This window comes from Musa acuminata, chromosome BXJ1-2, assembly GCF_036884655.1.
Source record: "Musa acuminata AAA Group cultivar baxijiao chromosome BXJ1-2, Cavendish_Baxijiao_AAA, whole genome shotgun sequence".
NCBI classification, from domain to species: domain Eukaryota; kingdom Viridiplantae; phylum Streptophyta; class Magnoliopsida; order Zingiberales; family Musaceae; genus Musa; species Musa acuminata.
Genome location: NC_088328.1, coordinates 2,272,054 through 2,344,142, shown reverse-complemented (window position 1 = coordinate 2,344,142; position 72,089 = coordinate 2,272,054). Strand labels below are relative to the sequence as shown.

Sequence of the window (72,089 nt, the reverse complement as noted above, 5' to 3'; positions counted from 1 at the left end):
TAGATTTGATGAAATGATTCCTGCTTATGAATTCTATCTTGAAATATGAATGATAGTGTTTTTACTTGCAAAGATTTGCTTCACATACATATCTTGATACCTGAAGCATGATTTAATCTCTCATCGGTTTTAACTTCACTCAGTGTAAACTCACAAATAGCTGGTATCACAAATGGCCTTCCTCCTTCATGCAAAAAGATTATAACAAATAAAAAGGAAGGAGTATTCAAAGTGATCTACATATCATGCTTGATTTCCTATCACTTACTATTGGAAAATAACATGAACCGAGTAAAGGCATGAACAATTATCACACTGATGCTTAAAATTTGCTTATATTATTCTCCTGGTATCACAATTACCATGCTTTTTGTTGATGACAAAGGGGGAGAAATATATGAGTATTAATGCCATGCTCGCATCACCAAGAGATGCTATGATTGCTATAATTTGCATTATGCCTTGTTTGTATCAGGTCAAGATATCAAACAAAAAACTTGCATCGTAATTTTACGTATTGATATCTTACCATGTGATGAAATGCAATAATTACTAAAGCATTTGAAATGTGTGCATCATGTAATGATATCAAAATCTTACTTCACAGATTTACATGTTGATATCTTACAATATGATAAATTCTACCATCATTCAAACTTGTAATGTAAAATTTGAAAATGAATGTCAAGCCTTGACATCATCTTCAGAGAGATACATCATGATGGGAATCATGATGGGAGTATTAATAAGTTTTGAATTCAAGAAAGACTTATCTCAAGTATGGCATATAGACAGGGGGAGTTAAGGTTAACTCTATTATCAATTGATTGTCATCATCAAAAAGGGGGAGATTGTTGAATCTCGGATTTTGATGATGAAGTAAATTGTCATTTGTTATCTAATCCATATGTTGAGATAAGTGTGCAGGATTAACTACGATAAAAGTAAGACATGCAGCAGGAGTTACGCCGGAGTCAAGACAATGATCACGTTGGGAGTTCGAGAGTTCGACGGAAGTTCGGACATTCGTCGGAGGTTCTGCAGGAACAAATCCGAGAAGCCCATGAGCTTGCCAAAGAAGCTCGTCAGAACTCGCCAAGTGGATCTTCGCAAGACCAGCAGTTTGCCGGAAGTTCGCAGGAGCATCACTGAGGGTTCATCGGATGATCGACGGAAGTTCGCCGGAAGCTCGCTGGAAGAAGCGATTGACGCACCGGAGCAAGTTGCAGTAAATGTCTTAGGGAATATCATAGTTAGCACAATGATTAAGTTGGAAATGGGAGGTGATCCCATTAACTTAATCTTGAGGCAATTGGGCCTCTGAAAAACCCAAATTGGGCCGAATGGATCAACCCATTTGGACCCTGATTTCTGTCAGGCGGATGAACCGCCCAAGGCAGGAGGTTGCACCGCCTGGGCTCAGTCTCCGAGAGAGACTGGGAGGTGCAACTGCTCCAGCCAGGCGGTGGCACCGCCTGGGCTCAGTCTCCGAGCGAGACTGGGCGGTGCAACCTCCCTTGACAGGAGGTGGCACCGCCTGGGCTCGGTCTCCGAGCACTGGCTGAGCGGTGCAACCGCCTCAGTCAGGAGGTTGCACCGCCTGAGCTCGGTCTTCGAGCTCTGACAGGAGGTGCAACCGCCCTTGACAGGAGGTGGCACCGCCCAGAGGCTCAGTCTTCGAGCTCTACCAGGCGGTGCAACCGCTCTAGTCAGGAGGTGCAACCGCCTAATCCCGGAATTCCGGGAATTGACAGTTTTGAGCTCCAAATTTAAACTGGGTTTGGGCCTATAAATATCCTACCCATTCAGCACCGATAGAGCACAGAATACAAACCGAAATCTTGATCTTGTTTTGTGATTTTTAGAGCTCAAAATTGTTGTAAAGGCCAAAAGTCCTTCTCCCTCTTTTCTTCCAAGTTCTGAGCTGTAAAGAGAGGAGAGAAAATTCTGTAAGGGTTGTCTCCGAAGCTCGTCAAAAGGAGTGAAACTGTAAAAGGGTGGTTAGCCTTCGCCTATTGAAGGAAGGCCTCTAGTTGACGTCGGTGACCTCGTCGGTGGAGGAAGCCAAAAGTGGAGTAGGTCAAGATTGACCGAACAACTCTAAATCTCGATTTGCATTTACTTTGAGCATTTTATCTTTACTGCAAACCTCCTCTAAAGCTTACTGCTTTCTGCGCATATACGATCGGGTTTCAAGCTTTGCACTTTTCGAATCAGCGTTTAGACGTAAATCTGTTTTTTCGTACGATCATCATATTTCAGTTTGCATTTACGTTTTGATTTCTATCTTAACTGCAAACTACCTTAATATCCTTGCTTAAGCTGCATCTCGCCTAATCAAGTGATTTACGAATCAGCATTTAGACGTAAATCAGTTTCTTCGTATGAACGTCATATTTCAGTTTTGCGCTCATATTCTGGTTTTCATTATAACTGCAAACTGCCTTCATAGATTGACTTTAACGCCATCTCGCTTGATCTTAAGTTAAAGTAATCTTAGAATCGGCTTTCACACCGAAATCGTTTTTATCGTTCGAACGTTTTTATCGTCGAAAGATTTCCACTGCACTAATTCACCCCCCCTCTCTTAGTGCTCTTGATCCTAACACACCTATTGAAGGAAGGCCTTTAGTAGACGTCGGAGACCTCGTCGGAGGACGAATCCGAAAGTGGATGTACCACTCTAAATCCTGGTCTGCTTTTTATTTGAGCAATTTACATTACTGCAAATCTCCTTAATTCTTTCTTGCACTTTTATGAAAGCTTTTAAGTTCATAATTTCTCCAAAATGGATTGAATCAAAACCATTTTTGCCCGAATCAATTTTAATTGAAACACAAGTCTTTTGAAATCGTGAAAGTTTTCTGCTGCACTAATTCACCCCCCCCCCCCCCTTTTAGTGCTGCTCTTGATCCTAACAATTGGTATCATAGTAAGGTTCACTCTTATTTGGTTTTAAACCCAAGAGAGATGGTATTTGCCGGCAACCTAGAGGGTCATTCAATTACATGTCCACCCATGTTCAATGGGACGGATTACATATATTGGAAGACTAGAATGAGGATCTTCCTAATTTCAATGGATTTCGAATTATGGAATATTATAGAAAATGGCTTTCAAAAGTCTTTTCTTCCAATGAATGATTGGAATGATTTAGAGAAGAAGACTTTTGCTTTAAATGCAAAAGCTATGAATGCCTTGTTTTGTGATTAGATAAAAATGAGTTTAATCGAGTATCGATTTGTGAAATGATTTTTCACATTTAGCACACACTCGAAGTGACTCATGAAGGCACTAGTAGAGTGAAGGAGTCAAAAATTAATCTTTTAGTGCATTCTTATGAGTTATTTCGAATGAAACCAAGTGAGACTATTGGAGATATGTACACCCGATTTACGGATGTTATCAATTGTCTAAAAGGACTTGGTAAAGGTTTCTCGAATTTTAAACTTGTTAATAAAGTTTTAAGATCCCTTCCAAATGTTAGGAACGAGTCGACACTAAGAGGGGGGGTGAATTAGTGTAGTGGTAAAATAACGTCGGTTTAAAACCTTTATTGCGATAAAACTGGTTTCGTAAAGATGTTAACTTGATATTGTACGGAAATGTAGTGAAGGAGGAATTCAATTTGTAATAAAGATAAATAATAAGAAGTAAATGCAAACCAGATTTTAGAATGGTTCGGTCGTCGTGTCCTACATCCACTTCGCCGATTCCTCTTTCGTCGAGGTCACCGGCATCCACTATCAATCTTCCTTTAATAGGCGAAGATCAAACTCCTTCTTACACCCCTCTTCTCCTTTTCATAGGTTTAGGAGTCAACCTTTACAAGCACTCACTCCTCTTAAACTATTCTGATACTTAAGCTAAAGGAGGATTCTTACAAGAGATTTCTATAGTGTTTTTCCCTTTTAAAATTTTATGTGCTTGTGTGTGTTAATCAGGGATGAGAGGGGTATTTATAGGCTTCAAGTTGATTCAAATTTGGAGCCTAAAAAGGTCTCATCCCCGGTTTCCTAGCTACTATTGGTACCACCGTCGTTCCTGGCCGGTACTATTGCCATAGGATCTGGTACTAGGTGGTACCACCACCGAATAGGGGTGGTTGTTAGAACCCTTGTAGATTCTAAACTTGGGGTTGATCTCTTTAGGGGATCGGCCTCCTTGGAACTCTATAGGGGTTCCTCCCTCCAAGTTGCTGCTCAAAGGCTGCAGAAAAGATTCATCTATTGCTTGTGAAAAGAGTAGGAATACATGGCTATTTATAGGGCTTCTAAACCCTAACTCTTAATAGGGCTCCTACTTAAGACTCTTACTTCTAACCAACTCCTAGTAGGACTCCTAGTCAAGACTCCTATTCCCTTACAACTCCTAATTCTTCTCTAAGAAAACACCTCCTACATGAATGCCCCTCTCAATTAGGACTCTCCTAGCTAGAGTCCTAACAGTTTTACATGAATGTCCCTCTCAATTAGGACTCTCCAAGCTAGAGTCCTAACAGACCCGCCCTCTTCAAATCAGCCTTGTCCTCGAGGCTGATGATTCGTGAATTCTGGGAATTTGATCTTCAAGTCGTCATAGTTCTCCCAAGTGGTATCTTCTATTGGTAGGTTCGCCCACTATATTAGCACTTCATTAGTGGGTCATCGTCATCGAGTCACGATCCATCGATCAATAATGGCACTTGGCTGGGTCTGGAGTTCTCTTTGGGTAGTCATATTTGGTGGGTGGCTTTGGGCTGTCTCCAAGCACCTATTTAAAACTTTCGTCTGGCCGTCGATTTGTGGGTGATATGCCATACTCCTTTTCAATTTAGTACCTTGCATATGGAATAACTTTGTCCAAAATCTGCTCGTGAATATGCAAGTAGAATTTATCGTAAGCACAATGCATCCCTTATAGTGTAATTCTTTTGAGTCCCAATTGTAATGAGCCATGGGGCTTGGTGCTTCCTCCAATTTTTTTATAATCTTACTAGTCTCTGAATCTTCCTGCCATTCCATCTTAATATCCTTAAGAAAGTCGCTGGTCGGAAGTGAAACGGTCGAAACTTCAACTTGCTCGGGTAGCTGTGAAAGCGTATCTGCAAGAACATTCTCTTTCCCCTTTTTGTAAGTTATTTCATAATCAAATCCAAGAAGTTTTATTACCCTTTTTTGCTGCTCAGGGGATGATATTTTTCGCTCCAAAAAGTACTTGAGGCTTTTATGGTCGGTTTTAATTTGAAATCGTCGGCCAATCAAGTAGGGTCTCCACCTCGTTGCTGCGCGCACAATGGCGAGCATCTCCTTATCATATGTTGACTTATTTTGATGGGAGGGAGATAATACCTTACTAGTGTATATGAGTGGTCGACCATCTTGCATGAGAATGGCTCCAATTCCGACTCCAGATGCGTCGGCCTCAATAATGAAGGGTCGGTTGAAATCTGGTAGTGTTAGCACCGGCGTCGTCGTCATGGTTGCCTTAAGTTTGTCAAAGGCAGCGGAGGCTCTGTCTGACCATTGGAAGACATCTTTTTTCAGTAAGGAAGTAAGTGGTGCACTGATCTCTCCATAGTTTTTCACGAACTTGCAGTAGTAGCCTGTTAAACCCAGAAAGCCATGTAGCAATTTTATGTTCCTCGGGGTCAGCCAGTTTTGCATTGCTCCAATTTTGAAGGGGTCTACTGCCACACCTTACTCTGATATGATATGCCCAAGATATTCCACCTTCTTATGAAGAAGGCAAAAATTCATAGTGGTTGTTATGTGTTCAAAAGGTGGTTTTCGGTATGTCTTCTTCGCATACTCGTATTTGATGATACCCGGATCGAAGGTCCAGCTTTGTGAAGATTTGTGCTCCCTTAGCAACTCATCTACTACTAGAATAGAGTATTTATCCTTGATGGTTATGCCATTGAGAGCTCGGTAATCAACACATAATCGCCATATTCCATCCTTCTTTCGTATGAGGAGCACCGGTGAAGAGTAGGGGCTGCAACATGGCCGAATAACTCCTGTTTTGAGCATCTCTTTTACAATCCTTTCTATTTCATCATTCTGGAGATGTGGATATTGATATGGCTGAGCATTTGCTGGAGATTTGTCTGGAAGAATCATTATACAATGATCATGCCGACGGGTAAAAGGTAGGTTGCGCGGTTCGTCAAATATATCTGAAAATTCAGCAAGCAAAGGAAGTAGATTTGGATCTTCAAATTTTGTTGGCTCTCCCTTAGTTTGTTGCTCAAGTTTTACCAAAAAGCTGCTGCATGCTTTATGCAAAACCTTCTCCATTTGTTGTGTGCAAATCGTCGTTACGTCGCCCTCACGTTTCCCGTGCAGTATCACCTGTTTCTCCTTACTGTAAAATTTTATAATTAGTTGCATAAAATTCCAAGAAATATCACCTAATGTCATCAACCATTTAATTCTGAGTATGGCCTCATGATCATCAAGAGGGAGGAGGAAGAAATCTGCAATTATCTCTTGGTCCTACAACAACAGTTTCACCTGCGGGCACCTATGATCACACTTCAAAATCCGTCCGTTGGCGACCTTAACGACAAACCTGCTGCAATTCTCAATAGGTAAGTTCATATAGATAGCAACCTTACTGTTTAGGAAGTTATTAGTGCTACCCGTGTCGATGAGAACAGTGATCGGTTGTTGTTTGAGAAGGCCTCCAACTTTCATCGTTTGTGGGATTGAGTAGCCAACTAGTGTATGTACCGTAACTTTGGTCGGTTGTGGCTCTTCTTCTGCATCTTCTTCTTCATGTTTAAGGCTCTCTTTTGGATGTTCAATGACCTCTTCTTCTATCAGTTCAATCATAAGAAGTCCCCCTTTACTACAGCGATGCTCACAGCTCCACGGCTCGTCACAATGCCAACATAACCCCTTCGCATATCGCTCCCGAAGCTCTTCTCTTGTTAACCTCTTTGGTGTAGGGACTTGGTCGACAGTAGGGGGGCTAAGGGCTTCAATAATACTGGTTGAGGAGCGACCCTAGTCCTTCGAGCTTCATGGTTCAATTGCTCCTCTTGATGTCGTGCGAAAGAGATGGCTGCCATAAGCGTATACGGTTGTCGCGCTTTAACTTCTCCTCGGATCTCCGGCTTCAAGCCCTCAATGAAGGTTCTCAATAGCTGTTTTTGAGACTAGTCATGAGTTTGATTAGATAACCTTTCAAACCTGGTTTGGTACTCCTGAATGGTAGAGGTTTGTCGGATCTTTGCTAGTTGTCCGTCAATATTCTCGTAATCGGTTGGTCTGAAGCGGATCAGCAGTCCTTTGAATTGTCGCCATGAAAGTGTTGAATCTCGGATTTTGATGATGAAGTCAATTGTCATTTGTTGTCTAATGTATGTGTTGAGATAAGTGTGCAGGATTAACTACGATGAAAGTAAGACATGTAGCAGGAGTTGCGCCGGAGTCATGACAATGATCACGTTGGGAGTTCGAGAGCTCGACGGAAGTTCGGACAGTCGTCGGAGGTTCTGCGGGAATAAATCCGAGAAGTCCAGAAACTTGCCAAAGGAGCTCGTCGGAACTTGCCAAGTGGATCGTCGCAGTCCAGGAGTTTGCCGGAAGTCCGCAGGAGCATCACCGAGGGTTCATCGGATGATCGACAGAAGTTCGCCGGAAACTCACCGGAAGAAGCAAGTGACGCATCGAAGCAAGCTGCAGAATATGTCTTAGGAAATAATCATAGTTAGCACTTTGATTAAGCTAGAAATGGGAGGTGATCCCATTAGCTTAATCCTGGGGCAATTGGGCCCCTGAAGAACTCAAATTGGGTCGAATGGTTCAACCCATTCGGACCCAGGTTGCTGTGGGAGGTGCAACCGCCCAGGCAGGGAGGTAGCACTGCCCAGGCTATGTCTCCCAGCGAGACTGGGCGGTGCAACCGCCCCAGCCAAGAGGTGCAACCGCCCAGGGCTCAGTCTCCGAGCGAGATTGGGCAGTGCAACCGCCTGAGCTCGGTCTTCGAGCTCTGGCAGAGAGGTGCAACCGCCCCTGACAGAGGTAGCACCACCCAGAGGCTCAGTCTTCGAGCTCTGCCAGGCGGTGCAACCTCCCCAGTCAGGAGGTGCAACCTCCCCAGTCAGGAGGTGCAACCGCCTGATCCCGGAATTCCGGGATTTGATCGTTTTGAGCTCCAAATTTAAACTGGGTTGGGGCCTATAAATACCCCACCCAATCAGCACTGAAAAGATACAGAACTACATCGAATTCTTGATCTTTTCTGTGAATCTAAGAGCTCAAATTTGTGTAAAGTCCAAAAGTTCTCCTCTTTCTGTTCTTCAAGTCTTGAGTTGTAAAGAGAGGAGAGAAAGGTTCTGTAAGGGTTGTCTCCTGATCCCGTCAAAAGGAGTGAAACTGTAAAAGGGCAGTTGGCCTTCGCCTATTGAAGGAAGGCCCCTAGTTGACGTCGGTGACCTCGTCGGTGGAGGAAGCCAAAAGTGGAGTAGGTCAAGACTGACCGAACCACTCTAAATCTCTGGTTTGCTTTTATTTTGAGCACTTTATCATTATTGCAAACCTCCTACATAACTACTGCTCTTCTGCGCTTTTACAAACGAGTTTCTTTACAGTTTACGTTTATGTCTTGATTCCACTTGTAACTGCAAACTGTCTTCTGCGCTTTTACGAACGAGTTTCTTTGCAGTTTACATTTACGTTTTGATTCTACTTATAACTGCAAACTGTCTTCTGCAATTTTACGAACGAGTTTCAAGGTTTAAACGAAAATCTGCATTTAGACGTAAAACTGCATTTAGACGTAAATCGGCTTTCCTCGCACAATCATTAGATTTCAGTTTACGTTTACGTCTTGATTTCAACTGCAAACTGTCTTCTGCGAGTTTACAAACGAGTTTCAAAGTTCAGACGTAAATCTGCATTTAGACGTAAATCTTCGTTTAGACGTAAATCTGCGTTTAGACGTAAATCTGCTTTTTGCAGATTACTTTTTGAGCTGTACAATAGCAGCACACTGTCGTTATACTTCTGCTTAAACTGCTTTTGATCTAAACAAGTGATTTACGAATCAGCACTTAGACGTAAACCTGTTTCTTCGTACGAACATCGGATTTCAGTTTGCGCCGATATTCTGGTTTTCTTCATAGCTGCAAACTGCCTGCATAGATTGACTGCAATCTTGCTTAGTATCAACTTTCATATAGAACTGTCTTTATCGTTCAAACGCAGCCTTTGATTTTAATCGTACAAAGTTATCCGCTACACTAATTCACCCCCCCCTCTTAGTGCTCTCGATCCTAACAGAAAGGACTCCATAAGTATGTTCAAACTAGTCAAACCACTGTATAGTATCCCCTTCAAGATATATAGCTGCAATTTTTACCATAGATGCATCCACGATTTTATGGTACCGAAAATATCGCTCCGTGCACGAGATCCAACCAATTGGGTCTCCTTCTTCCCATCTAGGGAAGTCCACTCTCATGCATGGATAGTTGGGGTTAGTCATAGAGCTTCCCCTCTCTTGGAAGTCATATCTTTGGCCTTGGTGTGATTGGGCAAAGCTCTCTCCTTGATATGATTTCTTCGGGCTTAGTGGTCGGCCCAATCTGAGTTCGGTAAAGAGCGTCCGAATCTTATCCTCCATTCGCGCCTCCAAGGCTTCGAACTCTATAGGTGTTCCTCCCTCCAAGTTGGTGTGTTAGAACCCTTGCAGATTCTAAACTTGGGGTTGATCTCTTTAGGGGATCGGCCTCCTTGGAACTCTATAGGTGTTCCTCCCTCCAAGTTGCTGCTCAAAGGCTGCAGAAAAGATTCATCTATTGCTTATGAAAAGAGAAGGAATACATGGCTATTTATAGGGCTTCTAAACCCTAACTCCTAATAGGACTCCTACTTAAGACTCTTACTTCTAACCAACTCCTAGTAGGACTCCTAGTCAAGACTCCTATTCCCTTACAACTCATAATTCTTCTCTAAGAAAACACCTCCTACATGAATACCCCTCTCAATTAGGACTCTCCTAGCTAGAGTCCTAATAGAATGTCCCTCTCAATTAGGACTCTCCTAGCTAGAGTCCTAACAGTTTTATATGAATGTCCCTGTCAATTAGGACTCTCCAAGCTAGAGTCCTAACAGTGGTACCACTGCTGGCAGCATTGTTGCAGGCGATACCACTGCCCAGGAATCCTAGGGTGCTGTTCCCCAGGTGGTGCCATCGCTGACTAGGGTTTCAACACCTTGGTTGGGCCTTTAATCCGGCCCAAACTAGTCCAGCTTTGGGCCCAGTTGGCCCCTAGCAGAGTTGATGGGATTACCTCCCAATCCCAACTCTAATTATGTGCTAACTATGATTTCTAAGACATATTCTAAGCAAGATAAGTCTGATTTCTTCTGGCGAGCTTCCGGCGATCTTTCCGGTGAACTTTCGACTATCTCTCGGCAATGTTCTGGCAGACTCCCAGCAAGCTCCTAGACTTCACGTTGATCTTCTTGGCGAGTTTCGATGAGCTTCTTTGGCAAGCTCCGAGACTTCTCAGTTGGTTCCGATAGAACTTCCGACGAATGTCCGGACTTCCGACGAACTCTCGAACTCCCAACGAAATCACATTCTTAACTCCGAGACTTCATTTTACTTTATGCCTTGCTATCGTAATTAATCCTGTACAAAAAAAAATACACTTCGATCTAGACAATTATTACTAACCATGAATCATGTTGTCCGGCATGTCATTGGTCTATCGACGCTTCGTCTGATTCTTTGATGCATCGTCCTCTCTTGCGGCCTATTGCCCAATCGGCCAGTTGACCTTCACAACTCTGATATCCTTGGCGTAATATCCGCTCTTCTTGGCCTGATGTCTGAATCTATGGCTCGAAGCCTTCTATCGATATGTCGATCGATCCTCTAGCTCGACGTCCAATCTTCTGACGTGTTCCTCCAACCCAACATGATTCTTCCTGCTTCAATTATCTCATCCTGATCGAAGCATCCTGCATCACTAAAAACACAGATCAAATCATAAACACTTATTAATTAGTTTCATCATCAAAATTCGAGATTCAACAATATCCCCTTTTTTTATGATGACAACCAATTGATGACGGAGTTAACCTTAACTCCCGGAGTTTAAACAAACTCCCCCTATCAATATGCCATATTGATAGAATCTTGAATTCAAGTTGAATTCAATTCATTACAAATTTCATCATGAATATTTGCAACATGTCATCATGCATAACATGATCATAGTTCTCTCCCTTTGTCATCAACAAAAAGGAGAAGTTCCAACTATCAAATGTTTGGATATAATGTCAAATCATCGTATACTAAACATAATTTTCAATTTTATCATCATGCAAGCTAGCAATAATTTTACAACATTTTAAAACATGCAAGCTAGCAATTTTGAGATGTTCAACAAAGCAACTCTTGCTTCTTGAAATATACAAGTTTGTAAATCTTGCTAGATATGCAAGTTAGCATGTTTTGCTTCTTGAGATAAGCAAGATAGCAATGTTGCTTCTCTTGAGATTGGAAGCTTGCAAGTCTAGATGATGTTCAAGATAGCAAGTTCTACATCATGCAAGCTAACAAATTTTTTACATCATTTTTAAAAAATGTAAGCTCACAATATTTCGAAAACAAATGCAAGATAGTTTTCTTGTTGAAGTGTGTAAGCTAGCGATTCTTGCTTCCTTTAGCAATGTACAAGTTGCAAGTTTTTGCATTTTCTTAACTTGTGCAAGCTAGCTATCTCTTCCTTTGTCATTGTCAAAAAGAAGGAAAAAATATAAATTTGTATCTCTTTTTCCCTTTACAACAATTTTCAAAGCATGACAAAGGTAAAGTATCAATCTTATTTCAATATATTTATGCATCATAATAGTTTCAAATTAAAACATACACAATTTTAAAACTTTACATTTCATTTTTCCATGATACCAAAAAAAATAAATCAATAATCATTATGACCATATCATACATGATACTAAGATATTAAAAATTTTAAGTATTTATCAACATTTTGATCATGATACCAAACATTCATCATTTAAAGTATTCATGATACCAAACATTAAATCAACATTTATAATACATCATTTTAGCAACAAATCATAGCATTTTAAACCATGATGATATCTAAATGTCAAATTACATTGCATCCCATATTTCATGCATATTTTTATTTCATCTCATCAAGAAAAAATAATTGGGTAATGAATACAAGGAGTTATACAAAAATAAATCAAGTCATGAGAGATAAGATCATGTAAATACCAAAAGACATGATTCATATATTAAATCTCCTCTTAAATAAAATACCCAAAAAAACTTGTAGGAGTACAAAGAAGAGATCTTAATTAAAAAAAATCTCATGTATTAAATCCAAGAAATCAAGATCATGATTTTGATAAAACTCATTCAAATTCAAATCATCAAAATCATTTTCAAGAGATTCATAAAAGTGATATAAATAGATTCATTAATCTTGTTTTTAGAAAAATTGATAAAGTAGGGAAAAATAAATTTTTCAAGGAGAAACATTTCCTCTTTTTAGTTGTTTCAATTCATATGATTTATTTCATTTATGCCAAATAAATAAATACATCAACGTTTAAAATTGAAAGTGCAAGATTTATTATATCAAACATCAATAAGGCATAAATCACAAAAATCATCATGCATCATTTTTAAATCTCATGCATAGTATAAAATCACCAAGCATTGTACCAAAATTTTAATATTTTTATTACATCATTATGCATCATCGAAAATGATTTCATCAAACATAAAAGCATTTTCAATCAAGTTCATTTTGTTTGTTGTAGTCATGTATTTTTCTTTTTAGGTGAATCTAACTTTTCATGCTTAGTTTCTATACGAAAGCCATGCATCATTTTTTAAACCAAAAAAGCAACTTTCATTATGATAAAAATCGATAATCCATAAATTGCAAAGATCAACATGCATCATTTCTAAAGATAAACTCATTAAGCATGATATTAAACCTCTTAGCCTTTTTATTAAAATATCAAGCATGGTTTCATAAGACATCTTCAATCAAAATCGAAAAGCCATATGGAAATCATCAAAATACATATTCTTTCTTCAAAAACATACATAGGATTATCATTAGATTTAAATATAATATTTTATTCCTTTAACATAAAACATATAATTTTTATTATCATTTTCAAGATTACTAGCATGATCATATTTTTTTACATTTTCATTTTCATACATGTAATTTTCATGAAAAATATTATTCTAAACTAAATTAAAAATAATTCATGAAAAGCATCATGTAATTTCGAAATAAACTAAGGGCACTTTGATTACCTCATTGTCGAAAGCCGTTAAGGCGTAGTTTGTTACCTCATCTTTGTTGATTTTCTCCTCATCTTCGGATGAGCTCGATTCATCCTAATTTGTGTTCTTCTTCTTGCATTCATAGCAAGTAGTTGTATTCTTTTTGTTCTTTAATTTTTGTTTCATGAACTTTTTAAATTTCATGAGTAGTTCAAGTTCACCATCACTTGAGCTTATGCTGAGTGGTTTTCAATTGTTCTAAGTTCAAAATCCTTCCTATTCTTTGGAAGGTGGTTATCATGTTCGTTAAGTGTCACATTCGTCATTTCGTAGGTTATTAAAGACCCAATTAGTTCTTCAATTGAAAAATAGTTCAAATCTTTTGATTCTTGTATTGTCGTTACTTTCAAATTCTAATTTTTAGAAAGAGATCTTAAAATCATATTAACAAGTTCAAAATTCGAAAAGCTTTTACCAAGAGCTTTTAAACCATTGACGACATCCGTAAAACGGGTGTACATATCAACAATGGTTTCGCTTGGTTTCATATGAAAAAGTTTAAAATCATGCATTAAAAAGTTGATTTTCGAATCTTTAACTTTGCTAGTGCCTTCATGTGTGATTTCGAGAGTGCGCCATATGTCAAAAGCCATTTCACATATAGAAACCCGATTAAACTCAGTTTTATCTAAGGCACAAAATAGAGCATTTATAGCTCTAGCATTTAAAAAAAATGTCTTCTTCTTCAAATTATTCCAATGGTTCATTGGAAGAGAAGACATTTGAAAACTATTTTCAATAATGTTCTATAAGTTCAAATCAATCGAAAGCAAGAAAACTCTCATTCGAGTTTTCTAATAAGTGTAGTCTATCCCATTGAAAAAGGGATGACGAATGAGAGAGTGACCCTCTTGAAAGCCGAAAAGAGCCATTTCTCATTGGGTGTTAAACCAAATGAAAAAATGAGGCTCTGATACCAACTATTAGGAATGAGTTGGCACTAAGAGGGGTGAATTAGTACAACAGTAAAATAACATCCGTTTAAAAACTTCATTGTGATAAAACCAGTTTCGTAAAGATGTTAACTTGAAATTGTATGGAAACGTAGTGAAGGAGGAATTCAATTTGTAATAAAGATAAATAGCAAGAAGTAAATGCAAACCAGATTTTAGAGTGGTTCGATCGTCGTGACCTACATCAACTTTGCCGATTCCTCTTCCATCGAAGCCACCGGCATCCACTATCGATCTTCCTTTAATAGGCAAAGATCAACCTTCTGCTTACATCCCTCTTCTTCTTTTCACAAATTTAGGAGTCAACCTTTACAAGCACTCACTCCTCTCAAACTATTTTAACACTTAGGCTAGAGGAAAATTCTTATAAGAGATTTCTACAGCGTTTTTTTCTTTTTAAATTCTCTATGCTTGTATGTGTTAACCAGGGATGAGAAGGGTATTTATAGGTTTTAAGTTAATTCAAACTTCGAGTCTAAAAAGGTCACATCCTAGGTTTCCTGGGTATTGGTGGTACCATCGCCATTCCTAGGCGGTACTACTACCACAAGATCTAGTACTGGGCGGTACCACCACCGAATAGGGGCAGTACCAATGCTGGCAGCATTGCTGCTAGTGGTACCACTGTCCAGCCTGGGCGGTACCATCGCCCAGGAATCCTGGGGTGCTGTTCCCCAAGCGGTGCCACCGTCGGCCAGGGTTTCAGCACCTCAGTTGGGCCTTGAATCCAGCCCAAACCAGTTCAACTTCGGGCCCAGTTGGCCCCTAATAGAGTTGATGGGATTACCTCCTAATCCCAACTCTAATTATGTGCTAACTACAATTCCTAAGACATATTCTAAGTAAGATAAGTCCGATTTCTTCTGGCAATCTTTCTGGCGAACTTCCGACGAACTCTCGGCAATGTTCCGGTAGACTCCCAGCAAGCTCCTGGACTTCACGATGATCTTCTTGGCTAGTTTCGATAAGCTTCTTTGGCAAGCTCCGAGACTTCTCAGCTGGTTCTGACGGAACTTCCGACGAACGTCCGGACTTCCGACGAACTCTTGAACTCCCAACGAAATCGCGTTCTTGACTTTGGGACTTCATTTTGCTTTATGTCTTACTATCGTAGTTAATCCTGTATGAATCTCAGATTTTGATGATAAAATCAATTGATGGGTTAATTGATCTAATCCATATTATTGAGTTAAGTGTGCAGGATTAACTACGATAACCAGAAAACATAAAGCAAGAATACCGGAGTCAAGTTCGATGGATGTTTAAGAGTCCGAAGAATCGTCGGAGATGCTGTCGGAACCAACCGAGAAGAAATCAGGAACTTGTCGAAATTTTTGGAAGTTCGCCAAAGAGATCGTCGGAGGTTCGCGGAGATCACCGAGAAGGCTCGGCTACTCGTTGAAGTCGTCACAAGATCGGGAGCCTGCTGGGAGTCCGTCGGAAGAAATCCGAGGGCATATCGGAAGTCCGCCGGAAGTTTGTCAGAAAGCTCACTGGAACAAGACTCGACGTTCGCGGTTGAAAACTTGCCTGGGATGTTTTTAGTTACTTAGTTCACATGTAATTAGGATTAGGATTAAAAGATAATCCTATATCCTGGTTAGGGGCCAACTGGGCCCAAAATTAGACTTGGTTTGGGCTGAACTTAAAGCCCAACCAGTGAACCGAAGGGTCTAGCGGTGGCACCGCCAGACTGGGCGGTGGCATCGCCCAGCACCCGAGAGCTAGGTGGTGGCACCGCCCAGCACCCGAGAGCCAAGCGGTGGCACCGCTTGGCTGGGCGGTGGCACCGTCAGTACACTTGTTGAAAATTTATAAGAGTGTGAACCGCTTGTAAAAGGTTGTAAGAGGGGTATTTGTCCTTCCCCTTCAAGAGATTTGCTAGTGGAAGGTGGGAGCCTCATCGAAGAGGGCCTCGCAAGTGGATGTAGGTCATTTGACCGAACCACTTTAAAATTGGCGTGATCTCTAGTTTGCATTTTCTTATTGCTATTTACATTACGGCAAACCTTCTTACGTGCTTTATTTCCTCATTACCTTTGTTGCATACCTTTACGAACACGCGTTCAAGTTAAGCTTTTCAAGTTCGATTTTTATCATATGAAAGATTTGTCGAAACCAATGTTTTAATCCGCTGCACTAATTCACCCCCCCCCCCCCCCTCTTAGTGCCGCTCCGATCCTAACACTGCATACATAAAAACATACGTCGATCTAGATAATTATTACTAAGCATGAATCATGTTTTCCGGCATGTCATTGGTCCATCGACGCTTCATCCGATTCTTCGGCGCATCGTCCTCTCTTGCGACCTATTATCCAATCAGTCAGTTGACTTCCACAACTCCGATATCCTTAGTGCAATATCTGCTCTTCTTGGCCCAATGCCCGAATCTATGGCCCGAAACCTTCTATCGATACGTCGACCGATCCTTTGGCTCGACGTCCAATCTTCTAACATTTCCTCCGGCACAACATGATTCTTTTTGCTTTAATTGTCTCATCCTGATCGAAGCATCCTACGTCACTAAAAATGCAGATCAAATTATAAACACTTATCAATTGGTTTTATCATCAAAATCCGAGATTCAACATCAAAGAGTTGGGACCCTAATGTCACGACCATTCAAGAGGCCAAAGATTTAAATAACTTTCCTCTTGAAGAACTAATTGGGTCACTAATGACCTATGAAATGACATATAAAGCTCATGAAGAGCTTTGAGGACACCCTTTCAAAGAATAGGAAGGATATGGCACTAAGAACACAAGAAGAACACTTGAAAAAAAACTCAAGTGATGAAGACTTTGATGATGATTCGGCACTCTTAACAAGAAAGTTTAAAATATTTATAAAAAGAAATAAATTTAAAAATAATACTAAAAATAAATTTGAACCCGAGAAAGATCAAGTAATATGTTATGAATGCAAGAAGCTAGGATACTTCAAAAGTGAATGTCCTCAAGCAAAGAGGAGGCAACCAAAGAAGAAGGCTCTCAAAGCTACATGGGACAACTCAAGTGCTTCCGAAGAATAGGAGCCTACCATCACTGAGCAAGTTGCTTACTATGTGTTAATGGCTATTGGAGATGAGGTAACAAGTTCATTAGACGCAAATTTAACTTTCGATGAGCTTTCAAGTGCTTTTCATGAATTGTTTGATGAATGTAGAATCTTAGGTAAAAAGTATAACTCTTTGAAAAAGGAACTTATTGAGCATGAAAATAGTCTAGCTTCATGTATGAAATGTGATGAACTAGAAATACTTCAAAAAGAAAACTTGCTACTTAAAAAAACCTTAAAAAAGTTTGAGATTGGTAGCAAATCCTTGAACATGATCCTTGCCAATAAGGGTCACGTTCATAGAAAAGGCAGAATCAGATTTATGAGTAGCTCTCACTATAATCCAACTACCTTTGTTAAAGGCCCTACTTTGTATGTTTCACTCCAAAAGAAATGCAACTTTTGTTACAAATTTAGGCATGTAGCTTATCATTATCCATTTAAGAAATGTAGCCCATATAAATTGATTTGGGTTCCTAAAAGAACCTCAAATGACTCAAAGCAACATGATAAGTAATATAGATTGATTTATGAGGCACCCAAGGTCAAATAGGTACCTAAAAATCATCCTTTTTAATAGAAACGTTTACCATCATAAGCTAGGAGCAAGAGATGGTACATTGATAGTGGATGCTCAAGACCAGAGATCCAAAATAATCCATAAAGCTCTCTAGCCAAAATAATAAAAAGGGGATCATAAGAATTAAAACTATTAGTTATAAAATGATACTTATTAGATCATGATGCAATAATTATTTGAAATCTTATGTGATAAACACTTGATCTTGATCTCTCAAACCTGAAAATTCTTATGCATAAGTTCCCTTTCTAACTTCTTTCGGAGTTCTAAATTTCTAGGATACATTCCCTCCCAATTTTTTTTTTTTCGAATCGAATTCTATCTAACAAGATCATGAATTTGTTAAATTTTTATCTTCAGACTTTCTTGATCACTCACCTGAATCATGATCTTATAGTGTGTGCATTGAGCCATATGTATTTTTCCATATGAGTTTGTTACGAATTCATGAATTTGTTACGATGCTTGCGTACAAATTTTATATGATGAATCATGAACGAACAATCTTCAATACGAAACTTCTCCTCTTATGATATGAATTTTATATGATGAAGTAAATAAGGTTGTGTGCTTCACAACAATAAAAATCTTACAAAATTAGAATCACCTATGATAGCACCACACACCAATGTGAGCAGTGCTCACTGCCCGTAGGCGGTGGCGTCGCCCAGCTGGCGGTAGCACCGTCAGTTGTCTCGGGTGGCAAGCGGTAGCACTGCCCAGCTGGCGGTAGCACCGCTAGTTGTCTTGGGTGGCAGGCGGTAGCACCGCCCAGCTAGCAGTGCCATCGTCCGCAACCTCTGCCCTATAAAAAGGCACTTAGGTCCGGCGGTAGAACCGACCCCAAGCCCTCCTACACTCCTTCCTCACACCTCTCCACGCCTCATTCTTCTTGATCCTCCTCTAGAAACTCAAGGAAACCCTCCTCTTCTTCAAATTCAAGGATCAATCTCTACCTTTCAAGAAGATTGCTGCAAGGGTAATTCTCAAACCTCTTCTTTCAATTTATTAATAGATATTGCCTCTTATGTGTAGTTCTCTCATCATTTATGTGTTTAGTCTCATGGCCTCTAGAAGATCTTCTAGGGACAAAGGAAAGAGGAGATTAGATAAAAATTATGACTCTATACTTTTCGATTCTAATCAACATGTCCTAAAATTTTCATCCATAGAGTCTAGACATGTTTATAAGAGAAAATATGTTGATTTAGATGAATTAAGTGATTTGAAACCAATTTAATGGTTTACAAATCTAGATATTCTCTCAATTCTTCAAATAATTGAACCTATCTACCCTAGACTTGTTAGGCTATTTTACAATAATTTACATGTAGATAAAGATGAAAGGGAATCTACCTATCTATTAGGACATCATATACCCATTACAGATAGATCAATTTGCAACATCATAGGAATTCCGGTAAAAGAAAGAGGGTGTTATTTTAGAGGACAATGAGATGAAGAATCGGTTGGGACTACTTACATTGATGCCTTAGGAACAATTTTTGGTAATCCTAACTTAACCATTCTTCCAAAAAGTTATGAACACTTACTACCTTTAAGCACCAAAATACTTCATCACATCTTGATAAGTTTCATTCTCCCAAAGCAATATCATCATGATGAAGTAAGCCAAATGAAATTAGATATCATGTATTGGATTATGAAGGGACATAACAATTATTTTAGTTATCTAATCCAATAGAACATGATTAAACTATCAAAAAGAGACATGATGCTTCCATATGATGGCTTAATCACAAGACTACTTCATGCTTATAATATTGCTATTCCACCCGAAGAAGAAGTTATCAAACTAGATAGATTTAGTATCATAAATAGAAATTTACTTTGATGGATGAGATGTACATTTAGAAATAGAATATGGACTAGACTGCCTAGAAGAACTGATCCCCACCAACCTGAACTAGAACCTGAAACACCAATTTTTAGGGGTAATCAATCTCCTCCAACTGGTCCCTTTGAGGAATCACCTCTAGTAGAGCAAGCACCTCCCTCATCTGTCGATGACATAGGAACTCAGATGGATTGTTTTGAACAACGATAAGATTGACTTGAATAATGCTAAGATCAAATCTTAACTGAGTTGCAGCAAATTCATTAACAGTTTAATACTTTGTTTCGACATTTAAACTTTCTACCACCTGAATAAGCTATGTATGTTTTTTAGGAGAAGTGGACACAATTCCTCTTTGTTATGTTGTAATCATATGTTGTTTACCTTAATGTTGTAAACTTAAAATGCTACTTACTTTGATTATCGCAATGTTGTGCTTTGATGCCTAAAATGCTACTTACTTTGATAGTAAAATTCTGCACTAACTACTTTGATAGTTAAATTCTGAGCTTACTTTAATGAATATATCACTCTAAGAATTAGACTTGATATATCTTTTGAATGGATAAATTTCTTGATATATTTAATTGTTGGTATCTATGACTTGATGTATTATGATCATTTGTGGAGTTAGGAATGTTAATTTGTCCGAATGCATGAATTTGATATATATGTTTTCCGGACTATCTTTCACTTAATGTATTTCTTGAATGGAGCTTTCATGAGTTTATGCGATATGAAGTTTACTTTTGCTTCATCACTTAATGATTTTTTATACATGGAATTAATTGACAAATGCATCTCTCACGGATTTATCTCTTGTGAATTTTTAATGAGAAATAAATTTGATGTGATGTTCCTCTCATTATGAAGGTTTATTCATAGAATTTCTTTTATCTTTCATATGATGATTCTTTCATATGAATTCTTTCTTAATAAAGGAAGAATTTTATGAATTTTTTTGTATGAGATAAACACTTGCAAGAATGAAGATTTGATTTCACATAAATATTTTGATTCTTGTGAAAATTGAAGCATGATTTAATGAAACTCTTTTATCATTTTTTATTTGATTCAAATCATCATAAAGTTGGTTCTTAATGGATTTCTTCCTTACCTTTCTTCTTCATACAAAGTTTTAATGAAAAATAAAAGGGGAGAAGTTGAAGAAAGCTATCTCTTTAATATTTATAACTTTTAATGTGAGAACTTTTGAATGATACCATGTCATAAATGCTTGGAATATAATTGGTATACAAATTGAAATGTGGCATGAATTTTTACCTTGCATTATTGAATCGTTCTCCTTTTTGTTGATGACAAAGGGGGAGAAATAATATCAAAATATGGTAAATTGATGATAAATGTATACAATGTCTTTCATCATATACACTTAAAATGTTTGCTTGATAAAATTTGATAAGATATCTAGAGCTTAACTTGCTATTTTACAATTGATACCTTGCCATAGAACGATGAATTGCTATCTTTGTTATCTTTCATATTTGAAATATCATACTTGAAAATGGATGTCATGCCTTGATATCATTTTGAGAATGTTAAACTATGATAGGAATCATAATATGTGTATTGATAAGTTTAAATGAACTTAACTTATCAATTTGTTTCTTGAATTCAAAGGTTTTGAATTCAAGAATACCTTTTCTCAAGTATGACATATAGATAGGGGGAGTTAAGGTTAACTCCATCATCAATTGATTATCATCATCAAAAAAGGGGAGATTGTTGAATCTCGGATTTTGATGATGAAATCAATTGTAAGTTGTTTGATTTAATCTATATGCTGAGAAAAGTGTGCATGATTAACTACAATAGCAGTAAGACATAAAGCAAGTGTTATGCCGGAGTCAAGATCAAGATCTCATTTGGAGTTTGAGAGTTTGACGAAAGTCTGGAAGTTCTACGGGAACCAACCGAGAAGTCTAGGAGCTTGTCATAGAAGCTCGTCGGAACTCGCCAAGAAGATCGTCGTAAAGTCCAGGAGCTTGCCGGGAGTCCGCCGGAACATTGCCGAGAGTTCGTTGGATGTTCACCGAAAGTATGCCGGTAGAGCAATTGACACACCGGAACAAGATACGCTATAAAGTACGCCCACTAACTTAATTATGGGCCAATTGGGCCCTTAACAAGGCTGAATTGGGTCGAATTGACCACCCAATTCAGCCCCTGAATTCTTGACCGGTAGTGGCACCGCTTGGAAGACAGTGCCCCAGGATATCTAGGTGGTGGTACCACCCAGACTGAGCAATGGTACCATCGGCAACAGTGCTGCCAGCGGTGGTACCACCCCTGTTCGGCGATGGTATCGCCCAGTGTCAAATCAACGGTGGTAGTACCGCCTAGTAACGACGGTGGTACCCCCAATACCCCGGATTCCGGGGATATGATACTTTTTTGCTCCAATTTTGAAGCCACTGGGGCCTATAAAAACTCCACCCTTTTCTACATGAAAGGGCACGAAAGCATTGAGATAATACTAAGTTGTTGGGGTGTAAAAATATTGTAAACAAGTGCTAGAGTCCTTCTCTTCCTTTTCTAAGTTTTGAGATTATTCAAGAGACGTGTGAGACTTGTAAGGATTCTCTCCTAAACCTTTGAAAAGGAGAAAACGTTGTAAAAGAGGTGGTTGGTAGGAAGGCCTTTAGTGGACGTCGGAGATCTCGCCGGAGGAGGAATCCGAAAGTGGATGTAGGTCACATTGACCGAACCACTCTAAATCCTAGTTTGCTTTTCATTTGAGCAATTTATATTACTACAAATCTCCTTAATTCTCTCTTGCACTTTTATAAAAGCTTTCAAGTTTATAATTTCTCCAAAGCGGATTGAATCGAAACCATTTTTGTCTGAATCAGTTTTAATCGAAACATAAGTCTTTTGAAATCGTGAAAGTTTTCCGTTGCACTAATTCACCCCCCCTCTTAGTGCCGCTCTTGATCCTAACAATACCACCATTGGAAAATCATAGGGGTAGCATCATATGTGCAATAGAAGAATAGAAAACAAAATCATAGATTTTTCATAGAAAAGTTTTTATCGTCGTGCGAAGATTGGTGCGCAAAAATCGTAAAACCGAAAAACTACACGTATATGAAAGATGTGTTACTTAGGGAGACTGTATATCCCTGAATTCTTATAGATTTGTGGGAGAGGATAAAAGAGGTCAACCGTCCTCCTCTCTAATAGTGATCTATATAGCAGGGGCTATGAAAATGCTCCTCAAATCGCTACACAATTCTTCTTTCCACGCGTACTATGTGATCAAGAAGGGGCCGACCCTTCTTACTATCCACACACCCCAAAGAGGGGCTGTCAGTTGAGGAGGGGAGAGAGAGAGAGAGAGGAGTATAGGAGGTGACAGCTAAAAGAGGTCTAGCCTTTGGCCCTTTTGTTCCCTCCAATTTATAGAGGCCCCCTATCAACTTAACCATAATGGATCTTACCATATTGGGTACTGGATCTCTATGTAACTATCTAAGCCTCTTGGATTAGTGGATCTCTACCCAATAATCTCTCATTAACTCTTATTGGATTTTATCCATAAGATCCAATAATTAATGGGCTTATTGGATATCCAATAAGAGAAGGGCTCTAGCGAATATCTTATATTTGAACCTCTACTCATTGTAATATTGAGCTAATATTGAGCTGGCTATGAGTCATACCTATCAAAACTTCTGGACTAGTGAATTATTATCTTTATAATGATTTACTCGACTCATTGACTACGGATAGGCCACTATGCCACAATTCCCAAATGATACACGGGAATCTAATTTATTGGATCTATCTATCCTCAGTTACCATGTATTTATAGTTCATCATCCATCTAATATCTCAGAGACCGTATACTAGATATGGTGCTGTCAGGTCTATACGAAATCTGCTCGAGTCTCGCTTTAATCGGATTCTCTTGGAGAACTCTTTCTCTCTTAATCCAAATGACCCTAGCCAGGGATTTGGCTGAACAATAATATACAAGATATTTCTCTCATGACACCGAGAGCGGATGATCCTCTATCGATACAATAGCCCTCGTAAGGTTGGTTGCCACTCTTGATTTGCGGTTGTGCTAGATCTGAAACTTTCAGGCCTATAAGTCTAGCATCAAAGAGTGAAATACTTATACAGGATATCCTTGGTGTCTCAAACCTAAGAATCAGATACACCACTAGGATGATAGAATCATTGTCTAACAATAAGGTATCATTAATCATCCAGCATTCCGTGAGCATATTGATCAATGAACCTGCACTATATCTCTAGTGTCCCCACATGAGCAACTATGAGACCAACATATGAATCTGTCCGATTATCTTAATGTCCCTCTCGAGTAACCTATGATTATGATTATTTAGAGTTTATATTTAAAAGTAAATCGATCTCATTATCATAATCACATCAGATTCCTATTATACAGATCCGTGAATATCACAATATAAATAACGAGTAATATAAAATAAAAAAATATCAAATAAATAATAAGAAAAAAAGAGTATGTATCAATGTAACATGTGTCATCACTCATATGAATGCTTGACTTGCAGGACATCTATGACTAACAGTTACTAATCGGTGAAAAACTAAAAAAAAAGATTGATGTTAGAAGCTTGATTGGTAATTTATTATACTTCATAACTACAACGTTTGCTGCAAGTATACTTGTATACTTGTTTGCTGCAAGTATATTTTCTAGATTCATGAATAGTCATAGTCACAATTTTGGAGTGCAAAAATAATTCTCAAATATTTATATACTACTAAAGAATTTGGAATCAAGTTTGACAAATAAGAAGATACGAAGCTGATTGAATTTTATGATAGTAATTGAGGTTGATGTATAGATGATATGAAGAATACTTCTTGTTATATTTTTTCTTTTGGTGCATGTATATTTCTTGGGGCTCAAAGAAATAGCAATCAATGGCACAATTCTCTATAGAAGTTGAATATGTTTCAACATCTATGGTTACTTATTAAGCAATTTCGTTAAGAAGAATTCTCGAAGATCTTGGAGAAAAGCAAATTAAAGAAACAAAAATCTTTTGTGACAATAAATCAGCAATAGCAATGGCTAAGAACCTGGTCTATCATAGTCATACCAGACACATTACACTCGAGCATCATTTCATTAGAGAAACATTTGGAGAATGTGAAATTCAATTAAAGTATTGCAACTCCAATGATTACCAAGAGATAAGTTTGAGTATTTTAGAAAAATTATGGGTTGTCATTGAACAACACATTAAGGGAAAAGAATGTTGATATTAATGTGTTGATATTTTAAGAAATATTAGGGACAGTTTAGAAAATATACTAAGTATCAATTAGGGTTTTAAAGTAGTGGGATTACAAAAGAAAATAATTAAAAGGTTCTAATTTTAGATTGAATAAGAATGACTGTATGATTGTGTGCCTCCATTATTTCCTCTTATAAATCAAACATAACATATTAGTCAAACAAATCCAATATTCTTTATCATTTTCCCTACAATGGCTCTTCACGTCTCGACTCGATGCAATTCTCCACTGTCGAAGGTAACCATGACGAAGAACAACAGAAACCTTCATTTGGATCAAGCAAAAGATGATCAAGCAGGTCGCAGAGCACATCGCCGTCGTCACTCGGTAGAGTTAGAGGGGTTGGAGAGTGCGAGATTGGCAGCTCGGATTGCCGAACCTGGCGGCGGCCGGTATCCAGCTGGATGGAGACCGATCGCGGGAACATGGTGGCCAGCTCGGAGAAGTTGAGGCACGTCAACTGGGCTTGATCGCCAGCACCACCACATCGTGAGCTCGAGCGACTATCTTTTGGCGGGGGAGGGGGGGGGGGGGGGAGAGGTTCTGGAACGTCCTGAGCCAGGCCCTCGTCTTCTTCCTTGACTCGCGGATCTCCGATGCCCATTTACCCCATGCACGTACTCAACCCCTCGTTCTCGATTATGCAGGGTGTTTACCGTCCTTGCTCCGCTTGTTGGCCTCGCCACCGCTACCAAAACGTTGTGCGTTAGGGAGCTTTTTCGCACAATGTTGTCATTGCTTGTTTGTTCCATTGTGCTAACGTAAACTTTCTGAATATTACTTCATGAATAAAAGTAGGATAAACAGGAAATAAAAGATGAATTTTGTAAGAGATCAAAGAGAAGTACAAGATCTTGGTACAGTAGATCCTTGAGGGAAAGGATCGATGTTATATGGGTATTGACCGCACCGCCTCCAACTCTCCCCTTGTGGCCTTACCGGAGAACTTGGAACAGCAAGAACCATACACACTCCATCGATGAAGAGATCATGAAGTTTAGGAATCTTGGACAGTCAAACAAACAGATCCGGTTTCCAACACTTCATTTCATGTCAAGTTACATTTCTTTTTCTTTGTTTTTCTTCTCGCATTACACTCGAAGGTATTGGTAGCATACAAAGAATGCAATCTAGAACAATCTCTATTTGGTGTACACGTCTTTGATTAGATGCCACTGTACTGTACTGTAAGTTACGAGTACCTTCTCGCGTTGATTTTACGTGGATGATCTTATGTGGTGTGGTCGATATTGTTACTGCGTTCATGTTTAGTTTCCGTCAATTTTGATGTCTCTTTTTGAAATTTATGAGATATGTCCGAGTTAAAATTAATTAAACTTATCTTTCGAGAGGTTTTACATATTTATCCGATGTGTCCGCTGGGAGAGAAGAAAAAAAAAAAAAGAAGTCTCGTGTCCAATGCCTAAAAGGAAACTGTAAAGCTCTTCAATCAAATCGAACCGGTCTAAATTTTGGCTTGTCGTGTTAAACCAATTGAACCGAATGAGCGGTTATTTTCCTCTTTCTCTTTCTTCCATATAAAAGGAAAAAAAAATATTTTTAAGAACATTTGGAAAGGCTAGCAATCAAAGAAAATGACGTAATTTTATCGGTCTCCTCCCCGTTTGCATATTCTGTATCTTTTCACTGTCTCCTATTTCCACATTATAAGTGTTAAAATGAAGTAGCAAAATCCAGTGGGTGTCGATGATATAACTCGACAAACCGAATGGATCCGATCGAGGACGGTTCGATTCGATATTAAATGTCGATTCTGTTGGCTTCGAACGGTCCAAGTAGACCCAATCGGTCATTTTGGTCAACGGTCAGGGCCGAACCGGGTCCACTGCGCCCTTCGGAAGAAGACCCTCCTCTCTCCTCGATAAACAAGGCTTTCATTGCTCGGAAGAAAGAACAGAGCAATGGGAGGAGGAGAAGGAGAAGGGAGCGTTCAGAACGTGTTGGTAATGAGGCACGGGGACCGGATCGACCACCTGGAGCCGCTGTGGGTGGCGCACGCTAGCCGGCCGTGGGACCCGCCGCTCGCCGAGGGGGGGCTGATCCGGGCGTGGACAACCGGGAAGCGGCTGCGCGGCGTCGGCTTCCCCATCCATCGCGTCCTCGTCTCCCCCTTCCTCCGATGCCTTGAGACCGCCACCGAGATCATCCGCGCCCTCTGCTGCGTCGTCGACGACGACACCCGCCTCCTCGCCATGGGGACCAGCCAGGACGCCGTGCTCGATCCCTCTCGCGTCAAGGTTCGCCATCAAGTCATTTCCTTCTATCCGTTCCTTGGGTTGGTTTCTCATAGAATAGAGAGGAGCCCTAGAAGTTTACGCGATTTAACTGGATTATAACAGTCCATATTTATCGAGTTAAAAACCTTTATGCTTAGATGTTGGAGGGTTCTTTTAATATTTTGGGACGATTAAAAATACTTGCGTCAATTATCCTTAGTTCTTATATGTAAACCAAATGAAGAATGCTCATTGCAAGATCACATTACTTGTTAAAAAAAATCACAATTACTAGTAAACATTAAAAACCATTATTTGTTCAGTAAGTCCCTATTTTTTTAGATCTCTCTTAAAAACAATTCGGTTTACATGCTGACCTTTTAGATACCTAAGTGAACTCATGTAACAATTTCTTTAGCAAATTGGCTGCCCTAAATTCCTTCTCAAAATCAATTATAGGTTATAATAAGTCATACAACAACAATGTTGTAAGTTTCAATTCTTTAAGATCGGCTACATGAATCTTTTGTCATCATTGAGATATGTAAAAAATTATATATTTAGTTAAATTAAAAATATTTAAATTTTTATTTATATTTTTTATTAAAGTTTTTCTATGTCTTTTTTACCTTTTCTCGTACCACTAACATTAATTATTTCACCTCTTCTGACTACCGCATCCAGGGGTCTCCAAGCACATGCTTGGCTCAAACAATTTTCTCTCATCTTATCCTCTACTGAAGCGATACTTTGTTATTCACGAATAAAAATATTTTTTTTCTATCTTTCCTAATAATTCTACACACCTATCTTAACATTCTTATCTCAACAACGTAAACTTTTTGTATATGTTGTTTCTTTAAATATTCAATACTCAGACCCATAAAGTATTGTTGATCTCACAGTTGTCTTATAAAATTTTTCTATTAATTTCAAAGTTATCCGATGATCACATAAGACTTTTAACACTCCTTACCATTTTAACCATCTTATTTTTACTCTATGAATAATATCTTCATCAATCTTTCCCTCTTGTTAAATAATTTATATAAGATACCTAAGGCTTTTACTTAAAATGACTTCTTGTCCAGCTTAATTATATTCTCTTGTCTATTTCTAGAATTACTAAAATTGTATTTTATATATTCAATTTTAGTGCTACTTAATCCAGAACCTTTAGTTTCCAAGACTTATCTCCATATCTCAAATTTATAATTAATTTTATTTAGGTTCTCATCAACTAAGATAATATTATTAGTAAATAACATACACTAGAGAGTTCTATCAAATGACTAGTAAATTCATCTATCATTAATATAAAAAAATAGGGCTTAATATGAATCCATCATGTAATCCTATGCTAATAGGAAACTCACTAGATATTTTCTCTATAGTTCTAACACTAACAGCTACATTATTATACATATCTTTAATAACATCAATATAATTAATGGATAAACCTTTCTTTTCTAAAACCTATCATAATAAATCTTTAGGAACCTTATCATAGATTTTCTATAAGTTAATAAAAATCATATGCAAATCTTTTCTTTTCTTCATATACTTTTTCATTAATTATCTTAATAAATAAATAATTTCTATGGTTGATCTTCCAAGCATAAAATCAAATTAATTTTCAAAGATATTTGTTTCAAGCCTTATCATACCTTCGATAACTCTTTCCTAAAGTTTTATAGTATGGCTCATGATTTTAGTTCCTCTATAATTTGAATAATTTTGTATGTCACATTTATTTTTGTAAATTGGCACTAAAACACTCCTCCATTCATTAGACATCATTTCGAATCTCATGATTTTGTTAACTAAGCTAGTTAACCAAACGACTCATTTATTCTTTAAACTTTTTCAGACCTTAATATGAATATCATCAGGCCCTACACTTTTAAGTTATTTTTATCTTTTTTAATGTGTCTTTTACTTCATTAGCTCTAATTTTACAAACAAATATATGATTATTAAATATACCATTATTTTTTATCATTAAATCTAAGTCCTATGGAATATTTATTAAATAATTTATAAAAATATTTTTTTTATCTTTCCTTAGTCTCATTATTATTAACAAGTATTCTTTGATCTTTGTCTTGACAGCTTTAGCAATTTGATATATATCTTTTTCACTATCTTTAGTACCTAATTTATTATAAAAATTATCATAAGCTTGATATCTTTATCATATTAGCTGCATTTTTAGCTTCTTTTTTAGATTCTTTGTATCTTTTAAATTTTCTCATTTTTTTAATTTTTATAATTCTTTATATCTTTTAGGTTATAATTGTTAGGACCATACTAGCACTAAAAGAGGGGGTGAATTAGTGCTTTCATAAAGTTACAATTTTGAAAATTTCGAATGATGAAACAGTATCGAAAATGCGTTTAAACTTAGAGAGCAAGTGAGGTAGCAGACAATTAAGTTAATAAGTAATGGCAATGAAAAGCATGAAGAAAATGCATACCGAATTTATAGTGGTTCGGTCATCACGACCTACGTCTACTCCCGATTCCTCTTTCGTCGAGGCCATCGTCGTTCACTAACAATCTTCTTTCAATGAGCGAAGACCAACTACTCTCTTTACAACTCTTTCTCTTTTTCATAGGTTTAGGAGAGAACCATTACAAGTTTCACACCTCTCTTAGAATGAATTCAAAATTTTAAAGATGAGAGGGATACTTAACACTTTTCAAGACCTTACAACTTAGAATCACAAACATTTTTATTCACTTTTCTTGCTTTCTCAAGCAAGAATGAGTGGGGTATTTATAGGCCCTAAACAACTTCAAAAATGAAACAAAAAAAATCTCATACCCGGGATTTCGGGGTCCTAACGGTATTACCGCCAGTGTTGGGCGGTACCACCGCTTGCAGCATTAACTACTGGTAGTACCACCGCCCAGTCTGGGCGGTACTACTGCTTGACAACATGGGAGACCGTGTACTGACGGTACTATCGCCAGTCTAGGCGGTACCACCGCCGGGTCTTTCGAAAAACATACACTTCGTATGTTCTAACTCATAGGCGGTTCCATCGCCTGGTCTGGCGGTGCCACCGCCTGACCTAACTGTGGGTCATTGAATGAGCCTCCTAATGGGGCCAAATCAGCCCTGATTCAAGCCCAATAGGCCTCCTAATTGACTTAGCATGGTTACACCCAAAACTAACTCAAATTAGGCCTAAACTATGACGATCAAGGCATAAACGACTATAAGACAAGAATTTTATTTTGTCTGGCATGTCATTGGTTCATTCGAACTTCGTCCGAACTTCCGGTGCATCAGCATATTGAATCTCGCAACATTCAATCTTGGTGCAATGTCAGATTCTTCCGGCCCGATGCCCGATCTTTGATTCCGGCCTAACGTCTAATTCTTCTGCTTCAATCGTTTTGTCTTTTCATGATCGAAGTTAGTCTTGCGTCACTTTTCTCAAAACATTGATTATATCACAAACTTACCAATTGGTTTTATTATCAAAATCTGGAATTCAATAATCTCCCTCTTTTTTATGATGACAACTAATTGATTACGGAGTTTTGACTAAACTCCCTCTATCTATATGCCATATCGACATAAACTTGAATTCAGAAAAATGATAACCTTTTAATCCAAGTCGAAACAATTTTAATCATGAATCATAGTGATCATATGCAATACGTGCATATCATTGCATATATCATAAGTTAAAGTATTGCATGCATCATGCATAAAACATAAAATCATTATCACTTTGGGCATAACATGCATGATACCAAAATATTTAAAATTTCAAATCATTCATCATTACTTCTCCTCCTTTGTCATCAACAAAAAGGAGAAAAGTGTAATTAGTAATTTTTTGAAACATGCAAGCTAGTAAGTTAGCAAGTTTTACTTCATTTTAGAACATACAAGTTAGCACTTTTGCCTTTATTAAGATGTGCAAGCTAGCACTTTTTACCTCTCTTAAGATGTGTAAGCTAGCACTTTTGATTCTCTTAAGATGTGCAAGCTAGCACTTTTTGTTTCTCTTGAGATGGGCATACTAGCAATTCTCTTTCTCCTCCTTGTCAGTATAAAAAAAAGAACGGAGAAGGGAAGGATTCAATAGTGCATATATTTCAATCATCACAAAAAAAAAAAAAGATTAAGTCATGAATATAATGAGTCATTTTTGACAAATCTCTTCTTTTGTAAATAGCAAGAAGAATGAATGATAGGAAACGATCTTGATTCAAAAAGAAAACTCAAGTCATGAAAACCGATAAATCAAGATAATGATCCGAAAAATATATAAGAAGAATTCATGCATTTGGAAGATTTAACATGCCTAATTCTCTTATAATAAAATCGAATTGTTCTTCATTCAATGGTTTCATAAAAATATCTACTAATTAATGTTTTGTGTCAATAAAATCTAAAGATATATCATGATTATTTATATGATCTCTAATAAAATGATGTCTAATATCAATGTGTTTAGTTCTAGAGTGTTGAATAAGATTCTTTGTTAAATATATTGTACTAGTATTATCACATTTTATAGGAATGTTTTTCAAGTAAAGTTCATAGTCTTCTAAAGTGTTTTTTATCTAAATAACTTATGCACAACATGCACCTATTGTTATATATTTAGCCTCGGTTGTAGATAATGCAATAGAATTTTGTTTCTTAAAAGACCAAAAAACAAGGACATGACTTAAGAGTTGACATGTTCCAGATGTGCTTTTTCTATCTATTATACATCCAGCAAAATCAGCATCAACATAGGCAATTAATTTAAGATTTTTAGATTTTGGATACCATAATCCTAGATTAGGAGTTCCTTTTAAGTATCTAAATATCCTTTTAATTGTTTTGTAATGAGATTGTTTAGGATTAAATTGAAATCTAGCATAAAGTCCAACACTAAATATAATATCAAGTCTAGTTGCTGTAAGGTATAGTAAACTACCTATCATACCTCTATAAGTCTTTTGACCAAAACATTCTCCTTCATTGTCTATATTTAATTTTGTAGAGATGCTCGTACGTTAATAGTCTTAGCACTTTCCATATGAAATCGTTTTAATAGATCTAAGGCATACTTAGTTTAACTAACAAAAGTTCCATCACTTAGTTGTTTAATTTGCAATTATAAGAAAAATGTCAATTCACCCATTAAACTCATTTCGAATTCTTGACTCATACTTTTGGCAAAAGATTCACACAAAGACTCATATATAGAACAAAAAATAATATCATCAACATAAATTTGAACAATAAAAAAATTATTTTTAAAATATTTAATAAATAATGTGGTATCGACCTTGTCTTTCAGAAAGTCATTCTTAGAAAAAGAACATTCTCAGATTCAGGTGGTTGTTCAACATAAACTTCTTTGTAAATAAAGCCATTAAGAAAAACACTTTTAACATCTATTTGAAATAACTTAAAATTATTACAACATGCATAGGCAAGGATTATCCTTATGGCTTCAAGTCTTGCCACCGGAGCGAAGGTTTCTTCATAGTCGATACTTTCTTCTTGGTTGAAACCTTTGGCCACTAATCTAGTCTTGTTTCGAACCATGATACCAAGTTCATTCCTAAAGATCCATTTAGTGCCAATTACAAGATGGTCACTAGGTCTAGGAACAAGCGTCCACACCGTATTTCTCTTAAATTGATTTAACTCTTCATGCATTATAAAAACGTATGAATAATCTTTTAGAGCATCGTCAATATATTTAGGTTTAATTTGAGATAAAAGGACAGCATCAGCACAAAAAATTTTAAATGAAGAACGAGTTTGAACACATTTTGATGTATCTCCAATGATTAGCTCCTTAGGATGAGCATCTACATACTTCCATTCCTTGGGTAAGGATTCTTTGGAAGTAAATGCATCCAAGTTGCTTGGGAGAGGAGAATTTCCATTTAAATTCAAAATATCAAATTCAAAATCAAAATCAAAATCATCATCAAGATCATTTTTCTTAAATTCGAAGAACTCATTAAAAACAAAATAAATAGATTCCTCAATAACCAAGGTTCTTTTATTAAAGACACGATAAGCTTTAGAAATATAGGAATATCCAAGAAAAATGTCTTCATCGTATTTTACATCAAATTTTCCTAAGGTATCCTTCTCATTTAAAATAAAATATTTATAACTAAAAACTTTAAAATAAGAAATTGGTTTTTTATTGTTCCATAATTCATAAGGAGTTTTAGATAGTAATGGTCTTACGAGAACTCTGTTCATGACATAGCATATCGTGTTAATGGCTTTGACCCAAAAATATTTGGGTAGGTTCATTTAGCATGATTCTTACCATCTCTTGTAAACTCCTATTTTTTCTCTCAACAACTTTATTCTCTTGTGGATTTCTTGGAGTAGAGAAATTGTGGTCATACCCATTTAAATCATAAAAATCTTAAAAATCATGATTTTTAAATTTACTAGCATGATCACTTCGAATAGTGAAAATCATAAAACCCTTTTCATTTTGAACTAGTTTGTAAAACTTTAAAAAATATTTAAAGCAATCACTTTTATATGCCAAGAAGTATGTCCAAGTATATCTACTATAATCATCAACAATTACAAAAGCATATTTACTACCTCCTAGACTTGTGATATCAATTTGTTCAAATAAATCTATATAGATTAATTGTAGTGGTCTAGAGGTACTTACTTGATTTTTAGACTTAAAGTTATTCTTTATTTGTTACTAGTTCGCATGCATCACAAATTTGATCTTTGACAAATTTAATTCTAAGTATACCTCTTATAAGTTCTTTAGTTGTAATTTGTGAAATTAGTTTCATACTTGCATGACCTAATCTCCTATGCCAAAGTCATGCATCATCATTTAAAATTGAAAAATAAGTTTTATCACAAAAATCATCAAGATCAATAGTATACACATTATTAGTCCTTAAGGCAATCATAGATCTATTTTTGTATGGTATCTCTATAATGTAAGCATTAGATTCAAATTTGATATTATAACCCTTATTATAAAATTGACTAATGCTTAGTAAGTTGCATTTTAAACCATCTACTAATAAAACGTCTCCAATCAAGAAGTTTGATTTGTTACCTATATTTCCTTTACCAATAATTTTTCTTTATTATTATCTCCGAAGGTGACATATCCTTCGTCTTAGCTAGTGAGCTTAGAGAAATATATTATATCTTCGGTCATGTGCTTTGAGCATTCACTATCAAGATACCATCTTTTGCTCTTAGCTTTTGATTATAGATATATTTACAAGAAATGAGGGTTTGCTTTAGATACCCATTTGACTTTGGGTCCCTCATGAAAAAATCTACCTATCTTAACTATTAGCATTAAGTTATTTATGGTTCCTTTAGGAATCCAAATTAATTTATGTAAGTTATATTTTTTAAATGAACATTTATAGGCATAATGACCATATCTACCACAAAAATTATATTTAATTTTGGGGGAAACATGCAATGTGGGTCCTTTAACAAATATAGTTGGCTTTTGTTGAGTGTTATTACTCACAAAATTGATTCCTTCTTTTCTATGTATATGACCTTTGTTAAAAAGGATTATGTTTAATGATTTGTTTTCAATTTTAAATTTTTCTAAAGTTTGTTATAATATCACATTTTCCTTTTTGACTAACTCTAACTCTTCACATTTAGTACAAGAGGTTAACATGCAATTATCATGCTCATTTTTCAATTTTCAAGTTTATTAGAGAGAGAAGCATGATCCTTTTTTAGTAATTTATATTTTTTACCAACTAATTCAAAATCATCATATAAATCATAAAAAACATTAAGTAATTCATCATAAGACAAATAGGTTTCGGTTGAGTCACATACCACATCATTGAGAGCCATTAAGACATAGTTTGTCATCTCATCTTCATTGGTTTCCTCCTCACTTCTGATGCACTTGATTCGTCCTAAGTTGCCTTGAGTGTTTTCTTCTTCTTTTGTGTTAGCATTTTCTTCTTCAGTTGTGGACATTCACTTTTGAAGTGCCCCGGCTTCTTGTATTCATAGAAGATTATTGTGTCTTTTTTTAGTTCGTTTTTGTTCTTACTTCTTAGTATCTTGTTTTATAAGATTTGTTTTGTTTCTTTTTATAAATTTTTAAATTTTCTTGTAAGGAGTGCCAAGTCTATCATTATCACTTGAGCTTTCGCTTGAGTGGTTTTATTTGATTCTAAGTGTCATATCCTTCATGTTCCTTGGAAGGTTGTTCTCATGTTCATCATAGGTCATTAATGACCCTATGAGTTCTTCAAGCGAAAAATAGTTCAAATCTTTTGCTTCTTGAATAGCAGTTACTTTTGGATCCCAATTTTTTGGAAGAGATCGTAAAATTTTATTAACAAGTTCAAGATTAGTAAAATTTTTACCAAGTGCTTTCAAACCATTAACAATATCCGTAAAACGAGTGTACATGTTACCAATTGTTTCACTTGGCTTCATTCGAAATAATTCATAATTATGCACCAAAAGGTTAATCTTAGACTCTTTAACTCTACTTGTGCCTTCATATGTAACTTCGAGTGTGAGCTAAATATCATGTGCAATTTCGCATATAAAAACATGATTAAACTCATTTTTGTCTAAAGCACAAAATAAAGCATTCATAGTTTTAGCATTTAAGGAAAACAATTTTTTCTCTAGACCATTCCATTCATTTATTGGTCTAGAGGATTTTTGAAAACCATATTCGACAATATTCCATAAATTAAAGTATATAGAAATCAGAAAAATCCTCATTCGTGTTTTTCAATATGTGTAGTCCGTCCCATTGAACATGGGAGGACGAGTGATAGAGTGACTCTCTCTTGATTGTTGGCAAAAGTCATTTGATCTCTCTTAGGTGTTAAATTAACCGAGAGAAACTTAGCTCTGATATCAACTGTTAAGACCGTAACAACACTAAGAGGGGGAGTGAATTAGTGCTTTCGTAAAGTTATGATTTTGAAAATTTCGAATGATGAAAACCGTATCGGAAATGCGTATAAACTTAGAGAGCAAGTGAGAGTAGTAGATAATTAAATAAATACGTACTAGCAATGAAAAGCATGAAGGAAATGCACATCAAATTTATAGTGGTTTGATTGTCGTGACCTACGTTCACTCTCGATTCCTCTTCCCTCGAGGCCATCGGCGTTCACTAACGATATTCTTTCAATGGGCGAAAACCAACTACCCTCTTTACAACTCTTTCTCCTTTTCACAAGTTTAAGAGAGAATTTTTACAAGTCTCACACTTCTCTTAGAATGAGCTCAAAACTTTAAAGAGGAGGGGGACACTTAACACTTTTCAAGACTTACAACTCAGAATCACAAGCCGTTTTGTTCACTTTTCTTGCTTACTTAAGCAAGAATGAGTGGGGTATTTATAGGCCCCAAATGACTTCGAAAATAGAGCCAAAAAGTCTTATCCTCGAGATTTCGGGGTCTTGGCGATACTACCACCAGTGCTAGGCGGTACCACCACCTGCAGCATTAACTACTAGCGGTACCATCGCCTAGTCTAGTGGTACTATTGCTTGACAACATTGGAGACCGTATACTGACAGTACTATCGCCAGTCTCGGCGGTACCACCGTCGGGTCTTTCGGAAAACGTACACTTCGTATGTTCTAGCTCATAGATGGTTCCACCGGCACCGCCTGACCTAACTTTGGGTCACTAAATGGGTCTTCTAATGGGCCCAAATCAGCCTCGATTCAGGGCTAATGGATCCCCTAATTGAGTTAGCATGGTTACACCCAAAACTAACTCAAATTCGACCTAAACTATGATGATCAAGACGTAAACGACTACAAGACAAGAATTCTATGTTGTTCGGCATGTCATTGGTTTATCCAAACTTCTAGCGCATCGTCCGAACCTTCGACGTATTACCCGATCCATCGGCATGTTGACTCCCGCAACATCCGATCTTGGTGCAATGTCTGATTCTTCAGGCCCGATCCCCAATCTCTGATTCCGGCCCAACATCTGATTCTTCTTATTCAATCGTTTTGCCTTTCCATGATCGAAGTTAGTCTTGAATCACTTTTCTCAAAACGTTGATTAGATCACAAACTTATCAATTGATTTCATCATTAAAATCCGGGATTCAACAATAATAAGTTATTAGTTTTAAATTTTCAAAAAATAATTTTTCCTAATAACTGATTTAGGGTTTTTGTTGTGATATTCATGAGATAACTAGTCCAATATTTTGGGGTCCTCATCTTATCTTGTTAGAAAAAAATTAGGAATGCATTTGAAGTTCTTCAAATTTATTTGTTCCTCATCACCAAGTTATTTGTAAACTTGATTTGGTTTGCCCATGATTTAGTGGATGCTTGAGCCATCATTAAGAACATAGAAGCCTTTCAGAAAGGAGAGACCAGTCGAATGAACTTGCACAAAGAGAGCATTCACAAAGGTTGTTATAAATTCCACTTGCAGATAGTCATATTCTGTTTGTTATGATAGAACTTTCAGTCAGACTTATATCAATGTAACATCATGTACTATTGGGTAGGCATGACTTCAGATCTAAAGAAATCTGAATATGATTTGATGCAAATTCTAATGGGTCTAATTTCTGCTTTAATCACAAAAGCAATATAGATGGTATGGAAAGAACAGCACATAAAGGGAAACATTGACAAAGAAACTAAATCGAGACAGAGAATAGAAGAGAAGATGAATAAATTGAAAAAAAATGGGGGGAAGTGGAAGATGTTTCAGCTCCGATTGCCCGAGATATTTCAGCCTGTCCAATTCCAACATCCTGATCTTTCTACATGAAAATCTGGTCTCATTTGATCCTATTGAGCAGAATATACGTCTCTTATGTCTGAAATCATATAAAATTTTACCTGCTGTAAGTTCTTGCCTTGTTCATTTTCTTGTTTTATCTTGAACTTTGATTGTCCATTCTGCAGGTCTCTATTGAGTTCGGATTATGTGAGATGCTAAACTCACAAGCAATAGGGAGTCGTGTAGCTCCTAAAGATAATAAATGGTTTCCTCATATCTCGGAGCTTGAAGCTTTGTTGCCAGCTGGAACATTGGATCATTCTGCGGAGAGTATTTACAAAGAGGTTTATTCCTATACAATTTTAATTGCTCGCCAGAAATATTTTGTTCATGCATTTGCCTATTGAATTTCCAGAAACTTATAGCTGCAAAATTTTGCCTTTTCTGCAGTTGCCACAATGGGAGGAGTCTCTGCTTGAAGCAAGAAAGAGATATATAAGTGTTATTCAGGCTCTCGGTGACAAATATCCCAATGAAAACTTGCTGCTAGTCTCACATGGTTAGTGTGTTTTTCCCAAAAAAAAAATATAATATGCATATTCTTCTTCACTTGATTATAAACCCATTTTTATATCTGTTATACAATCCTTAAATATATAGTAACATAAATTATCCACATATCTTGAGTCTAGTCGGCAAATTTACTCCTGAAATTATTTTTTGTTGCCAATGCATGAATAAATTTGCTGTAGGGTGTTTGCATTATTATGTGATGTGGCAGCATGTGGATGAAATGAAAGCTGCTTCCATCTTTCTGCAATTTCTTAGGTTTTGAAAACGCCTATTTAATTGCCTTTGTTGCCTTGCTTCATGTTATCACTGTATAAAAGATAATTGATTTTTGTTATGGTGTTTCTGGGCAGGCAGGTGGCACATAACCACAAATTCATGTCTATGCTATCTTCTAGATTTGGTTGTGTGAGCACTTATCCATCCTTCTTTCTCATGTGCAGGTGAGGCTATAGGTGCTACTGTTGCTTCATTTCTAGAGGACGCTATGGTTTTTGAGGTGGAATATTGTGCATGTTGCCATTTGCAAAGAAACATATTATCAAACTCTTCACAGGCCTTCAGCACTGAAAATTTCAGGGTGCTCACAGAGAGTGGCCAAACAGGTGTATCTTATAGTATTACTCCCGAGTTCTCGTGACGCAAGTCTGAAGCATATTGCAAGCTTTCAATCTAACTTTGGGTCTCATTTCAACAGTCCCCTTTTTTCCCCCAGATCGTTATGGCTCCAGACCATATTGTTATTGTTGCCGCTATTACAACATTGGGGGTGCTTTTATTGCCAATCTTTTTATCGCGGTTGCAATTTTATCAATGTTTTAACATTTTTAAGGATATAGAGATGGATCTAGGAAAATTCTCTATATTTTGTTAGCTGGAATACATTGTTAAGCATAAAAATGGAACAAGTGTTTGCAAAATGATTTCACTCTCCATTTTGCTAGGAATCAAGATTGCTGCTTACGTCAAAGTATGCATTTCTATGTGGCAGCATTCAGAACTGACGGCAACATTTTGCTTGGAGACAAGATTTCATGTGCAGGTTTTTCTACTAGTCTGGTTTATGATGACCGAAAAGAGTGTGTAGCCTAGAAATAACTGTTTTATTTTGAATTTGGTTACTGGATAACATATTTGGGTTACATAACTGTTTTATGTTGAATTTGGTTACTGGATAACATATTTGGGTTACATAACTGTTTTATGTTGAATTTGGTTACTGGATAACATATTTGGGTTACATAACTGTTTTATGTTGAATTTGGTTACTGGATAACATATTTGGGTTACATAACTGTTTTATGTTGAATTTGGTTACTGGATAACATATTTGGGTTACATAACTGTTTTATGTTGAATTTGGTTATGGTGATTCACTTGCAACCATTAGACGCCAAATCTGATTGTGGGTTGAGTGTTAATGGGCCTTGGTTTATCCGTATAGGCGAATCATGTGAATTAGAGAATGCTTTAGTTTTTGCCCTTCCATCATATATTTCAACTGCACTCTGTTTTCAAACACAGAATCCCAGAACGGTTAGATTAGGTCATCTTTCTAACTTTCATCTTCAATGTTCCCTCTGGTTTAAACGCTTCCCAACAGATGATATTAGAGAATCCTTTAGTTTTTTTGCCTTCCATCATATATTCCAACTGCACTCTGTTTTTAAACACAGAATCCCAGTACACTTGGATTAGGTCATCTTTCTAACTCTCGTCTTCAATGTTACCTCTGGTATAAATACTTTCTCAACCTATGATATGGATCCTTTGATTGACCAAAGAAGAGCCTTCATTTCTTACAAGGCTCTCATAGACTACTTCATTCTACAGAAGTTAAAAGAGTAGCATCATGTCACAGAATTTAAAGTTATAAATTTGAAGTGGCAATTCTCTCGTCCCAAATAGAGAATGATGCCCCAAGTGACACCACAGAAGATAAAAGAGGGGTGGGGTGGGGGGGGGAAGGGGGATAAGGAAGATGAAAAGAAAAGGTAAAGGTAAAATAATAAAGAATACTCATGGCAGGCCTCGTTTTACCTGCCCTGAAAGCTTTGGCAGGAAGTGGCACAACGAACAGGCACATCGGCTCAGGAATAAACATGCAGATGCTATGTCATACTCCAGCAAGGTGAGATGGTATGTGGATGAAGGAATCAGCAAGACAATTAGGAGTTGCTTTTCAAAAGATTGTATGATGATTTAATTCCTGAGAAAGCTACCACTGAAAATGAGACATATTCATAAACCTAACTGAACTGTAAGAGTTGTCCATGACTCGGTCAGTTTCACCTTTCTATTAACAAGAAAAAGGTTGAGGCTTATCATATCATAAAGTTTATCATGAGTGAGCCCTGGTGGGTGGATTAGAATGAAAAGCAGATTGCCTGTTTGACCCTCCCAATAAGTCCAATGTCAATGGCGCAGATGCTGTTTCTCCCAGTTGCTCTTTTAAGCTCAGTTTTGACATGCCCACGACATCATCGACCTTTATGGGATTCTTTGTGTGTATTGCAGTTGGCCTAATGATCTCGTAAGCTTGCCGCTCTGAAGTATCTGCTGCATAACCTGGCCATACGCAGAACGAAAATGGCACAAACGGTGGAAAATAAGCAGGAAGCGGCAGTGGGTAACTGCAGTGTGCAATTTCTGGTTGTTGCTCTTTCGCCCCTCCAGCAACTTTGTTGTTAGCGTCCTCCACCGGTTTGCACTCTTCATCCAACACTGGAGCTACTTGGTGTATATTTTTGTTCTGAGTCTCTGTTTCTTGGCAATTCACTGGAATGGATTGAGGTTCAACAGGCTGACAAAGATAAAAGCCATTTTGATAATGAATACTATCATCACAACTTCAAATTCCTTAATAGCAAAGAGAGGATGTATGAATGCATGGTCAGATATGAAACGATGCTAGGGCTAAGCCTTGCACAGGCTTTATTAAGATAATTATCATTATGCCCACTCAATATACACTATGGTTCTAATCAAAAAGAGAATTATACTTCCTAGCTTTGCACTAAAATGCTACAAAGAAGATCTTATACAGCTGATACAAAGTTCCTCATTCTGGTTCCAGAATGATTTCAATATTTTAGTTTTGGAACACACTCAGTGAAAGCTGTGAAGCTAGTAAAGTTAGTTCCTCTTTGAAAAAGGGGAAATTTTGGTTTGCTAATATATCAAATTCATGTGTAAAGTTACTAGCTGTGAAGCTAGTAAAGTTAGATGCCATCTGGCCCTCCCTACAAAAATTCATTCACCTTTTCACCCCTTAGAAGATAATATTGAGGAAAACCAGTTTTACCAATTCAGAGTCTCTCTCCAAGGCTAAGGTCAGTGATAATCAAGGATGTGGAGCTAAAAGAGGTGAGACGAGTCAACCACTCAGGAAGCTCCCAGTTCTGCCATGGTGCCAAAACTCACTTTCCCTTTCAAGAGAGCCAAAATAAACATTTGGGTGCCATAAGCTTATTCCTATCAGTCTATACTTCATGCGATACTTGAAGATGATAATCAATCAATAATTTCATGTAAAAAGTAGGCAAGCGTAGGATACACATCTGAAAGAATTATGCATCTAGAGATAGAATAAATACCTCATCAGGCACCATATCAAATAGACTTGATCTTCTCTTTCTTCTATTCATATTGGTTTGGCGAATAAAGTACTTTTGAGCATGGCTAGCCACTTGAGTAGGTGTTCTTGATATCACATAGTTGCGGGATATCCCACGCCAATCACCTTTGCCAAGCTTTTTCAAGCCAAGCAGAAACCTCCTATGCTCTTCTTCTGTCCATGGAGTACCTGCAAACAATTCAGTCAGAACACATTGCATCATAATGGATGAATATGAAGTACAAGACCTTTCTAAAGAACATTTACAAAATGGGTGTCACAGTAACTAAATAGGCTAATCATCATTCAGTGAAATAACAGATCATCATCACCAATCTCAATCACCAATCCAAAACAGCTGACATCTACAACCGTGCACTTATAATATGGATGACGTCTCAAATAAACAAGAAAGTTTCAGAGTACTTTAGGTATATTTGCAAAATTCAAAATATAGATCCTATGACAAATAAGTAACATCAAGGCAGCTCCTATATTTCAAAAAGTAAATAAGAAACCAAAGAGTTACAAGAACTCAAAATAATGGAATGAAATTATACCTTGTCTCCTATTTTGAATTCCGTAATACCTAAAGCTATGCAATTCACATATAATTTACATGCAGGAATTTTCATGTATACAAGAATTTTATTGGACATCGAATGCTTAAGAAAGCTTGTACTTGCATCAGCAATGGTTCGCCAGTGATCATGGTTCATGAATGCCTACAAATGAATCCAGTTTTGGGTTATGTTCAATAAAAAAGAAAGATCCAAGTCTGATTCATATCACATCTAGATTTAGTTATCCTACTTATTCTAGTCCATTTAAAATATTATCATGAAACTTTTCTATATCTTGCAACTACAGGGTACATAGACCATTTGACACCACATCACATCAACCACATATTTCTTTGCACCAATTGATCTCTCCCCTATCTTTCTCCCTCCTCGCTTCCTTGCTCCCTCTTCTAAGTTGGATCCCTTGATAACTCCATAAATAAACATTGAATATTGTTCTTTGTTGCAATCATTGGGCTCTTACTAACATGATTTGTAATCCTTTAGACTGCCAATTTAGAAATTTTAGAATCTCAAGCTCAAAATTACTTAAACTTTTGTCAATTTCACTCATTTTAACATTATAAATTAGACATTTCAGAACTTCAAGAACTTAATTCGCAAGTCCGAAACACCAATGTATCTAAACATAATTTGAATTGACCACCACCAATTACACACCAATATTGCCGGCTCTTTTCCACGCTAAGGAAAAAAAGGAACTACTCTCTCAAATACATAAACAAAGATATTATTGGATAAAATAATGGTTTCTGTCCTTTCTTTTTACGCTATAAACTAGAACTTGTTCTGCTAAACTTCCAATGACATAATTATGGTGACTTGAAATAACATACATGTGAATTATTTGACTTCCCTATAAAATAAAAATCTAAGCATAGTAACCTTCTCATATTTTCACCTTTTCAGGCATACATTTATCAATAACTGTTGCTCCATATCATGTAGAACATTTTGAATTATTTTTCATACAAACCACCCACAAGTGCAATATAATATATTCAACATTTCTCTTTTTATTTATTACCCTGCCCAAAGTGTATCTTTGACGCTCTATTGACCATGTTTCACAAAATTGATATCAAGATCAAAACCAACTAAAGATGATAGTATCATATCGACTAGGGATGATACGATCAGGATCAACAAAATTAGTAAGATTGACAAAAGATTGTGTTAAATTTTATCTTAAAAGATAAATTATAAAAAATATAAGAAAAGTAAAAATATTTAAAAATATATAACAAAATATGTCAAAAAATTTGTTGTATGCTAAAATATCTTTAATTTTATAATTAATTAAACATGTAAAACTTAAAACATGTGAAACTACATGATACCTCATCTCTACAAGATAAGATCTTATTTTTTAAAAATAAGCTAAGAATACTATTATCTCATTTCTACTCTCAATACTCTTTCCTGTCTTATAGAGCAGTTGATGATGGATATTTCAACAATAGTGGTAGAAAACAAATATGATGATTGTAATTTATAACAAACACAACAGCAACAATGTTTCCTCATTTGTTTCATGGTCATAATTACATGTTTCTTTTTATCTTTCTACAATTTAGCTTCCCATATTTCTTACTGTCCTATTTTCTTCTCCTTTTATAAATCAAATTGGCCATAATTATCAATTCCAGTTAAGTGTAAATGCCTCAAACTATTTCTGACTAACTTTTTTTTTTTTTTTCAAATCTAAGGATGACAAATCAACCAAAATCAAATCAATTATAGATTGTACCATTTCAGACTAGACATTTCACATCAGAACTTGCCAATACTATCAACAATTTAACTAATCCCATACATAAATACTTCAACCACCCTATTGGTTTTGGTTGGTTATCCTGATTAGTACAAAAGAATAGGAACTCGACCTTAAAAATTGTTTGCATATATGAAAATTCTCTTCATTAATAGTGGTAATATAAAATCCAAATAATTTAAAGGCATCAGCACCCATCCTAGTTCTCTATTTTAACATTTACCAAATCTTGCTGCTGAACCACTAAGTCATCAGAAAGCCAAATCACAACAACCTTGACCTCATTCCTCCACCATCAGTCTAGCAGTGCAGATGTCACCAGCGATGACTAACTCCCCAGCAACAACTCACTTCATGTTCTGAAAACACATCTCAAGAAAATCACCAGTGCTGATAGTAGCTTTCAGGACCATGAGTTTGTTTAAGATCGAGATTAAATACATCATGTTCTAACAGTGCCAATGTTCCCATATATCGCTGTGTCCATCGTTCCAATGTTTTATCATTATATTACAGTATTTATCTTATTCAGGATCTTGATGCTGATGTACATTTCCAGATAACTATTCTTGTTCTCAACCATTAATCATGCTTTCTAATGGCGTCCAACCATGTGAACACAAAACATATGTGAACCAACGGCATGAACATCAAGTAACCACAAATTTAATCACGTTATCTGATTTATAAATACAATTGGACACCAACAACAAACTATGGGTATCACAAGTATAACAAGTAGATGCCGCCATGATGTTTCTATCCAAAAATATGCAGCAAAATAATCACTGAATTCGTTAGTTTGGACAGGGTTTATTTTCTAATATTTAACTTGGTCCAGAACTGCAAAACTCAACCTTGATAAAACGCCGCAAAAGTATCGTCGCTAGATTAAGTATGTGACTCCAATTCACATCCGTAAAATTCTTACAAAATCCAATATTTTACAAGTACAAAGGACAAGTAACTTCGACAACAGTGCAAATTGGAGACTCAAATTCAACAACAACAAATGAATCTTGACTAAAACTACAACACGAACCATTCACGAGAAAGAGGGACCGTAGAGAAGAAAAGACACACCTTTCTTGCGCTCGCGGGCGCTCAATGACGGCCCCTGGCCCAAATCCTCCGAAGCGTATCCATCGGCTGCAGCGGCCGGCTCATGCCCGTCGGGGGGCGACGCGCCGCCACCGGATCCAGAGGCGAGGAGGAGATTCCCCATGCTGGCACTCTTCCGGATGGATCCAGAGGCGAGAGGGAGATTCCCCATGCTGGCGCTCTTCCGGATCGTCCCACCGGTGAGCCGGACCCCAAACAACATCAGTCCCCGGTCGGGACACGTCCTCGAGTTGTGCCCATCGTGGCTGCAGTGTGAGCACCTTCTGGTCATCTCTCGCTCGGTCGAAGGTCCGCGGCCTCTGCCTCGTCCTCCGCCACCGGTCTCGATCCCTAAAGCAGCAGATCGGGTTGGGATTCGGGGCGGATAAATAGATACACAAAATTGATGAGAGGATCCGTACTCGAGACGGCATCGATCGTACACTTGGTATTATGAACGGTCTGGATTCATTTTGCAATCAAGTCTTATCTGCTGATTCTTTCCGTATAATAAAGTCGACAATTAAAAGACTCGAGATTTTTTTTATCTGCTAATTAATCCTTTCTATATTCTTTCCTCCTACCTAATCAGATTATGTTCCCGTTTAACCCTATTAAATTATATTCCTTTTATGACATGTCAAGAGTCGTTTCTAAATCTTGTTGATAAAAATGCAACAGTAAAGGGGTATGGATAAGGTAATCAGACATCTCTATAATAAATAATAGTATATGAGATTTACTCCCTTCATAAATAATCTCACGTGAATTTTCTCTCTTTCTCATATATTTTTTTTTTATCTTAGCAAATCTTTATATTTTCTTATTATCTATCTCCAACTTCATCAAGAAGGTGTTAGCTTGGCAGATAAAGATCTTGATAGTTTATGGTTTGATCCTAAACTTATCGTTTGTCAAAAAAAAAAAAAAATCCTCTATTAAATATTTTTCTTTATGGGCCAATCAATTAAATGAAAGTCTTCAATCTAAATATTATATAATAATAATAATAATAATAATAATAATAATAAATTTTCTGATGTTTTAATTGCACATGTTCTCTCTCTTCCTCGGCATATATTTTTTTGGATTTATCTTAAAAACATCATTTTATAGATTTCTAATACAATGATCCACTTGGAATTAATACAATGAACCACATTCTTTTTAAAAAGTTCCTAAAATAAAAAATCATCGGAGTAATTATTTTTATAATATTTTTCTTTGATTTTGGAAAGTTGAAGTGAGTTGAACAAACTATATATGTATTTTTTTAAAAAGAACAAATTTTATATTGTTACAATCCTGTTACATTTTGATTATATAATTAAGATAAAAAATATCAAACTGGATGGTAAAAGTCTCTAAAATCAACAAGAATTAGAAAAAACCAATAAAGTAATTATTATTATTATTATTATTATTATTATTATTATTATTATATATATATATATATCATATTTTACTTCGATGGTTGAATTCCGACATGAGTTATTTTATGGTGTTACATTCAGTTTGTAAAATCAAATGTAACATAGTTCATTTATATTTTGATTTTGTAATCGAGCATAACAACTCATCTCAATCTTTCATCGTAGCAAGCAAATATGATAAATATAGTGATTCCATTTGTTTTTGTATTTTAGATTATTTTAGATATTTTTAAAGTCGGATTGCTACATTTTTCAAGTTGATTATATAATTGAGTCTAATGTAGTTGATTTTTAAGTGTATTACCATGAAATTTGTCTAATCTATCTCAATCATTCATTACAGTAGACAAATACGATATAAATAATGACTTCATTATTTAAAATAATTTTCTATTTTAAAATAATTTTAAGGGTTTTTAAAGTCAAATTTGTGTAGATTTATATTTAAACCCTATAAACCATGCAATAATCATTAAAGAATAATGATAAGAGAATAATTTAAACCCTATAAAATCATGTAATAATCCTTAAAGAATAAGAGAACACTTGTTCTATCTTAGGGATGTATGCTGCTAGATAGAAACTCGTAAGGTGAAGTCTCATATTATATATAGAATTAACGTTTTAATTCCTTTGATTTTGTCCACCCTTCAGCAACACTCTTTCATTATGCACACGTAGTTTTGTATTGCTTTTGACCACCTTCACCAATTGTAGTTTGTCATATGATATGTCGAACAGCTTTCCCTCGATGGATCGATTAAATGGCTTTTTGTGCACTTCTTATATTCTTGATGTGAGGCAACAGAAACGTGATGAGTGGTAAGTCTCAAGATATGATGAACACTTAACGGACGCCATGATCCAACCACCACTCCAAATCCTTGCAAGCAATTGCGATGTCCATGACGCGGGTGGCGGCGGGTAGTCGAACATGTCCGAGGGGAAATCGTCGAGGAAGCTGTCGGGCGTTCCTGGCCTCACATCCACTCTCTTGACGACGCTATGCAATTCGTTTCCCTACCCCAAGAGCACCGGTAGCTCCCCGGCGAATTCGATCGGGAAACTGGTGGGCTCGAGTGGCCGGAGGCCGAGCAGTGGCCGGGGGAGGTGGTCGAGAGGCAGCGGAGGCGGCGGGGGCGGCATTGGGTTGTGCAGCAAGGTAGACTGCACGACCATGGCTGGCTAGCTCAAGAAGGGTTAGGGGAGTTGATCAAGCATGGCCAACTCACGTTGGCCATGTACGATGGATGTCTTACTGCTGCATCGATATTGATCCTCGGAGGAGGAGGAGGAGGAGGAGGAATCTTCCTCGAATAAGATCAGATCCTAATTAAGGACATGGAAGCGAGGATGAGGAGTGTTGTCCCTGTGAGCTCGGGGGTTCATGAGAAGAGACGGTGGGCAGTTTGCCGCGACGCTTGTTGGATTTGCGAAGCAAAGGTGTATAAACAGCTATCAAAGTTTACTATCTAAATAAACTCTGTAATTACATCTCATATTTTATCATGGTATCAGAGCCGCTTGCCTAGAGCAAGCTCTCTTCTCGCTATCCGACTCCTCACACAACCTCGTTAGCTGAGGTGCTCAGCCTCTAGCGCTGCAGACACTGATGCTTCTTCCCTCACCGACGTTGCTGTGCTTCTTCCCTCACCAATGCTGCTGTGCTTCTTCCCTCACCGACGCTGCTGCTCCATACTCGCCATCATCCTCGCTAGCAACAGCAAACCACCTCCCTGCAATCGCTGCTGATCCGATCTCCAGATCTGATTCCACTGAGACTCTAACGTTGACCACCGAATCACTACTAGTAGATCTCTCTATCGGAGCCCTTGTTCACGCCGGACTTACCCTGTTTCGCTGGTCTGCTCGGTGGCCTGTTCTCTTCGTCGTCAACCAAATTGCAGTTTCATTCACCGCTACCAGTGTTCTCCTACCTGAGCCGGCGACCGCCTGTCATTTCCTCTGCCTCGGCGCACCTCCGGCAACATTAATCTAAAGCAACAAAGGTGCTTCTTCCTCTCTGCAACGCATCTGCTTCGTCCTCTCTATGCTGGTTCCCGCAAACCGACAAAGCGATAACCACATCTTCATGGTCATCTTCACTCTAGCGGTCACCTCCCGCTGCAGCCCCACGACCGCTTCCCGGTCGGAGTCCACCACCTCCCCTTGGGTCGCAGCCGCGGCCGCTCGACCATCCCTCCTTACGGTGACGTCTTCACCCCTCAGTCGCACCACAACAGCTTCATCTCAAACAATACCAGATCGTACCCGCCGCAGTAGCAGAGATTGAGACGACGGTGGTGCCGCTGCTGCTGCAGTCAATTGCCACAAGTGAAGACTTGTCAAGGAGAAACCATCATATGACAAATACAAGATTCCTGAAGGAGGCCTTCTCGCAGCAGAATAGAACTGCTCTTCCTGCAACCCCTCTAAGTCGCTACGCCCACTGCATCGACACTTCTTCCGTGGGCAACGCTCCTAAAAGAAGCACAGTCGCAGCCTCTGTTTCTACCGTCTGACTGCTGCTCCCTTGCCAACCGAAGTCTTCCGCTGAAAACCCCACCGCCCTTCCGGCCACCAAACTCGGCTGCAAGCTGTGATCTGCACCAATCACAGCCGTCGTCGCCTATTGCGAATTGCTGCCTTACCATCAACTGCCACAAGCATTACTGCAACTATCTCCAACACTGCAGATTTCTCCAGCATCGCTGCAAAAATCTCTCCTGCATCACTGCAGAAATCGCTGCAACTCTCCCCAGCATCGCTGCAACTCTCACCAGCATCGCTGCAGAAATCTCTGCTGCATCGCTGCAGAAATCTGTCCTGCATCATTACAGAAATCGCTGCAACTCTCTCCAGCATCGCTGCAGCCGTCTCTAGCATAGCTGCAGCTCTCTCCAACGCTGCTAACACTGCTGCAACTCTCTCACACATTGGTGCAACCGTACCTCTAGAAGAAGTAGTGCAGCATTGCAAACAGTTTTGCCATCTTCCAGCATATCACAGCTGACGACTCCCTCAGATCTCTTCATCGTCTACCTCAGATATCTCATTTATTGTCTCTACAGGGAATTATAGCACTTCTCTCAATCTATAGGTCTTATCATCATCAATACTACAGCACTCATTCCTTTCAAATTATCTAAAGATGACAACTAGACATCTTGACAAACACAATTTTCTAATCTTCTATTTGGATATGATCTCCTAGGCTACATTGATAGCTCTCTCCAATGTCCACCTGCAATGGTCAACATCCCAGGAGAATCAAATCCAGTGCCAAATCCAGCCCACAACCTGTGGTTACGTCAAGATCGCCTCATCCTCCAAGCTATTGCCTCGGATCTATTGCCCCACTGATATCTTCATGTACGACTACTGCAGAAGCATGATACAAGTTGCAAACCACATTGGCAAATCGCTCGCGTACTCGTATGCTCGGACTTCTCTCCAATATGATGAAAATGAAACAAGAGAAAGGTACTATCGTTGATTATCTACAAAATATCAAAGTTATCACTGATTACTTAACTTTGATAGGTCATTCTCATAGTGATGAAGAAGTCATAATCCATACCCTTAATGGCCTGAGAGGCGAGTACAAAGAACTGACAGTAGCACTTCGGGTATACTACTCACCAATATCATTTGAAGAACTCTATGACAAGTTGACAGACTATAAGATGTACTTGAAGCGTGATGACAGGTTGCCCGGACCACCTATTACAGCTCAGGTCAGTCAAAAATCCAAGATGAAGAGCAACCGGTACAATAAGCATGTTAACAAAGGCCTGGCTATGCTGCCTCTTGATCCTATGGGTCCCAAACCAAACTCCCCTCATCCCTATCAAGGTGGCAAATTTCATAATCATCAGCTATGGTGTCCTAACGTCACAAGCCACCAAAGAATCGTTTGCCAACTATGTGATAAAGTCGGACACTCCACAAAAGTCTATCGGTCTCACCCCAGACTCCCTGCTCCATCATAGTGACCTCAGGCAAATTTCATGGCTACTCCAACTACTAGCCAACCTAATTAGAATGTGGACTCTAGCGTTTCTCATCACATCATCTCTGATCTTCAAAACTTGTCCATGTACAATAACCATGGTGGAAATGAAGATACCATCATCAGTGACAGTAAAAGAATTCCTATTACTCATTCTGGTTCCTCCACACTTAGTTCACTTACCACAACTTTTACACTTGATGATGTTTTATATGCACTTAACATTAAACGAAACCTCATTTCCATTTCTCAATTCTGTAAATAAAATAATACCTCTATTGAATTCTTTCCTGACTCTTTTCTTGTCAAGGATTTGAGCACGAGGGCTATTGAATCTCGAATTTTGATGATGAAACCAATTGATAAGTGTTTGTGTTTTTAATCTATATTTTGAGTGACACGGGATGCTTCGATCAGGACTAGACAATTAAAGCAGGAAGAATCATGTTGTGCTAGAGGAAAACATGTCAGAAGATTGGACGTCTGGCCGGAGGACTGGTCGACGTATCGACAAAAGGCTTCAGGCTATAGATTCGGGCATCGTGCCAAGAAGAGCGAATATTGCGCTAAGGATATTGAAGTTGTAGAGTCAACTGGTCGATTGGGCAATAGGCCGCAAGAGATAATGATGTGCCGAAGAATTGAACGAAGCATCGAGGGACCAATGACATGTCGGACAACATGATTAATGCTTAGTATCAATTGTCTAGATTGAAGTGAGTTTTTACATGTGTAGAATTAACTACGATAGTAAGACATGAAGCAAAATGAAGTCCCGAAGTCAAGGACACGTTTTCGTTGAGAGTTCGAGAGTTCATCGGAAGTCCGGACGTTCGTCGGAAATTCTGCCGAGAAGTCCCGGAGCTTGCCAAAGAAGCTCATCGGAACTTGCCAAGAACATCGTCGTGAAGTCCAGGAGCTTGCCAAGAGTCCGCTGGAACATTGCCAAGAGATCGTTGGAAAATCACCGAAAGCTCGCCGGAAGAAACTAGACTTATGGACATGTTTAGCTTAGAATATGTCTTAGGAATCGTAGTTAGCACGTAATTGGGTTTGAATTTAGGCCAACCTAATTAGGGGCTAATTGGGCCCATGTAAGGACTGTGTTGGGCCTAATGAGAGGCCCAAACAATGCCCCAAGAAGTGGTACCGTCATGGCACAGTCTTCGAGACTATGTTAGGCGGTGGTACGACCAGTCTGGGCGGTGGTACCGAGCAGCACAGCCCCCCAAGCGATGGTACCGCCAGACTGGGCAATGGTACTGCCCAGCGCAGTGTCAGTGTCTGACTGACACTGGCGGTGGTACCGCCCGTGCTCGGGAAACCCGGGATGAGATGTTTTTAGGCTCCAAGTTTGAATCAACTTGAAGCCTATAAATACCCCTCTCATCCTTGGTTAAAAGACACAAGCACAGAGAATTCAAAAGTGAGAAAACACTGCTGCAATCTCTTTAGAAAATCTCTTCTCTACTCTAAGTTTAGAATTCTGTAAGAGAGGAGTGAGTGCTTGTAAGGGTTGTCTCCTAAACCTATGAAAAGGAGAAGAGGGGTGTAAGAAGGAGGTTGATCTTTATTGAATCTCGAATTTTGATGATGAAGTCAATTGTAATTTGTTTGATCAAATCTATAGATTGAGAAAAGTGTGCAGGATTAACTACGATAGTAATAAGACATAAAGCAGGTGTTATGCCGGAGTCAAGATCGGGATCAAGTTGGGAGTTCGAGAGTTCATCAGAAGTTCGAACGTTCGTCGGAAGTTCTACGGGAACCAACTGAGTAGTCCAGAATCTTACTATAGAAGCTCATCAAAACTCGCCAAGAAGATCGTCACAAAGTCCAGGAGCTTGCCGGGAGTCCGCCGGAGCATTGCCGAGAGTTCATCAAATGTTCGTCGGAAGTACGCCGGAAGCTTGCCGGAAGAACAATTGACGCTCCGGAATAAGAAGTGCAGTAAACATGTCTTAATTGTCATAGTTAGAGTATAAATTAAGTTAGGATTGAGAGGTAATCCCACTAACTTAATTAGGAGCCAATTGGGCCCTTGACATGGCTGAATTGGACAAAATGGAGCAGCCCATTCAGCCCTTGAATTCTTGGCCGTCGGTGGCACCACCTGGGAGACTCAGTCTCCTAGGAATTCTAGGCGGTGGTACCACCCCTATCAGGTGGTGGCACTGCCAGCAGTTATTGCTGCCAGTGGTGGTACTGTTGAATCTCGTATTTTGATGATGAAACTACTTGATATATGTTTATGATTTAATATGCGTTTTGAGTGACGCAGGATGCTTTGATCAGGATGAGACAATTAAAGCAGGAACATCATGTTGTACCGGAGGAACATGTCAGAAGATTGGACGTCGGGCCGGTGGATCGGTCGACGTATCGACAGAAGGCTTCGGGCCGTGGACTCGGGCATCGGGCCAAGAAGAGCGGTTATTGTGCCAAGGATATCGGAGTTGCGGAGTTAACTGGCCGATTGGGCAATAGGCCGCAGGAGAGGACGATGCACCGAAGAATCAGACGAAGCGTCGAGGGACCAATGACATGCCGGACAACTTGGTTAATTGCTAAGGATTAATTGTCTCGATCAAAGTTTTGTTTTAATTGTGCAGGATTAACTATGATAACGATGAAGACATAAAGCAAAACAAAGTGTCGGAGTCAAGCGCGAAGGATTTGTTGCGAGTTCGAGAATTCGACGGAAGTCCGAAGGTTCGTCGGGAATGCTACCGGAACTAGCCGAGAATGAGTTGGGAGCTTGTCGAAGGGTTTTTCGGAAGCTTGCCGGAAGGTTCGTTGGGAGTTCGCGGAGCTCGCCGAGAAAGATCGGAGCTTGCCGAAGAAGCTCGTTGGAACTTGCTAAGAACAAATCGTGAAGTCTAGGAGCTTGCCGGGAGTCCGCAGAATGGTTTCCGAGAGTTCATCGGAAGACCGCCGGAAGTTTGCCGGAAGCTCGCCAGAAGAAGTCTTGACTTGCGGACTTTGTAATAGCTTAGAAAATGTCTTTAAAATCATAGTTAGCACATTAATTAGGGTTAGGATTAGGTGTTAATCCTATAACCCAAGTAGGGGCCAATTAGGCCCAAGTTCGGACTGGTTTGGGCCAAGTTTGGAGCCAAACCAAGTGAGCTGAAATAGTGAAAGAGGTGGCACCGCCCCAGCTAGGAGGTGGCACCGCCTAGGCTAAGCCTCCCAGCGAGACTGGGCGGTGCAAACTCCCCAGCCAGGAGGTGGCACCGCCTGAGCTCAGTCTTCGAGCAAGACTGGGCGGTGCAACCTCCCTAACAGAGAGGTGGCACCGCTTGAGCTCGGTCTTCGAGCTCTGGCAGAGAGGTGCAACCGCCTCAGTCAAGAGGTGGCACCGCCTGGGCTCAGTCTTCGAGCTCTGCCAGGCGGTGCAACCTCTCCAGTCAGGAGGTGCAACCGCCTGATCCCGGAATTCCGGGATTTGATTGTTTTGAGCTCCAAATTTGAACTGGGTTGGGGCCTATAAATACCCCACCCATTCAGCACTGAAAGCACAGAACACACACTCGAAATCTTGCTATCTTTCTGTGTTTCTTAGAGCTCAAAACTGCTAGTTCTCCTCTTTCTATTCTTCAAGTTTGAGTTGTAAAGAGAGGAGAGAAAACTTCTGTAAGGGTTGTCTCATAAGCCCGTCAAAAGGAGTGAATCTGTAAGAGGGTAGTTGGCCTTCGCCTATTGAAGGAAGGCTTCTAGTTGACGTCGGTGACCTCGTCGGTGGAGGAAGCCAAAAGTGGAGTAGGTCAAGACTGACCGAACCACTCTAAATCTCTGGTTTGCTTTCATTTTGAGCACTTTATCATTACTGCAAACCTCCTACATAGCTACTGCTCTCTGCGCTTTTACGAACAAGTTTCTAAGTTCTGTTCTTTTCAAATCTGCATCCAGACGTAAATCAGTGTTTTCGTACGATCTCTACATTACGGTTTACACTTACGTTTTGATTCTATTTATAACTGTAAACTGTCTTTTGCGCTTTTACGAACGAGTTTCTTTGCAGTTTACGTTTACGTCTTGATTCTGTTTATAACTGCAAACTGATTTCTGCAAACGAGTTTCTTTGCAGTTTACGTTTACGTCTTGATTCTGTTTATAACTGCAAACTGATTTCTGCGAACAAGTTTCTTTGCAGTTTACGTTTACATCTTGATTCTGCTTAGACGTAAAACTGTGTTTTAGACGTAAACTACTTTTAAACATAAAACTACGTTTAGACGTAAAACTACGTTTAGACGTAAACTGCGTTTAGACGTAAAACTACGTTTAGACGTAAAACTGCGTTTAGACGCAAACTGCGTTTAGACGTAAAACTACGTTTAGACGTAAAACTGTGTTTAGACGTAAAACTGCGTTTAGACGCAAACTGCACTGCGCTCAGACGCAAACTGCGCTTAAACGCAATCTGCGCTTAGACGCAAACTGCGCTTAGACGCAATCTGAGTTTAGACGTAAACTGCGCTTAGACGCAAACTGCGCTTAAACGCAATCTGAGCTTAGACGCAAACTGCGCTTAGATGCAAACTGCGCTTAGACGCAATCTGCATTTAGACGCAAACTGCAAACTGCATAAATTACGCTTAGACGCAAACTGTGTTTAGACATAAACTGCACTTAATCATAAGTAATCTTAGAATTGGCTTTTGCATTAAAATAGTTTTTATCGAACGAACGCAGCTTTCGTTTTTAATCGCTGAAAGATTTCCGCTGCACTAATTCACCCCCCCCTCTTAGTGCTCTCGATCCTAACAGGTACCACCCTTGTCAGGCGATGGTACCGATAGAGCTCGGTCTCCGAGCTTTGTTAGGCGGTGATACTGCCCAGATTGAGTGGTAGTACCACCCAGTGTCAAGTGTCAGGTGGTAGTAACGCCCAGTAATGGCTGTGGTACCGTCAGTACCCCAGAAATCCGGGATGAGACACTTCTTGGCTCTATTTTTGAAAGTCATTGAGGTCTATAAATACCCCACCCTTTTCTACATGAAAGAGCAACGAAATCTTGATATATTCTTGAGTCTCTGAAGTGTTAAAGAGTTGTAAAAGTGCTAGAGTTCTCCTCCTTCCTTTCTAAGTGTTGAGATCATTCAAGAGAGGAGTGAAACATGTAAGGGTTGTCTCCTAAACCCAGCAAAAGGAGAAAAGTTGTAAAAGGTGGTTGGCCTTCGCCTATTGAAGGAAGGCCTCTAGTGGATGCCAGTGACCTCGTCGGAGGAGGAAGTCGAAAGTGGATGTAGGTCACGTTGACCGAATTACTCTAAAACTCAGTTTGTATTTACTTTGAGCAACTTTTTTTTATAGCAAACTGCCTCTCCTCCTTAATGTGCTTTAACTACGTCTACATATGCTTCCACATAAACATATTCCGAGTTTAGCTTTAATCGTATGAAGACTTTACAAAACTGACGCTTTTCATTTGTATAATTTACATTGTTGCAAATCACCTTAATCTTCTCTTGCACTTTCACGAAAGGTTTCGAGTTTAAATTCCTTCTGAAATGGATTGAATTGAAACCATTCTCGTTGGAATCGGTTTCAATCAAAATAAGTTTTTTGAAATAGTGAAAGTTTTCCGCTGCACTAATTTACCCCCCCTTTTAGTGCCGCTCTTGATCCTTACAATCTTTGCCTATAAAGAAAGATCGATAGTGGATGTCGGTGGCCTCGACGGAAGAGGAATCGACGAAGTGGATGTAGGTCACGACAACCAAACTACTCTAAAATCTAGTTTGCATTTTACTTTAAGCAATTTATCTTTACTGCAAACCTCTTTAATAGCTTACTGCCTTCAATACATTTACGAACACATGTTTCAAGTTAAGCATTTCCAAGTTCGGATTTTATTGTACGAAAGATTTTTCGAAACCGATGTTTTTATGCAAACCCCTCTTAGTGCCGACCCCGTTCCTAACAATTGGTATCAGAGCCTCGTTATTTCTCATTTGGTTTAACATCTAAGTGAAATGGCTCTTTTCGGCTTTCAAGAGGGTCACTCTCTCATTCGTCCTCCTGTTTTCAATGGGATAGATTACACATATTGGAAAACTCGAATAAGAGTTTTCTTGCTTTATTTGGATTTGAACTTATGAAACATTATCGAATCCGATTTTAAAACGTCTTCTCTTCCAATGAAAGATTGGAATGATTTGGAGAAGAAGACTTTTTCTTTAAATGTTAGAGCTATGAATGCTTTATTTTGCACCTTAGACAAAAATGAATTTAATCGGGTTTCTTTATGCGAAACGACTTTCGACATTTGGCATATTCTTGAAACTACTTATGAAGGCACAAGTAGATTAAAATATTCAAAAATCAACTTTTTAATGTATGATTTTAATTTTTTTCAAATGAAATTAAGTGAAACCATTATTGACATGTACACCCGTTTTATGGATGTCATCAATGGTTTAAAAGGACTTGGTAGAAGTTTTTTGGATTTTGAACTTGTAAACAAAATTTTACATTCTATTAATAAGAGTTGGGATTCAAAAGTAACCGTAATACAAGAGGCTAAAAACCTAAACAACCTACCGTTAGGATCGGAGCGGCACTAAGAAGGTGGGGTGAATTAATGCAGCGGATTAAAACTCATAAGTTTGAAATCAATTTCGTAAAAATGTAGAGATTTCGATTCGACGAAGGATGACTTAGCTAAAATAGCTCGAGTAAAGATAATCAAGAGTAGGGAGATGAAAACTGAATGATTTGTAGCTAAGTAAAGAAATGGTTCAGAAAATTAAACACTCATACATTCAATGAACACCACGATGTATAGTGGTTCGATCAAATGACCTACATTCACTTTCGAAGCCTTCTTCGATGAGGCTCCCAACTTTCACTAGCAAATCACTTTGAAGGGGAAGGACCAAATACCCCTCTTACAACCTTCTTACAAGTGGTTCACACTCTTATAGAATTTTCAAAAAAAAGAGGGAGGTGAACACTTAAGCTATTGAAAATAAGATTTTGCTAGAGCTTTTTCTCACTTTCTAACTTGTCAAAAAGGTGTTATCTCTACTAAGAATTGAGGGGTATTTATAGGCCCCAAGAAGATTCAAATTTGGGCTCTAAATTTGAATTGCTTTTGGGTTTCCCGGTGCTGGCAGTGCCACCGCCTGTTAGTGTTTGACACTGATAGTGTACTAGCAGTGCCACCGCCGGTCCTCTCGGGTTCTGGGTAGTGCCACAGCCCAATCTAGTAGTGTACTGGTGGTGCCACCGCCAGACCTCTCGGGTTCTGGGCGGTGCCACCGCCTGGACTTTTCCAGCTCACTGGTTGGGCTCCAAACTTGGCCCAAACTAGTCCAAACTCGGGCCCAATTGATCCCTAACTGGGTTATAGGATTAACCCTTAATCCTAACCCAAATTATATGTAAACTATGAAATTAAGACATAGCCCTAAGTAAATTTTAACCGACAACATCGAGTTTCCTTCCAACGAGCTTTCCGACGAACTTCCAGCGGACTTTCAATACACCCTCGGATTTCTTCCGGCGGACTCCCAATAGGCTCCCGGTCTTGTGGCGAGTTCAACAAGTCTTTGGTAAGTATCGGAACCTTCTTGGTGATCTCCGTGAACCTCCGACGATCTTTCCGATGGACTTCCGAAAACTTCAACAAGTCCCTGATTCTTTCTCAGTTGGTTCCGGTAGCACTTCCGATTCTTCGGACTTTCGACGGACTCTCGAACACCCATCGAACTTAACTCCAGTAAACTTGCTTTATGTCTTCATGCTATCATAGTTAATCTTGCATATTTAAAACAAACTTTAATCTAGACAATTAATCCTAAGCATCTAATCAAGTTATCCGGCATGTCATTGGTCCCTCGACGCTTCATCCGATTCTTTGGTGCATCGCCCTCTCTTGTGGCCTATTGCCCAATTGGCCAGTTAACTCCGCAACTCTGATATCCTTGGCACAATCTCCGCTCTTCTTGGCTTGATGCCCGAATCCACGGCCCGAAGCCTTCTATCGATACATCGACCGATCCACCGGCCCGACGTTCAATCTCTTGACATATTCCTCCAGCACAACATGATTTTCCTGTTTTAATTGTCTCATCCTGATCAAAGCATCCTACATCACTCAAAACGTAGATTAAAACATAAACATATATTGATTGGTTTCATCATCAAAATCTGAGATTCAACAATCTCCCCCTTTTTGATGATGACAACCAATCGACGACGGAGTTAACCTTAACTCCCGGAGTTTAAACAAACTCCCCCTATCAATATATCATACTGATAGAACCTTGAATTCAAATTGAATTCAAGTCATTATAATTATTCATTATGAATATTTGCAACACGTCATTATGCATAACATGATCATACTTCTCCCCCTTTGTCATCAACAAAAAGGAGAAGTTCCACTATCATGTGTTTGGAAATATAAGTTCAACTCATTGCATGAAAAACATAATATCCATTTTTATCATTATGCAAGTTTGCTATCATCATAGATATACATGATAGTATGATAGCAAGTTTACAATATACAAGCTAACAAAAAATTTTCAACATTTTAAGACACGTAAGCTAGCAATTTTGAGATGTTCAAGAAAGCAACTCTTGCTTCTTGAAATATAAGTTTTGCTAAATGTGCAAGTTAACTTTTTACTTCTTGAGATAGGCAAGATAGCACTCCTTGGTGATGTTCAAGATAACAATTTCTTCTCTTTTGAGAAGTATAATTTTTGCTTTTTTCTTGAATTTTGTGAGCTAGCAAATTAACTTTCTAGCATGTTTTGCTCCCCCTTTATCATTGTCAAAAAGAAGGGAAGACCCTTTATATTAATTTCTAAATTATGACAAAGGTAAATAACATAGATGAAAATTCAAGCCTTGAATGTCAAAATAATTATTTTATCATGAATATTTCATCATTGCGTGCATCATTATCATACGTTAAAGTATTGCATGCATAATATCAAATTATCATATATATTTTCAAAACATATAAACTCATCATTATATGCATGATTCCAAATCATCATTCATATTATTTAAATCATTGTTTCAATTATCACTATAACTCATCATGCACAAAATGTAAAATCATCTAACATGATACAAACATTTATTTTCAAAATATTTATCACTATTTTCATGTATGATAATAAAGTATTCATGATACTGAACATGAAATCAGCATTTTTAAGTATTTATCACTTCATGATTGTTAGTACCAAACATGTATGAGAAAAGTATTTTTCTTTTCTCAAATATTTATCATTTAAGGCATTCATGATACACATAATATGCAATATATCACATACATCATCATAATAAACAGCATATGCATCATTCCAAATCATAAATATTTTAAATCATCATGGTATTAATCTGTCAAATTGCATTCTGTCATGCATGATCATAACATTTCCCATTTTATCATTGTAAACAAGAAAGAATAAGGGAAGAACAAAATACTGCAAAATATTTCAATTATTTCAAGGCATATAAGCCATAAATCCAACAACATCATGTCATGAAAGATAAGACCTCTTGAATTACAAAAGACATGATTCATTTTATCAAATCTTTTCTTTTTATAAATAACAAAAATTATAGGTGTACAAAGAAGTGATCGTGATTTAAAAAAGAAATCTCAAGTAGTAAATCTAAGAAATCAAGTTCATGATTTGAATACAAACTCATTCAAATTCGAATCGTCAAATTCATCAAAATCTCAACATGACTTTCAAGAGATTCAAAATATTATACATAGATTTATCATAATAATCATCAAGATCAATAAGATAGAGAAAAATAATTTTCAAGAAAAAAATATTTTCCTCTTTTTAGTTGTTTCAATTCATATTATTTTATTTCATTTATGCCAAATAAAAACATGTATTATATTTAAAATCAAAAGTGTAAGATTTATTACGACAAAGATTAATAAGGCACTTTCATTATGGTAAAAATCAATAATCCATAAATCACAAGATTCATCATGCATAATTTCGAATTATAAAACCATTAAACATGATTTCAAATCAAAATGCTCAAGTTTTTTGTATGAAAACATACATCATACTTAAAACCGAAAATGTAACATTTCATCATGATAAAAATCGATAATCCATAAATTACTTAGAAATCACCATGCATAATTTCGAAATTTATTAAGGATGATCATTATGCATGACATTAAAACATGGTTTCAAAATGTTTAATATTTTCATTACATAATTTCATCATTATGCATCATCATATTTTCAAATTCGAACATGCACAATTTCAAAACCATACATTTCATTTTTCATTCATGATACAAATAAATCAATCACCATTATGAGCACATCATACATGATATTCAAGCATTCATGATACATCATTTTGGCAACATGATCATAGCTTTTCAATTGATGGTATCTTAATGTCAAAGTTCATTAAATCCTATCATGCATGATCATTAACTTCTCATTTGTATTTCATGCATAATTTTATAACCATACATTTCATTTTTATGCATAATACAAATAAATCAATCATCATTATGAGCATATGATATTCAATCATTCATTATACATCATTTTGGCAAAATGATCATAAATGTTCAATTGATGGTATCTAAATGTCAAAGTTCATTACATCCTATCATGCATGATCATTAACTTCTCATTTGTATTTCATGCTTAATTTCATTCCATCACATTAGAAACATCAAGAAGAATTAATTGGGTGATAAGATAAATATTTCATGAATACACATAATTGTATAAAAATCATATCATGAGTGTTTCATGCATTCATATCATCACATGATGAATATCAAAAAGAATTTTGGTGATGAGATGCATAGATAGTGAACATAAATTTTGAATATCAAGAGACATATTATGATTCTTTTTTAATAACTCAAATAGTGAAAGGAAAGAATAACAATAGACAATCTTGATTTATAAAATAAATTTTTAAGTTGTAATTTTCAGAAATGAAGATAAAAATCGTGGTTAGATGAAACTCATTCAAATCATCAAAATCACTTTTAAGATGATTAAAAAGATTCATTAAAGTCAATAAGATAGAGAAAAAGAATTTTTAAGAAAAATACTTTTCTCTTTTTAGTTGTTTCAATTTATATGATTGATTTTATATTAGCATGGTCAAATATTTGTTCTTATGTTAAAACCATGCATCAACATTTAGGATTGAAAAATAAATTTCATCATGAAAATCACCAATATCAATAAACCACAAAAATCATCATGTATAACTTTAAAATCTCATGCATAAAATCATCAAATCATGGTATCAAAATTTTAATATTTTCATTTCAATTTTATGCATCATTAAGTATACAATTGTCAAGCATGACACTTACTCTATTTCATATAAGCATGTCTATTTCATTTATGTTAAATCAAAACATGCATCATCATTTTTTTTTAAATCAAAAAAGCCACTTTTATTATCATGAAAATCGATAATCCATAAATTAGAAAAATCAATATGCATCATTTCGAAAGAAAACTCATTAAGCATGATCATTATGCATTACTTCAAATCAAACATGATTTCATTTATTTTCAAAATATTCATCATGATAGGACATACAAGGCAAAGAAATCATTAAACATAAAGGATATTCATCAATCATGGTTTCATTGAGCATAAGGTATTTTCAACCAAAATCATTTTGTTATTTGTTGTAGTCATGCATTCTTCTTTTTAGATGAATCTATATTTTCATACTTAGTTTTTCAAATAAAAGTCATACATCATCATTAAGCATGATATTAAACTTCCTAATATTTTCATTAAGACATCAAACATGGTGTCAATCAAAATCGGAAATCATCAAGATATATATTTTTTCTTCTTAAGAAAAACATACATATGATCATTAGATTTAAATCTAACATTTTATTCCATTAACATAAAACATGTAATTTTCATTATTATTTTCAAAATTACGATCATGATCATATTTTTATATTTTTAATTTTTTAAACATGTAATTTTTAAAAATAATTATTCAAAAAAAATACATCATGGAAAATATCAAGTAATTTTAAAATAAATTAAGGGGGTTTCGATTACCTCATTGTTGAATGCGGTTAAGGCGTAGTTTGCCACCTCGCCTTTTTTTATTTTCTCCTTGTCTTTGGAGGAGCTCGATTCATCCCAATTTTTGTTCTTCTTCTTGCGTTCAAAGTAAGTAGTTCTATTCTTTTTTCTTTTTAATTTTTATTTCATTTGTAGTTTAAGTTCACAATCACTTGAGCTTGTGCTCTAATGGTCTTCAAATGTTCTATGTCTCAAATCCTTCCTGTTCTTTGGAAGGTTGTTCTTGAGTTGCCTTTTTGTCATATTGTTCATTTCGTAGGTCATGGAGACCCAATAAGTTCTTCAAGAGGAAATGTTTTAAGGTCCTTGGCCTCTTGAATGACCGTAACTTTTGAATCCCAACTCTTTGGAAGAAATCTTAAAATTTTAGTTACTAGTTCAAAGTTAGAAAAACATTTACCAAGAGCTTTGAGTCCATTGATGACATCCGTGAAACGGATGTACATGTCTTCGATGGACTCACTTGGTTTCATCCGGAAAAGTTCGTAAGAATGCACAAGAATGCTGATTTTGGACTTTTTTTTCTTGGCTAGAATTTACCTTGCAAGATTCCAATATCATCCCAATTACCATGTTCTCCAATTTGATAGTTGTATGAGTCCTTACAGTATTTTAGCCCAGTAACGAAGGTGGTTTTAACAAAAATAGATCCACATCGGCCTAGGGCTAATCTAGCCTACCAGAAAGAGTGCTACAAGGAATCTATCCACACCTTGAGATTAGGGATATTTGCAGAGATTATGTGTTTGCAATCATATATGACATAAGTTTCTTCAATCTTCAATTCTTCACCTTCATGGCTTGAATGAAGCACGGTCAAATAGCTTAAGACAAAATGCGAGTCTTTTCATGCCTATTGTTAAATCCCAGTAACATTGCATTAAGATAGAATAATGTTATACCGGTAAAAATTAGCATCATAACTGAGGAGGTGAATGCTTTTCAGACAGTTATACCCCTCCCCTATTTTAAGCCATAGAAAAGGTTTCTCTTTCCAAATTCTGTGTAGGACTTACTTTTTTATATTGGATCTTGGAGGGTAATAATAGCCTTTCAAATTTATACTGGAAGGAACGACGGGTGGAAAGAAACACTGTTTGGCAGGAAGATTCAGATAGGGCTATCCAGTCTGCTTCACCATGATAAGGTCAAAAAATTTCCTTTTTCAAGTAGCGACAACTTTTTAGTGATTATAGTCTGCCGTTTGACTACCTGTAGAACCAACCCCTAGGCAGAAGGTCTCATTATAGTACCTGTCGAAGGCTTTTCTTAATTGCAAAAGTTCTAAACCGAAATGTTTGGGCAGAAATAATATAATTTTTTAGTTAATGAGATGTTTTGGTCACCTTTTGATGGCAAAAAGAGGCTCTTCTAAGCCTCCAGAAGATGGAAATATATTACGTGATTAATACTGTCAGAGAACTTATTTTTTTTTATTCTTTTTCTATTGCCAGTTCATCTTGTAAAATAAGCAGGGTTGTTTATGATTGATTATAAATTGAGTTGTTTCACCATAGCATATTCTCTCTTCATGTGTAACTTATAGAGCAGCTTAATCAATCACAATGGGCCTGATCCTTTATTTAACTGGTTGTGCTATCAAAATTTTTTTTTCCTCTTTTTGAATTTGAATTTGACTTCCTTGAAGAGCAGGGTTTAACTGAAAATAATAGTCATCAATAATTAATTATTTGGAAGAACTCTCGTGTGTCGGAAATTTTGGATTTAAGAACACTTTTAAATTTGACATTTAAAGTTGTAATGATAGTTCATAGAGCAGTCATTCTACTCTCAAAATCCAGATGTTGAATATACTTTTGCACCACACAAAAAGGATAATGTCCTGCCTGTTTTTAATGCTGATACTGCTTATATACTACTCTGCCTAGCAAAACCGGCAATGTCTAGTCTCGATTCATATTATGAATAAGTGGGCATTTCAACATAATTTGAGTAGCATTGTTGTTGAGTTACATCTCTCGACGTACCTGAGAGTCTGTACGTTATGTTTTTCTTAACGGGAAGACTTGTCTGTTGGAAATATACTGCAAAGAAGGGGATGAAAATATTTTAGAAATAAATAATAAATATAAAATCAAGAATACTATAGGAAATATATTTAGGTTTGAAACGTGTATAAATACTTTCTTAAAAATGATATTTATACTCTCTTCTCAATAAAATTGCTATGGGTTTGAAATAAATAGTTTTAGTGGATATAACGTCTTTGGAAGAATCTTGAAAGAGAAATTAAAGAATGTCTAATTCAAATCACTTGAAGAATAAAGAAGAAGAGTATAAAAGAGATGTTATCATAATTTACTCTCAAATACCTATTTATAGATATTTTTCACAAAAGATAAAATCTTTGAAAAATAACTACCAAAATAACTACAAAGAAATCACCTTTTCAAATAATTTTTTTGAAATGAATTTTTTTTTAATTTGAATAATTTATAACAATCCTCTACTTATTCAAATTTAAAATTTTCTCCAAGTGATTAAATAGCATTTATAAATAAAGTAATATATCTTTCGATTTGAATATTACCTTAGTGTAAGCATCACAAAGTGAAGTCGAAATCCCAAATAGCAAGTTGTTATTCTTAATGACAACACCAGTAATATCACACACATAAATACAACATTCTTGTATTCCTCATAAAATCTTGCTGAGCCCTAATATGGCCTTGGGCTCATCCAAGTTCATAAACTTTTATAAGAGAAACTCCAATTCTCAATCAAAGCGGCATCACTTCTAAGTTTGTGAAGTTCTTATAGTATCTTTGTCACTCTTTGAGATACTTGTCCTAACTTGACTGAACTTCACTAAGAGTATAATTAACTCAACCCTCATTTGGTGACAACTAGCACTTTAACATCTTTAGATGGGACTCATAAAATATTTTAAAGTGTTGAACCACTCCACATGTTAATGACTTGTTCTTATCTTTTGAACTCTTCATTACTTATTTCATAATGTTGAGTAGGGTTGCTATCATTGGTGGATCTTTTATTCAAGGAGTTTTAGCCCCATCCATTTTGATGTTGATCTTACAACTTCTCTTGTAAGAGGTTTGGTGAAAGGATCAGCCAAATTCTCACTTGTTTTAAAAAATATGAGTGAAATAATCCCACTCTTGATTAATTTCCTTACATAATCATGTCTAAGACTTATATGTCTTGACTTTCCATTATATATTTCACTATACGCACGAGCTAAAGTGGTTTGACTTTCACAAAGTATAGAAATTGAATTCACACTCTTATAAGTCAATGAAATTTCTAATAGAAAGTCCCTCAACCATTCAGCCTCTTTTCCTGCATCTGCTAGAGCAACAAATTCTGATTCATAGTGAGTGAGTTATACACGTTTGTTTCAAGAAATAGCGCCACCTCCCAAGGTGAACACCCAACTAGTAGTAGATTTGTTATCTCCAAAACTCGATATCCAACTTACGTCAGTATATCCTTCTAAAATAACAAGAAATTTTGAGTATTATAGGTCATAATCTTTTGTTTGTTTAAGGTACCCAAGAACTTTTTCAATAGCCTTCCAATGCTCTACATTTGGATTGCTAGTAAATCTACTAAATTTACTAACTGCAAATGCTATATAAGGTCTTGTGCACTGCATTGCATACATAAGACTTCCTATAGCACTTAAATATTATAATTAAGCCACTATTCTTCCAACATTCTTGACTAATTTGATACTTGGGTCAAACGGGGTATTTGCTTCTTTGATTTTTAAGTGACTGAATTTCTCCAGTACTTTCTCTATGTAATTAGTTTGACTCAAAACATAACTCACACTATTTTTTTTTACCTTGATACCTAGTATAGTATCAACTTGCCCAAGATCTTTCAACTTAAATATTGAAAATAGAAACATCTTTGTTTCTATAATACTTTTCATGTCGTTGCTCACTATTAGCATATCATCAACATAAAGATAAACTTTCACCATATAGTCATCACAAGTTTTGAGATAAACACATTTATATGCAATATTATGAACAAATCCATTAGAAAGAATTATTGTATCAAATTTCTTATGCCACTGTTTTGGAGCCTGTTTTAAATCATATAATGACTTAATAAGTTTACACACTTTATGTTCATTTCCTGGTAGAACAAAACCTTCGGGTTGTTCCATATATACCTCATCGTCGAGGTCTCCATTTACAAATGTCATTTTAACATCCATTTGATAAACATAAAGATAAACAATTGATGCTAAAATAAAAATAATTCTAATAAATATGATCCTAGCCACGAGAGCATATGTGTCAAAATAATCTATTCCTTCCTTTTGTTGAAATCCTTTAGTAACTAACCTTGCTTTGAATGTTTGGAGAGTACCATTTGTATAATACTTCCTACAAAATACCCATCTACAACTAATAGGTTTAGAGGCAAAAGGTAAATCAGCAAGTTCTTAAGTGTCGTTTGACATAATAAAATCCATCTCATCATTAATAGCATATTTCTAAAATGCAGCATCAAGAGAGGCCATAGCTTCTTTAAATGTTTTAGGATTATCTTCCACTTGTAAAACAAAAGGAATTGTTTTTAAGACTCTCTCATTAGTTTCTTTTACAAGGTAAAAAGAAATACTTTGAGAATCAATCTCATCTGATCTTAATGTTTTTTGCTTTTCATACACGAGTGCTTCTCCTTAATTCATGAAATTGCTCTCCAACCTCTTGTGAACTTGATTAATGTCCAATTAAAAGAATATTAGATTGCTTACCAACCTTTTGAGATGTCTCCACTAGTAACTCTTCACTAGTTGGAGGATGAACATTATTACTTAAAGTCATTAAATGTTCAAAGAACTCAACATCTCGAGATTCTATTATGATATTTGACTTTAAATTAAGAAGTCTATAAGCTTTGCTATTTGAGGCATAGCCTATAAATGCATATTTGATTCATCTAGGTCCCAACTTTGTCCTTTGATGATCATTATTCTTACAATATGCAAGACACCCCCACACTTTAAAATAACCAATGCTAGGTTGTCTTCCTTTCCATAACTCATATGGAGAGATCTTATTCTTTTTAAAGAGAATTTTATTTAAAATATGACATACAACCAATAAAGCTTCTCCCCATAAATTATAAGATAATTTAGCATGCAACAACATAGCATTAATCATCTCTAGATAAGTTCTATTTTTTCTTTCTGCTAATCCATTTTGCTCAGGTGTTCTAGGTGCTGAACATTCATGAATTATGTCATGTTATTCATAAAACAAGTTAAATTCATTAGGAAAGTATTCTCCTCCTCTATCACTTCTTAAAATTTTAATTTTCTTCCCTAATTAATTTTTAACTTCTGCTTTATATGCCTTCAAAGCATTAAAAGTATTAAAAGCATCATTTTTATGTTTCAATAAGTACACATACGTGAATCTAGACATATCATCTATAAAAGTAATAAAATATCTATTACCTCCTCTTGCTAATATGATATTTAATTCACATATATCAGAATATATTAAGTTTAACAAATTAGTACATCTTTTAAAGGATTTCTTCGTTATCTTTGATTTAACACAAATTTCACATTTATTAAGATCATCAAAATGATAATTTATTAAGCCACACTTAACCATTCTTCTAATAGTGCTAGTTCCAATACGTGCTAATCTATCATGCCATAATGAATGAGAATCAACAATAAAAAATGGAAGCAACTGTTAGGAACGAGTCGACACTAAGGGGGGGGGGGGTGTGAATTAGTGCAGTGGATAAAAACGTCGATTTCGAAAATTTCGTTTCATACGATATAATCGATCTCGGAAAGATATTAAACTTCAAAGCGTTCGTTAGAGTGTAATGATAAAGTAAAGTAAGTAAGGAGGTTTGCAGTAAGGTAAATTACACAAAAGAAAAGAAAACCAGATTTTTATAGTGGTTTGGTCATCATGACCTACATCCACTCCCGATTCCTCTTCTATCGAGGCCACCGGTATCCACTATCGATCTTCCTTCAATAGGCGAAGACCAACCACCTTTTACAGCTCTTTTTCCTTTTACTGGGTTTAGGAGATAACCCTTACACTCCCACTTACTCCTCTCTCAAACTATTCTAACACTTAGAACTTTGAGAGGAGTTCATACACAATTAAAACAGAGTTTTCTTTCATTTTTTGCTCTCAGTTGTGTATTTTTTAACCAGGGATGAGAGGGGTATTTATAGGCCTCAAGTTGATTCAAACTTGGAGCTTAAAAATATCTCATCCTGGGTCTCTCGGGTATAGGCGGTACCACCACTAGTGCAAGTCTGACACTGACACTAACACTGGGTGGTACCACCGCCCAGTCTGGCGATACCACCGCCTAACACCTTGCACTAGGCAGTACCACCACCCAAACTGGTGGTACCACTGCCTGACAGCCTCTTAGAGACTGTGTCTGGACGGTACCACAGCCTAGACCGGACGAGTCGGCACTAAGAGGAGGGGGTGTGAATTAGTGCAACGGATAAAAACGTCGATTTCAAAAATTTTGTTTCATACGATATAACCGATCTCGGAAAGATATTAAACTTCAAAGCGTTCATAAGAGTGTAATGAGAAAGTAAAGCAAGTAAGGAGGTTTCCAATAAGGTAAATTGCACAAAAGAAAAGCAAACCAGATTTTTATAGTAGTTCAATTGTCGTGACCTACATCCACTCCTGATTCCTCTTCCGTCAAGGCCACCGATATCCACTATCGGTCTTCCTTCAATAGGCGAAGACCAACCAACTTTTACAGCTCTTTCTCCTTTTACCAGGTTTAGGAGATAACCCTTCCACCCCCACTTACTCCTCTCTCAAACTATTCTAACACTTAGAACTTTGAGAGCAGTTCACACACAATTAAAACAAAGTTTTCTTTCCTTTTTTGCTCTCAGTTGTGTGTTTTTTAACTAGGGATGAGAGGTGTCTTTATAGGCCTCAAGTTGATTCAAACTTGGAGCCTAAAAATGTCTCATCCCGGGTCTCCCGGGTATGGGTGGTACCACCGCCAGTGCTGGGCGGTACCACCGCCAGTGCCAGTCTGACACTAACACTGACACTGGGCGGTACCACCCCCTGACACCCTGCACTGGGTGGTACCACCGCCTGATAGCCTCTCGGAGACTGTGTTTAGGTGGTACCATCGCCTGACATAGTCTCGGAGACTGTGCCACGATAGTGGCACCTGTTGGGTCATTGTTTGGGCCTTTCATTGGGCCCGACATAGCCCATACATAGGCCTAACTGGCCCCTAATTGGGTTGGCCCAATTCAATCCCAATTATGTGCTAACTACGAATTCCAAGACATTTACTAAGCTAAACAAAGTCCGTAAGTCTAGGTTTCTTCCAGTGAGCTTCCGGCGATCTTCCGGCGAACGTCCGACGATCTCTCGGCAATGTTCTAGTGGACTCCGGGCAAGCTCCTGGACTTCACGATGATCTTCTTAGCAAGTTTCGACGAGCTTCTTTGGCAAGCTCCTAGAATTCTCGGTCAATTTCGATAGAACTTCCGATGAACATCCGAACTTCCGACGAACTCTCGAACTCCCAATGAAATTATGTTCTTGACTTCGGGACTTCATTTTACTTTATGCCTTGCAATCATAGTTAATCCTGCATATATAAAAACTTACTTTGATCTAGATAATTATTAAAAAGCTTGAATCATGTTGTCTGGCATGTCATTGGTTCATCGACGCTTCGTTCAATTCTTTGGCGCATCATTCTCTCTTGAGGTCGATTGCCCAATCGGCTAGTTGACCTCCACAACTCCAATATCCTTGGCGCAATATTCGCTCTTCTTGGCCCGATGCCCGAAACCATGGCCTGAAGCTTCCGTCGATACGTCGACCGATCCTTCGGTGTGACGTCCAATCTTCTAACGTTTTTCTTCGGCCCAACATGATTCTTCTTACTTCCATTGTCTCTCCTTGATCGAAGCTTCTTGCGTCACTCAAAATGCATATCAATTCATAAACACTATCAATTGGTTTCATCATCAAAATCGAAGATTCAATAGCAACATCTTTATTAAAGTTAGAATTATTGTTAACAATAAATAATTTGACCATTCTCTCAGTGGAATAGTCTTTTCTAATAAAAGTTTCATTACGGGATATAATTAACTTCCATGATTCAAATACAGATTTAATTCTAGGTTTACCAAGAAGATTCTCACTTACTAAATTTCTACTCATATCTAGTATATGAAGAACATTAGTAAGAGTGACTTTCTTTCTCGAAGTGAAAGTGAGTTCCACATTTCCCTTACCAATCACCCTAGAACGAACTTCATTTCCCATTTGAATCTCTTGCCCTTATGTGACTTTTTTATAAGTCTTAAAGAGTGTCTCATCATAGCAAACATGGATGGTAGCATAAGTATCATACCACTAATCAGAAACCTTGCCAAATATGACATTCACTTCACTCACCGTAGTGATTATATTATCATCTCCCTCAATGGAGTTGACTTTCGGTTTCTAGCCTTTTTCAAATCTGCAATCCCTAACAAAATGACTAAGTTTTCCATAAACAAAACAACCTCTATTCTTTGGCTTCTTAAATTTTCTTTGATCCCTTTTGGGGCCAAAATGATTCTCCTTGTTTTTCTTGCCTTTGTTGGAATTCTTAGACTGATTCACAACATTTACTTTTATATTGTCAAAAGAGTTCTCACTCTTATCTCTCATCCTCGATTCCTCCTCGATTCAAAGATGTTTTTGAATTTGCTCCAAAGTGATATCCTTGGAGTCATGTAAAATCTTTTTCCTATACCTTTTCCAATATGAAGGCA

General features: G+C 37.2%; 2 protein-coding genes across 2 annotated transcripts; one reads left to right on the top strand and one right to left on the bottom strand.

Moving 5' to 3' along the window:
• Positions 1-27,004: 27,004 nt before the first annotated feature.
• LOC135612192 (uncharacterized) lies at positions 27,005-39,886 on the top strand. Its single transcript, XM_065108143.1, has 4 exons — positions 27,005-27,367; positions 38,273-38,431; positions 38,538-38,646; positions 39,101-39,886. Exons 1-4 carry the CDS (start codon positions 27,032-27,034, stop codon positions 39,295-39,297), a joined length of 801 nt encoding a protein of 266 aa, XP_064964215.1. The 5' UTR covers positions 27,005-27,031; the 3' UTR covers positions 39,298-39,886.
• A 996-nt stretch (positions 39,887-40,882) lies between these two features.
• LOC135595244 (transcription factor MYBS3-like) lies at positions 40,883-46,104 on the bottom strand. Its single transcript, XM_065085908.1, has 3 exons — positions 45,715-46,104; positions 42,254-42,462; positions 40,883-41,460 (listed from the first exon to the last, which is right to left on the bottom strand). The coding sequence occupies exons 1-3, from the start codon at positions 46,022-46,024 to the stop codon at positions 40,999-41,001; spliced, it is 981 nt and encodes a 326-aa protein (XP_064941980.1). The 5' UTR covers positions 46,025-46,104; the 3' UTR covers positions 40,883-40,998.
• Between the last annotated feature and the right edge of the window lie 25,985 nt (positions 46,105-72,089).

Bases quoted from the DNA above. Each gene is read 5' to 3' on its own strand.
- LOC135612192 (XM_065108143.1), top strand. From the start codon at position 27,032: ATGGGAGGAGGAGAAGGAGAAGGGAGCGTTCAGAACGTGTTGGTAATG. The intron at 38,432-38,537 runs GTTTATTCCTAT...CCTTTTCTGCAG, and splicing joins CGGAGAGTATTTACAAAGAG to TTGCCACAATGGGAGGAGTC. The intron at 38,647-39,100 runs GTTAGTGTGTTT...TCTCATGTGCAG, and splicing joins CTTGCTGCTAGTCTCACATG to GTGAGGCTATAGGTGCTACT.
- LOC135595244 (XM_065085908.1), bottom strand. From the start codon at position 46,024: ATGACCAGAAGGTGCTCACACTGCAGCCACGATGGGCACAACTCGAGG. The intron at 42,463-45,714 runs GTGTGTCTTTTC...AATTGTTTGCAG, and splicing joins CGCCCGCGAGCGCAAGAAAG to GTACTCCATGGACAGAAGAA. The intron at 41,461-42,253 runs GTATTTATTCTA...TATCTTTGTCAG, and splicing joins TTGATATGGTGCCTGATGAG to CCTGTTGAACCTCAATCCAT.